A 72,089-nucleotide genomic window follows, 5' to 3' on the forward strand; every position below is an offset into this window, starting at 1 on the left:
ATGCCATTTGGACTCTGCAACGCACCCGGAACGTTCCAGAGGTTGATGGAATGTTGCTTAGGACACCGGAACTTTGAAACAGTGCTGTTATACCTGGATGACGTTATCGTGTACTCAAGGACATATGAAGACCATCTAAAACACCTGGGAGAGGTATTTGAAGCATTGTCCCGGTATGGGATGAAACTAAAACCTTCCAAGTGCCACCTGCTCAAACAGAAGGTTCAGTACCTGGGACCCGGAGAAGGTCACTGCCATCCAGAAGTGGCCTGAACCAAAGAACATCAAAGAAGTACGTCAATTCCTGGGGCTGGTCGGGTACTACAGGAGATTCATTAAGGACTACACCAAAAAGGCAGCACCTTTACAAGATCTCCTAGTAGGAGAGTCCAAAAGAGGTAAAAGTTCCCCATTCCAGTGAGGCAAAGAACAGGCTGAGTCCTTTGCGTTAATGAAGGAAGCCCTAACCGGTGAGGAAATCCTGGCTTACCCCGACTTCAGCCAACCTTTCCTGTTATACACAGACGCCAGCAATGAGGGACTGGGAGCTGTGTTGTCCCAGAAGCAAAACGGCAGAGAAAAGGTAATTGCCTATGCCAGTAGAAAGCTTCGCCCTACTGACAGGAACCCGGAGAATTACAGTTCCTTCAAGCTGGATTTCCTGGCCTTGGTCTGGGCTATCATCGAAAGATTCAAACATTACCTAGACTCAACTAAATTTACAGCCTTTACCGACAATAACCCCTTGACACAACTGGAGACAGCCAGGTTAAGAGCCATGGTACAGCGTTGGGTGGCCAGATTGTCGAATTACTAGTTCACAATCAAGTACCGGGCAGGTCACAAGAACACCAATGCTGATGCCCTGTCAAGAATGCCCCACCAGTCGGACACCGAGGATGAAGTGGATGACCTAGAAGAAATTGAATTACCTGCTTTCCACAGAAATGGAATGGTCCAAGAGCAACACACCTCCAGAAGACGTCATGGTAAGACACTAAACCCTTTACCTCATCACAGCTGGAAGGAGAGGACTGATAACCCAAGAAGGTTCTCACCTGGAGAAGGAAGCTCCTCCACAAGCCAAACACCTGTGGAATGAGAGAAGCCGGCTGTTCATCTACAGAGAAAAGCTGTGCAGAAGGTATGTTAACCCCAGAACCCATGAAATGGTGTGGCAGATTGTAGTACCCAGGAAAGATATCCAGATGGTGATAGAGGCCTACCATGACCAAGCAGGTCATTTTGGCTGGAAGAAGTTGGAAACCCTGCTGAAGGACCGGTTCTATTGGGTTGGAATGTAGAGTTCCATAGAAAGGTGGTGCCGGAATTGTGGGCCCTGTAGCAGAGGCAGTCGCTGGTATACTGCGTGGTGCAGAGAGAGCGTATCTGGCGGGAGCCGGTGAGAAGAGAGTGTGCAGAGAGAGCGACAGTTAGAGAGAGACAGCGACATCGACAGCCAACTAGGAGACGTCTTCTCCATCTCCAGGTACAAACCTGCAAGAGCGCAGAGCGGTGAGGAGCAGCGCAGAGCGGTGACCGGAAGCAGGGGGACCGGAATTGGGACCGCGCGGGGAGTGTGCACGTGGGCTGTGGTGAGCGGCGTGCGGCGTGGTCCGACTAGGCTCGCGATAGAGAGCGCTGTGACAGCGTGCAGCGCCGGCCGGCGGAGGGTGCCAAGTGGTTGTGACCAGGAGGACCGGTAAGAGGCGACCGGAGGGACGAGCGCGCTGTGAAGAGCGCAAAGCCCAGGACACGCCCCACCCCTGACGTCGAACCAGGAAGCGTCAGGTCCTGGAAGGAGCCAGAAGACGCCCTGACGTCAGACGCAAGCAACGGAAGGTCCTGAAAGAAGACCGTGGCCCGCGGAGCTGTGGCCTATCTGAAAAGGAAAGTGAAGAAGGTAGGCTCCGGTTAATTAGGGGGGCGCGACCATGACCGACGACCAGCAAGCCGCCGGAGCGCCGGTTAGCGCTCGGGATGCCCAACCTGCGCCCAGCGCCGCACAGGCCGGAGCGGCCGCTCCACCAGCAGGGGTCGTAACCCCGTTGATACCTATGGCCCTGCCGTATATCCCTGGAGCGAAGTGGTTCCCACAGTATAATGGCAAACCGGATACACTGTCCGGATTCAAGAGGAAGATATGCGGCATACTGGACATGTATTCTATGACTGGCAAACAGAGAGCCGCTGTAGTGTTAAGACAATTGACTGGTGCCGCTGAGCGAGAAGTTGAAACCTGGCCAGCCGCAGACCAAGAATCAGTGTCCATCATCTTCCAAAGACTGCAAACAGCATTTGAAAACCGCACTGAGACAGATCTCCGGATGAGGTTCTACCACTGTTCCCAGAAACCTGAGGACAGTATCCGGGACTAAGCCTGGCGGTTACAAGAGGCCCTGCAACAGGTTAGTCCAGCCAGCATACATGATGAGGACAAAATGCTGACAGAACAATTCATCCGGGGGTTGAGGTCCCAGGAGGACTGTACGGTGGTGGGCCTTAGATCATCCAAATGCCACCTTTGATGCCCTGAAGGACATGGCTAGTAAGGGTCTGCAGCCCCTGGAAACATCAGATTCTGCTATCCAGCGTTACCAGGATGGGGCCACCCCAGTGCCCGCAGCTCCCACTGCTCCTTCATTAGCGGCTGAGGCAAAAGTGCAAACAGCGCCCCCTAGCGAGCTGGACAGCCTGCGCTCTGAAGTGCGTCAGCTAAGTAAAACCCTGACCACCATCCTAAGCGCCCTGCAGCTACAGACGGAGCCCAAGCCGGATGGAAGGATCCTACTCGCCGACAGTCCCGAGGATGTACCCTGGATGAGGAGAAGAAGGACAACGCCACCCCGTGGGAGGACCAACGACCGACATCGCCCTCCAGGAGAACTGATCTGCTACCGTTGCCACAAGGCAGGCCACCTCACATGGACCTGTCCTTTAAACGGGCAAACCCTGGGGCCGAGGGCCAACACCCAGGAGTAGACCAACAAGGCCCATCAGGCTGGTACGACCGGTTTGTAGGAGGAAGGCCTTTCCTGTCCATTGTGCTGGATGGCATAGCAACACCTGCACTACTGGACACCGGGTCACAGGTGACCATCATACCTGATGTCCTCTACAAAAGGTACTGGTCCATAGATGAACTCCGCGCCAGACCCAAACCTCACCGTGTATGCCTCCAATGGCCTTCCTCTTAACCTAGTCGTGGTTAAGGACTTGACAGTGAAGGTGGGAAGAGTGGAATTAAAGGATCAAGGACTGATTGTAGTAGAGTCTAACCCTGGTGATAAAAACCCATATATGATACTTGGTACAAATGTTGTTGGTAACTGTTTGGGAGAAGTGTTGTTTTTACTCCAACAGATTGCTGACACTGCCAGACCAGGGCAGAGGAAGGTGCTCCAGAGAGATTCGAGCCCTCCTGTACCAGCAACAGGTAAAACTAACAGGTGGTGAGATTGGTAATGTACGGGTGACAGACCCGATACCCACTGTGATTCCCCCAATGAGTGAAATGCTGATTTGGTCTAGGACAGCAATAGGTCTCAAGGGACAGAACTTCCAGGTGGTAGTAGAGCTCATCAGCTCAGAACACAGAACTACACTCCTAACTGCTAGGGGGGTAGTTGATTTGCGCAATGGAAGGGTACCCGTACGCCTCCTAAATTGTGGGGAGGAGGAAGTCAAATTGCCAAGATATGCCACTGTTGCCAGACTGTATACTGTGAATAATAATGCCATACACACAGTGGAACCCTTGACCCCACCAGACATGGTGGAGGACAATGACTCCAAAGCCCAGCTGGAGGAATGGTGTCAACAGCTCCATGTTGGAACTGACGCCACCCCTGTCCATCAAAACACGGTGTCTACAGAGTGGTTCAGGAATATGAACAGGTGTTTAGTAAACACTCACTTGATTTTGGAAGGGTCAAAGGGATACAACACCATATACCCACAGGTAACCATCCACCCATCAAGGAGCGCTACAGACCCATACCACCAGCACATTACCAAAAAGCAAAAGAAATGTTGCTTGACATGAAAAAGGCAGGGGTAGTAAGGGATAGCTGTAGCCCCTGGGCAGCTCCCCTGGTCCTGGTCAGAAAGAAGGATGGTAGTATGAGAATGTGTGTAGATTACAAACAAATTAATCGAATAACACATAAAGATGCATACCCTTTGCCCCGTATAGAGGAATCCCTGGCTGCACTAAAATCTGCCAATTATTTCTCCACACTGGATCTCACTAGCGAGTACTGGCAAGTCTCTGTTGCTGAGGAAGACCAGGAGAAGACAGCCTTCACCACCCCGATGGGATTATGCGAATTCAACAGCATGCCATTTGGACTCTGCAACGCACCCGGAACGTTCCAGAGGTTGATGGAGTGTTGCTTAGGACACCGGAACTTTGAAACAGTGCTGTTATACCTGGATGACGTTATCGTGTACTCAAGGACATATGAAGACCATCTAAAACACCTGGCAGAGGTATTTGAAGCATTGTCCCGGTATGGGATGAAACTAAAACCTTCCAAGTGCCACCTGCTCAAACAGAAGGCTCAGTACCTGGGACCCGGAGAAGGTCACTGCCATCCAGAAGTGGCCTGAACCAAAGAACATCAAAGAAGTACGTCAATTCCTGGGGCTGGTCGGGTACTACAGGAGATTCATTAAGGACTACACCAAAAAGGCAGCACCTTTACAAGATCTCCTAGTAGGAGAGTCCAAAAGAGGTAAAAGTTCCCCATTCCAGTGAGGCAAAGAACAGGCTGAGTCCTTTGCGTTAATGAAGGAAGCCCTAACCGGTGAGGAAATCCTGGCTTACCCCGACTTCAGCCAACCTTTCCTGTTATACACAGACGCCAGCAATGAGAGACTGGGAGCTGTGTTGTCCCAGAAGCAAAACGGCAGAGAAAAGGTAATTGCCTATGCCAGTAGAAAGCTTCGCCCTACTGACAGGAACCCGGAGAATTACAATTCCTTCAAGCTGGATTTCCTGGCCTTGGTCTGGGCTATCATCGAAAGATTCAAACATTACCTAGACTCAACTAAATTTACAGCCTTTACCGACAATAACCCCTTGACACATCTGGAGACAGCCAGGTTAAGAGCCATGGTACAGCGTTGGGTGGCCAGATTGTCGAATTACTGGTTCACAATCAAGTACCGGGCAGGTCACAAGAACACCAATGCTGATGCCCTGTCAAGAATGCCCCACCAGTCGGACACCGAGGATGAAGTGGATGACCTAGAAGAAATTGAATTACCTGCTTTCCACAGAAATGGAATGGTCCAAGAGCAACACACCTCCAGAAGACGTCATGGTAAGACACTAAACCCTTTACCTCATCACAGCTGGAAGGAGACCCAAGACAGTGACCCGGTTGTCAGCCTCATCAAAGGACTGATTACCCACGAAGGTTCTCACCTGGAGAAGGAAGCTCCTCCACAAGCCAAACACCTGTGGAATGAGAGAAGCCGGCTGTTCATCTACAGAGAAAAGCTGTGCAGAAGGTATGTTAACCCCAGAACCCATGAAATGGTGTGGCAGATTGTAGTACCCAGGAAAGATATCCAGATGGTGTTAGAGGCCTACCATGACCACGCAGGTCATTTTGGCTGGAAGAAGTTGGAAACCCTGCTGAAGGACCGGTTCTATTGGGTTGGAATGCAGAGTTCCATAGAAAGGTGGTGCCGGAATTGTGGGCCCTGTAGCAGAGGCAGTCGCTGGTATACTGCGTGGTGCAGAGAGAGCGTATCTGGCGGGAGCCGGTGAGAGGAGAGTATGCAGAGAGAGCGACAGTTAGAGAGAGACAGCGACATCGACAGCCAACTAGGAGACGTCTTCTCCATCTCCAGGTACAAACCTGCAAGAGCGCAGAGCGGTGAGGAGCAGCGCAGAGCGGTGACCGGAAGCAGGGGGACCGGAAGTGGGACCGCGCGGGGAGTGTGCACGTGGGCTGTGGTGAGCGGCGTGCGGCGTGGTCTGACTAGGCTCGCGATAGAGAGCGCTGTGACAGCGTGCAGCGCCGGCCGGCGGAGGGTGCCAAGTGGTTGTGACCAGTAGGACCGGTAAGAGGCGACCGGAGGGACGAGCGCGCTGTGAAGAGCGCGAAGCCCAGGACACGCCCCACCCCTGACGTCGAACCAGGAAGCGTCAGGTCCTGGAAGGAGCCAGAAGACGCCCTGACGTCAGACGCAAGCAACGGAAGGTCCTGAAAGAAGACCGTGGCCCGCGGAGCTGTGGCCTATCTGAAAAGAAAAGTGAAGAAGGTAGGCTCCGGTTAATTAGGGGGGCGCGACCATGACCGACGACCAGCAAGCCGCCGGAGCGCCGGTTAGCGCTCGTGATGCCCAACCTGCGCCCAGCGCCGCACAGGCCGGAGCGGCAGCTCCACCAGCAGGGGTCGTAACCCCGTTGATACCTATGGCCCTGCCATATATCCCTGGAGCAAAGTGGTTCCCACAGTATAATGGCAAACCGGATACACTGTCCGGATTCAAGAGGAAGATATGCGGTACACTGGACATGTATTCTATGACTGGCAAACAGAGAGCCGCTGTAGTGTTAAGACAATTGACTGGTGCCGCTGAGCGAGAAGTTGAAACCTGGCCAGCCACAGACCAAGAATCAGTGTCCATCATCTTCAAAAGACTGCAAACAGCATTTGAAAACCGCACTGAGACAGATCTCCGGATGAGGTTCTACCACTGTTCCCAGAAACCTGAGGACAGTATCCGGGACTAAGCCTGGCGGTTACAAGAGGCCCTGCAGGCCCTGTAACAGGTTAGTCCAGCCAGCATACATGATGAGGACAAAATGCTGACAGAACAATTCATCCGGGGGTTGAGGTCCCAGGAGGACTGTACGGTGGTGGGCCTTAGATCATCCAAATGCCACCTTTGACGCCCTGAAGGACATGGCTAGTAAGGGTCTGCAGCCCCTGGAAACATCAGATTCTGCTATCCAGCGTTACCAGGGTGGGGCCACCCCAGTGCCCGCAGCTCCCACTGCTCCTTCATTAGCGGCTGAGGCAAAAGTGCAAACAGCGCCCCCTAGCGAGCTGGACAGCCTGCGCTCTGAAGTGCGTCAGCTAAGTAAAACCCTGACCACCATCCTAAGCGCCCTGCAGCTACAGACGGAGCCCAAGCCGGATGGAAGGATCCTACTCGCCGACAGTCCCGAGGATGTACCCTGGATGAGGAGAAGAAGGACAACGCCACCCCGTGGGAGGACCAACGACCGACATCGCCCTCCAGGAGAACTGATCTGCTACCGTTGCCACAAGGCAGGCCACCTCACATGGACCTGTCCTTTAAACGGGCAAACCCTGGGGCCGAGGGCCAACACCCAGGAGTAGACCAACAAGGCCCATCAGGCTGGTACGACCGGTTTGTAGGAGGAAGCCCTTTCCTGTCGATCGTGCTGGATGGCATAGCAACACCTGCACTACTGGACACCGGGTCACAGGTGACCATCATACCTGATGTCCTCTACAAAAGGTACTGGTCCATAGATGAACTCCGCGCCAGACCCAAACCTCACCGTGTATGCCTCCAATGGCCTTCCTCTTAACCTAGTCGTGGTTAAGGACTTGACAGTGAAGGTGGGAAGAGTGGAATTAAAGGATCAAGGACTGATTGTAGTAGAGTCTAACCCTGGTGATAAAAACCCATATATGATACTTGGTACAAATGTTGTTGGTAACTGTTTGGGAGAAGTGTTGTTTTTACTCCAACAGATTGCTGACACTGCCAGACCAGGGCAGAGGAAGGTGCTCCAGAGAGAGATTCGAGCCCTCCTGTACCAGCAACAGGTAAAACTAACAGGTGGTGAGATTGGTAATGTACGGGTGACAGACCCAATACCCACTGTGATTCCCCCAATGAGTGAAATGCTGATTTGGTCTAGGACAGCAATAGGTCTCAAGGGACAGAACTTCCAGGTGGTAGTAGAGCTCATCAGCTCAGAACACAGAACTACACTCCTAACTGCTAGAGGGGTAGTTGATTTGCGCAATGGAAGGGTACCCGTACGCCTCCTAAATTGTGGGGAGGAGGAAGTCAAATTGCCAAGATACGCCACTGTTGCCAGACTGTATACTGTGAATAATAATGCCATACACACAGTGGAACCCTTGACCCCACCAGACACGGTGGAGGACAATGACTCCAAAGCCCAGCTGGAGGAATGGTGTCAACAGCTCCATGTTGGAACTGACGCCACCCTTGTCCATCAAAACACGGTGTCTACAGAGAGGTTAAGGAATATGAACAGGTGTTTAGTAAACACTCACTTGATTTTGGAAGGGTCAAAGGGATACAACACCACATACCCACAGGTAACCATCCACCCATCAAGGAGCGCTACAGACCCATACCACCAGCACATTACCAAAAAGCAAAAGAAATGTTGCTTGACATGAAAAAGGCAGGGGTAGTAAGGGATAGCTGTAGCCCCTGGGCAGCTCCCCTGGTCCTGGTCAGAAAGAAGGATGGTAGCATGAGGATGTGTGTAGATTACAAACAAATTAATCGAATAACACATAAAGATGCATACCCTTTGCCCCGTATAGAGGAATCCCTGGCTGCACTAAAATCTGCCAATTATTTCTCCACACTGGATCTCACTAGCGGGTACTGGCAAGTCTCTGTTGCTGAGGAAGACCGGGAGAAGACAGCCTTCACCACCCCGATGGGATTATGCGAATTCAACAGCATGCTATTTGGACTCTGCAACGCACCCGGAACGTTCCAGAGGTTGATGGAGTGTTGCTTAGGACACCGGAACTTTGAAACAGTGCTGTTATACCTGGATGACGTTATCGTGTACTCAAGGACATATGAAGACCATCTAAAACACCTGGCAGAGGTATTTGAAGCATTGTCCCGGTATGGGATGAAACTAAAATCTTCCAAGTGCCACCTGCTCAAACAGAAGGTTCAGTACCTGGGACCCGGAGAAGGTCACTGCCATCCAGAAGTGGCCTGAACCAAAGAACATCAAAGAAGTACGTCAATTCCTGGGGCTGGTCGGGTACTACAGGAGATTCATTAAGGACTACACCAAAAAGGCAGCACCTTTACAAGATCTCCTAGTAGGAGAGTCCAAAAGAGGTAAAAGTTCCCCATTCCAGTGAGGCAAAGAACAGGCTGAGTCCTTTGCGTTAATGAAGGAAGCCCTAACCGGTGAGGAAATCCTGGCTTACCCCGACTTCAGCCAACCTTTCCTGTTATACACAGACGCCAGCAATGAGGGACTGGAAGCTGTGTTGTCCCAGAAGCAAAACGGCAGAGAAAAGGTAATTGCCTATTCCAGTAGAAAGCTTCGCCCTACTGACAGGAACCCGGAGAATTACAGTTCCTTCAAGCTGGATTTCCTGGCCTTGGTCTGGGCTATCATCGAAAGATTCAAACATTACCTAGACTCAACTAAATTTACAGCCTTTACCGACAATAACCCCTTGACACATCTGGAGACAGCCAGGTTAAGAGCCATGGTACAGCGTTGGGTGGCCAGATTGTCGAATTACTAGTTCACAATCAAGTACCGGGCAGGTCACAAGAACACCAATGCTGATGCCCTGTCAAGAATGCCCCACCAGTCGGACACCGAGGATGAAGTGGATGACCTAGAAGAAATTGAATTACCTGCTTTCCACAGAAATGGAATGGTCCAAGAGCAACACACCTCCAGAAGACGTCATGGTAAGACACTAAACCCTTTACCTCATCACAGCTGGAAGGAGACCCAAGACAGTGACCCGGTTATCAGCCTCATCAAAGGACTGATAACCCAAGAAGGTTCTCACCTGGAGAAGGAAGCTCCTCCACAAGCCAAACACCTGTGGAATGAGAGAAGCCGGCTGTTCATCTACAGAGAAAAGCTGTGCAGAAGGTATGTTAACCCCAGAACCCATGAAATGGTGTGGCAGATTGTAGTACCCAGGAAAGATATCCAGATGGTGTTAGAGGCCTACCATGACCAAGCAGGTCATTTTGGCTGGAAGAAGTTGGAAACCCTGCTGAAGGACCGGTTCTATTGGGTTGGAATGCAGAGTTCCATAGAAAGGTGGTGCCGGAATTGTGGGCCCTGTAGCAGAGGCAGTCGCTGGTATACTGCGTGGTGCAGAGAGAGCGTATCTGGCAGGAGCCGGTGCGAGGAGAGTGTGCAGAGAGAGCGACAGTTAGAGAGAGACAGCGACATCGACAGCCAACTAGGAGACGTCTTCTCCATCTCCAGGTACAAACCTGCAAGAGCGCAGAGCAGTGAGGAGCAGCGCAGAGCGGTGACCGGAAGCAGGGGGACCGGAAGTGGGACCGCGCGGGGAGTGTGCACGTGGGCTGTGGTGAGCGGCGTGGTCCAATTAGGCTCGCGATAGAGAGCGCTGTGACAGCGTGCAGCGCCGGCCGGCGGAGGGTGCCAAGTGGTTGTGACCAGGAGGACCGGTAAGAGGCGACCGGAGGGACGATCGCGCTGTGAAAAGCGCGAAGCCCAGGACACGCCCCACCCCTGACGTCGAACCAGGAAGCGTCAGGTCCTGGAAGGAGCCAGAAGACGCCCTGACGTCAGACGCAAGCAACGGAAGGTCCTGAAAGAAGACCGTGGCCCGCGGAGCTGTGGCCTATCTGAAAAGAAAAGTGAAGAAGGTAGGCTCCGGTTAATTAGGGGGGCGCGACCATGACTGACGAACAGCAAGCCGCCGGAGCGCTGGTTAGCGCTCGTGATGCCCAACCTGCGCCCAGCGCCGCACAGGCCGGAGCGGCCGCTCCACCAGCAGGGGTTGTAACCCCGTTGATACCTATGGCCCTGCCATATATCCCTGGAGCAAAGTGGTTCCCACAGTATAATGGCAAACCGGATACACTGTCCGGATTCAAGAGGAAGATATGCGGCATACTGGACATGTATTCTATGACTGGCAAACAGAGAGCCGCTGTAGTGTTAAGACAATTGACTGGTGCCGCTGAGCGAGAAGTTGAAACCTGGCCAGCCGCAGACCAAGAATCAGTGTCCATCATCTTCAAAAGACTGCAAACAGCATTTGAAAACCGCACTGAGACAGATCTCCGGATGAGGTTCTACCACTGTTCCCAGAAACCTGAGGACAGTATCCGGGACTAAGCCTGGCGGTTACAAGAGGCCCTGCAGGCCCTGTAACAGGTTAGTCCAGCCAGCATACATGATGAGGACAAAATGCTGACAGAACAATTCATCCGGGGGTTGAGGTCCCAGGAGGACTGTACGGTGGTGAGCCTTAGATCATCCAAATGCCACCTTTGACGCCCTGAAAGACATGGCTAGTAAGGGTCTGCAGCCCCTGGAAACATCAGATTCTGCTATCCAGCGTTACCAGGGTGGGGTCACCCCAGTGCCCGCAGCTCCCACTGCTCCTTCATTAGCGGCTGAGGCAAAAGTGCAAACAGCGCCCCCTAGCGAGCTGGACAGCCTGCGCTCTGAAGTGCGTCAGCTAAGTAAAACCCTGACCACCATCCTAAGCGCCCTGCAGCTACAGACGGAGCCCAAACTGGATGGAAGGATCCTACTCGCCGACAGTCCCGAGGATGTACCCTGGATGAGGAGAAGAAGGACAACGCCACCCCGTGGGAGGACCAACGACCGACATCGCCCTCCAGGAGAACTGATCTGCTACCGTTGCCACAAGGCAGGCCACCTCACATGGACCTGTCCTTTAAACGGGCAAACCCTGGGGCCGAGGGCCAACACCCAGGAGTAGACCAACAAGGCCCATCAGGCTGGTACGACCGGTTTGTAGGAGGAAGCCCTTTCCTGTCGATCGTGCTGGATGGCATAGCAACACCTGCACTACTGGACACCGGGTCACAGGTGACCATCATACCTGATGTCCTCTACAAAAGGTACTGGTCCATAGATGAACTCTGCGCCAGACCCAAACCTCACCGTGTATGCCTCCAATGGCCTTCCTCTTAACCTAGTCGTGGTTAAGGACTTGACAGTGAAGGTGGGAAGAGTGGAATTAAAGGATCAAGGACTGATTGTAGTAGAGTCTAACCCTGGTGATAAAAACCCATATATGATACTTGGTACAAATGTTGTTGGTAACTGTTTGGGAGAAGTGTTGTTTTTACTCCAACAGACTGCTGACACTGCCAGACCAGGGCAGAGGAAGGTGCTCCAGAGAGAGATTCGAGCCCTCCTGTACCAGCAACAGGTAAAACTAACAGGTGGTGAGATTGGTAATGTACGGGTGACAGACCCAATACCCACTGTGATTCCCCCAATGAGTGAAATGCTGATTTGGTCTAGGACAGCAATAGGTCTCAAGGGACAGAACTTCCAGGTGGTAGTAGAGCTCATCAGCTCAGAACACAGAACTACACTCCTAACTGCTAGAGGGGTAGTTGATTTGCGCAATGGAAGGGTACCCGTACGCCTCCTAAATTGTGGGGAGGAGGAAGTCAAATTGCCAAGATACGCCACTGTTGCCAGACTGTATACTGTGAATAATAATGCCATACACACAGTGGAACCCTTGACCCCACCAGACACGGTGGAGGACAATGACTCCAAAGCCCAGCTGGAGGAATGGTGTCAACAGCTCCATGTTGGAACTGACGCCACCCTTGTCCATCAAAACACGGTGTCTACAGAGAGGTTAAGGAATATGAACAGGTGTTTAGTAAACACTCACTTGATTTTGGAAGGGTCAAAGGGATACAACACCACATACCCACAGGTAACCATCCACCCATCAAGGAGCGCTACAGACCCATACCACCAGCACATTACCAAAAAGCAAAAGAAATGTTGCTTGACATGAAAAAGGCAGGGGTAGTAAGGGATAGCTGTAGCCCCTGGGCAGCTCCCCTGGTCCTGGTCAGAAAGAAGGATGGTAGCATGAGGATGTGTGTAGATTACAAACAAATTAATCGAATAACACATAAAGATGCATACCCTTTGCCCCGTATAGAGGAATCCCTGGCTGCACTAAAATCTGCCAATTATTTCTCCACACTGGATCTCACTAGCGGGTACTGGCAAGTCTCTGTTGCTGAGGAAGACCGGGAGAAGACAGCCTTCACCACCCCGATGGGATTATGCGAATTCAACAGCATGCTATTTGGACTCTGCAACGCACCCGGAACGTTCCAGAGGTTGATGGAGTGTTGCTTAGGACACCGGAACTTTGAAACAGTGCTGTTATACCTGGATGACGTTATCGTGTACTCAAGGACATATGAAGACCATCTAAAACACCTGGCAGAGGTATTTGAAGCATTGTCCCGGTATGGGATGAAACTAAAATCTTCCAAGTGCCACCTGCTCAAACAGAAGGTTCAGTACCTGGGACCCGGAGAAGGTCACTGCCATCCAGAAGTGGCCTGAACCAAAGAACATCAAAGAAGTACGTCAATTCCTGGGGCTGGTCGGGTACTACAGGAGATTCATTAAGGACTACACCAAAAAGGCAGCACCTTTACAAGATCTCCTAGTAGGAGAGTCCAAAAGAGGTAAAAGTTCCCCATTCCAGTGAGGCAAAGAACAGGCTGAGTCCTTTGCGTTAATGAAGGAAGCCCTAACCGGTGAGGAAATCCTGGCTTACCCCGACTTCAGCCAACCTTTCCTGTTATACACAGACGCCAGCAATGAGGGACTGGAAGCTGTGTTGTCCCAGAAGCAAAACGGCAGAGAAAAGGTAATTGCCTATTCCAGTAGAAAGCTTCGCCCTACTGACAGGAACCCGGAGAATTACAGTTCCTTCAAGCTGGATTTCCTGGCCTTGGTCTGGGCTATCATCGAAAGATTCAAACATTACCTAGACTCAACTAAATTTACAGCCTTTACCGACAATAACCCCTTGACACATCTGGAGACAGCCAGGTTAAGAGCCATGGTACAGCGTTGGGTGGCCAGATTGTCGAATTACTAGTTCACAATCAAGTACCGGGCAGGTCACAAGAACACCAATGCTGATGCCCTGTCAAGAATGCCCCACCAGTCGGACACCGAGGATGAAGTGGATGACCTAGAAGAAATTGAATTACCTGCTTTCCACAGAAATGGAATGGTCCAAGAGCAACACACCTCCAGAAGACGTCATGGTAAGACACTAAACCCTTTACCTCATCACAGCTGGAAGGAGACCCAAGACAGTGACCCGGTTATCAGCCTCATCAAAGGACTGATAACCCAAGAAGGTTCTCACCTGGAGAAGGAAGCTCCTCCACAAGCCAAACACCTGTGGAATGAGAGAAGCCGGCTGTTCATCTACAGAGAAAAGCTGTGCAGAAGGTATGTTAACCCCAGAACCCATGAAATGGTGTGGCAGATTGTAGTACCCAGGAAAGATATCCAGATGGTGTTAGAGGCCTACCATGACCAAGCAGGTCATTTTGGCTGGAAGAAGTTGGAAACCCTGCTGAAGGACCGGTTCTATTGGGTTGGAATGCAGAGTTCCATAGAAAGGTGGTGCCGGAATTGTGGGCCCTGTAGCAGAGGCAGTCGCTGGTATACTGCGTGGTGCAGAGAGAGCGTATCTGGCAGGAGCCGGTGCGAGGAGAGTGTGCCGAGAGAGCGACAGTTAGAGAGAGACAGTGACATCGACAGCCAACTAGGAGACGTCTTCTCCATCTCCAGGTACAAACCTGCAAGAGCGCAGAGCAGTGAGGAGCAGCGCAGAGCGGTGACCGGAAGCAGGGGGACCGGAAGTGGGACCGCGCGGGGAGTGTGCACGTGGGCTGTGGTGAGCGGCGTGGTCCAATTAGGCTCGCGATAGAGAGCGCTGTGACAGCGTGCAGCGCCGGCCGGCGGAGGGTGCCAAGTGGTTGTGACCAGGAGGACCGGTAAGAGGCGACCGGAGGGACGATCGCGCTGTGAAAAGCGCGAAGCCCAGGACACGCCCCACCGCTGACGTCGAACCAGGAAGCGTCAGGTCCTGGAAGGAGCCAGAAGACGCCCTGACGTCAGACGCAAGCAACGGAAGGTCCTGAAAGAAGACCGTGGCCCGCGGAGCTGTGGCCTATCTGAAAAGAAAAGTGAAGAAGGTAGGCTCCGGTTAATTAGGGGGGCGCGACCATGACTGACGAACAGCAAGCCGCCGGAGCGCTGGTTAGCGCTCGTGATGCCCAACCTGCGCCCAGCGCCGCACAGGCCGGAGCGGCCGCTCCACCAGCAGGGGTTGTAACCCCGTTGATACCTATGGCCCTGCCATATATCCCTGGAGCAAAGTGGTTCCCACAGTATAATGGCAAACCGGATACACTGTCCGGATTCAAGAGGAAGATATGCGGCATACTGGACATGTATTCTATGACTGGCAAACAGAGAGCCGCTGTAGTGTTAAGACAATTGACTGGTGCCGCTGAGCGAGAAGTTGAAACCTGGCCAGCCGCAGACCAAGAATCAGTGTCCATCATCTTCAAAAGACTGCAAACAGCATTTGAAAACCGCACTGAGACAGATCTCCGGATGAGGTTCTACCACTGTTCCCAGAAACCTGAGGACAGTATCCGGGACTAAGCCTGGCGGTTACAAGAGGCCCTGCAGGCCCTGTAACAGGTTAGTCCAGCCAGCATACATGATGAGGACAAAATGCTGACAGAACAATTCATCCGGGGGTTGAGGTCCCAGGAGGACTGTACGGTGGTGAGCCTTAGATCATCCAAATGCCACCTTTGACGCCCTGAAAGACATGGCTAGTAAGGGTCTGCAGCCCCTGGAAACATCAGATTCTGCTATCCAGCGTTACCAGGGTGGGGTCACCCCAGTGCCCGCAGCTCCCACTGCTCCTTCATTAGCGGCTGAGGCAAAAGTGCAAACAGCGCCCCCTAGCGAGCTGGACAGCCTGCGCTCTGAAGTGCGTCAGCTAAGTAAAACCCTGACCACCATCCTAAGCGCCCTGCAGCTACAGACGGAGCCCAAACTGGATGGAAGGATCCTACTCGCCGACAGTCCCGAGGATGTACCCTGGATGAGGAGAAGAAGGACAACGCCACCCCGTGGGAGGACCAACGACCGACATCGCCCTCCAGGAGAACTGATCTGCTACCGTTGCCACAAGGCAGGCCACCTCACATGGACCTGTCCTTTAAACGGGCAAACCCTGGGGCCGAGGGCCAACACCCAGGAGTAGACCAACAAGGCCCATCAGGCTGGTACGACCGGTTTGTAGGAGGAAGCCCTTTCCTGTCCATTGTGCTGGATGGCATAACAACACCTGCACTACTGGACACCGGGTCACAGGTGACCATCATACCTGATGTCCTCTACAAAAGGTACTGGTCCATAGATGAACTCCGCGCCAGACCCAAACCTCACCGTGTATGCCTCCAATGGCCTTCCTCTTAACCTAGTCGTGGTTAAGGACTTGACAGTGAAGGTGGGAAGAGTGGAATTAAAGGATCAAGGACTGATTGTAGTAGAGTCTAACCCTGGTGATAAAAACCCATATATGATACTTGGTACAAATGTTGTTGGTAACTGTTTGGGAGAAGTGTTGTTTTTACTCCAACAGATTGCTGACACTGCCAGACCAGGGCAGAGGAAGGTGCTCCAGAGAGAGATTCGAGCCCTCCTGTACCAGCAACAGGTAAAACTAACAGGTGGTGAGATTGGTAATGTACGGGTGACAGACCCGATACCCACTGTGATTCCCCCAATGAGTGAAATGCTGATTTGGTCTAGGACAGCAATAGGTCTCAAGGGACAGAACTTCCAGGTGGTAGTAGAGCTCATCAGCTCAGAACACAGAACTACACTCCTAACTGCTAGAGGGGTAGTTGATTTGCGCAATGGAAGGGTACCCGTACGCCTCCTAAATTGTGGGGAGGAGGAAGTCAAATTGCCAAGATACGCCACTGTTGCCAGACTGTATACTGTGAATAATAATGCCATACACACAGTGGAACCCTTGACCCCACCAGACACGGTGGAGGACAATGACTCCAAAGCCCAGCTGGAGGAATGGTGTCAACAGCTCCATGTTGGAACTGACGCCACCCCTGTCCATCAAAACACGGTGTCTACAGAGTGGTTCAGGAATATGAACAGGTGTTTAGTAAACACTCACTTGATTTTGGAAGGGTCAAAGGGATACAACACCACATACCCACAAGTAACCATCCACCCATCAAGGAGCGCTACAGACCCATACCACCAGCACATTACCAAAAAGTAAAAGAAATGTTGCTTGACATGAAAAAGGCAGGAGTAGTAAGGGATAGCTGTAGCCCCTGGGCAGCTCCCCTGGTCCTGGTCAGAAAGAAGGATGGTAGCATGAGGATGTGTGTAGATTACAAACAAATTAATCGAATAACACATAAAGATGCATACCCTTTGCCCCGTATAGAGGAATCCCTGGCTGCACTAAAATCTGCCAATTATTTCTCCACACTGGATCTCACTAGCGGGTACTGGCAAGTCTCTGTTGCTGAGGAAGACTGGGAGAAGACAGCCTTCACCACCCCGATGGGATTATGCGAATTCAACAGCATGCCATTTGGACTCTGCAACGCACCCGGAACGTTCCAGAGGTTGATGGAGTGTTGCTTAGGACACCGGAACTTTGAAACAGTGCTGTTATACCTGGATGACATTATCGTGTACTCAAGGACATATGAAGACCATCTAAAACACCTGGCAGAGGTATTTGAAGCATTGTCCCGGTATGGGATGAAACTAAAACCTTCCAAGTGCCACCTGCTCAAACAGAAGGTTCAGTACCTGGGACCCGGAGAAGGTCACTGCCATCCAGAAGTGGCCTGAACCAAAGAACATCAAAGAAGTACGTCAATTCCTGGGGCTGGTCGGGTACTACAGGAGATTCATTAAGGACTACACCAAAAAGGCAGCACCTTTACAAGATCTCCTAGTAGGAGAGTCCAAAAGAGGTAAATGTTCCCCATTCCAGTGAGGCAAAGAACAGGCTGAGTCCTTTGCGTTAATGAAGGAAGCCCTAACCGGTGAGGAAATCCTGGCTTACCCCGACTTCAGCCAACCTTTCCTGTTATACACAGACGCCAGCAATGAGGGACTGGGAGCTGTGTTGTCCCAGAAGCAAAACGGCAGAGAAAAGGTAATTGCCTATGCCAGTAGAAAGCTTCGCCCTACTGACAGGAACCCGGAGAATTACAGTTCCTTCAAGCTGGATTTCCTGGCCTTGGTCTGGGCTATCATCGAAAGATTCAAACATTACCTAGACTCAACTAAATTTACAGCCTTTACCGACAATAACCCCTTGACACATCTGGAGACAGCCAGGTTAAGAGCCATGGTACAGCGTTGGGTGGCCAGATTGTCGAATTACTAGTTCACAATCAAGTACCGGGCAGGTCACAAGAACACCAATGCTGATGCCCTGTCAAGAATGCCCCACCAGTAGGACACCGAGGATGAAGTGGATGACCTAGAAGAAATTGAATTACCTGCTTTCCACAGAAATGGAATGGTCCAAGAGCAACACACCTCCAGAAGACGTCATGGTAAGACACTAAACCCTTTACCTCATCACAGCTGGAAGGAGACCCAAGACAGTGACCCGGTTGTCAGCCTCATCAAAGGACTGATAATCTAAGAAGGTTCTCACCTGGAGAAGGAAGCTCCTCCACAAGCCAAACACCTGTGGAATGAGAGAAGCCGGCTGTTCATCTACAGAGAAAAGCTGTGCAGAAGGTATGTTAACCCCAGAACCCATGAAATGGTGTGGCAGATTGTAGTACCCAGGAAAGATATCCAGATGGTGTTAGAGGCCTACCATGACCAAGCAGGTCATTTTGGCTGGAAGAAGTTGGAAACCCTGCTGAAGGACCGATTCTATTGGGTTGGAATGCAGAGTTCCATAGAAAGGTGGTGCCGGAAATGTGGGCCCTGTAGCAGAGGCAGTCGCTGGTATACTGCGTGGTGCAGAGAGAGCGTATCTGGCGGGAGCCGGTGAGAGGAGAGTGTGCAGAGAGAGCGACAGTTAGAGAGAGACAGCGACATCGACAGCCAACTAAAAGACGTCTTCTCCATCTCCAGGTACAAACCTGCAAGAGCGCAGAGCGGTGAGGAGCAGCGCAGAGCGGTGAGGAGCAGCGCAGAGCGGGGACCGGAAGCAGGGGGACCGGAAGTGGGACCGCGCGGGGAGTGTGCACGTGGGCTGTGGTGAGCGGCGTGTGGCGTGGTCCGACTAGGCTCGCGATAGAGAGCGCTGTGACAGCGTGCAGCGACGGCCGGCGGAGGGTGCCAAGTGATTGTGACCAGGAGAACCGGTAAGAGGCGACCGGAGGGACGAGCGCGCTGTGAAGAGCGCGAAGCCCAGGACACGCCCCACCCCTGACGTCGAACCAGGAAGCGTCAGGTCCTGGAAGGAGCCAGAAGACGCCCTGACGTCAGACGCAAGCAACGGAAGGTCCTGAAAGAAGACCGTGGCCCGCGGAGCTGTGGCCTATCTGAAAAGAAAAGTGAAGAAGGTAGGCTCCGGTTAATTAGGGGGGCGCGACCATGACCGACGACCAGCAAGCCGCCGGAGCGCCGGTTAGCGCTCGTGATGCCCAACCTGCGCCCAGCGCCGCCCAGGCCGGAGCGGCCGCTCCACCAGCAGGGGTCGTAACCCCGTTGATACCTATGGCCCTGCCGTATATCCCTGGAGCAAAGTGGTTCCCACAGTATAATGGCAAACCGGATACACTGTCCGGATTCAAGAGGAAGATATGCGGCATACTGGACATGTATTCTATGACTGGCAAACAGAGAGCCGCTGTAGTGTTAAGACAATTGACTGGTGCCGCTGAGCGAGAAGTTGAAACCTGGCCAGCCGCAGACCAAGAATCAGTGTCCATCATCTTCAAAAGACTGCAAACAGCATTTGAAAACCACACTGAGACAGATCTCCGGATGAGGTTCTACCACTGTTCCCAGAAACCTGAGGACAGTATCCGGGACTAAGCCTGGCGGTTACAAGAGGCCCTGCAGGCCCTGTAACAGGTTAGTCCAGCCAGCATACATGATGAGGACAAAATGCTGACAGAACAATTCATCCGGGGGTTGAGGTCCCAGGAGGACTGTACGGTGGTGGGCCTTAGATCATCCAAATGCCACCTTTGACGCCCTGAAGGACATGGCTAGTAAGGGTCTGCAGCCCCTGGAAACATCAGATTCTGCTATCCAGCGTTACCAGGGTGGGGCCACCCCAGTGCCCGCAGCTCCCACTGCTCCTTCATTAGCGGCTGAGGCAAAAGTGCAAACAGCGCCCCCTAGCGAGCTGGACAGCCTGCGCTCTGAAGTGCGTCAGCTAAGTAAAACCCTGACCACCATCCTAAGCGCCCTGCAGCTACAGACGGAGCCCAAACTGGATGGAAGGATCCTACTCGCCGACAGTCCCGAGGATGTACCCTGGATGAGGAGAAGAAGGACAACGCCACCCCGTGGGAGGACCAACGACCGACATCGCCCTCCAGGAGAACTGATCTGCTACCGTTGCCACAAGGCAGGCCACCTCACATGGACCTGTCCTTTAAACGGGCAAACCCTGGGGCCGAGGGCCAACACCCAGGAGTAGACCAACAAGGCCCATCAGGCTGGTACGACCGGTTTGTAGGAGGAAGCCCTTTCCTGTCCATCGTGCTGGATGGCATAGCAACACCTGCACTACTGGACACCGGGTCACAGGTGACCATCATACCTGATGTCCTCTACAAAAGGTACTGGTCCATAGATGAACTCCGCGCCAGACCCAAACCTCACCGTGTATGCCTCCAATGGCCTTCCTCTTAACCTAGTCGTGGTTAAGGACTTGACAGTGAAGGTGGGAAGAGTGGAATTAAAGGATCAAGGACTGATTGTAGTAGAGTCTAACCCTGGTGATAAAAACCCATATATGATACTTGGTACAAATGTTGTTGGTAACTGTTTGGGAGAAGTGTTGTTTTTACTCCAACAGATTGCTGACACTGCCAGACCAGGGCAGAGGAAGGTGCTGCAGAGAGAAATTTGAGCCCTCCTGTACTAGCAACAGGTAAAACTAACAGGTGGTGAGATTGGTAATGTACGGGTGACAGACCCGATACCCACTGTGATTCCCCCAATGAGTGAAATGCTGATTTGGTCTAGGACAGCAATAGGTCTCAAGGGACAGAACTTCCAGGTGGTAGTAGAGCTCATCAGCTCAGAACACAGAACTACACTCCTAACTGCTAGAGGGGTAGTTGATTTGCGCAATGGAAGGGTACCCGTACGCCTCCTAAATTGTGGGGAGGAGGAAGTCAAATTGCCAAGATACGCCACTGTTGCCAGACTGTATACTGTGAATAATAATGCCATACACACAGTGGAACCCTTGACCCCACCAGACACGGTGGAGGACAATGACTCCAAAGCCCAGCTGGAGGAATGGTGTCAACAGCTCCATGTTGGAACTGACGCCACCCCTGTCCATCAAAACACGGTGTCTACAGAGTGGTTCAGGAATATGAACAGGTGTTTAGTAAACACTCACTTGATTTTGGAAGGGTCAAAGGGATACAACACCACATACCCACAGGTAACCATCCACCCATCAAGGAGCGCTACAGACCCATACCACCAGCACATTACCAAAAAGCAAAAGAAATGTTGCTTGACATGAAAAAGGCAGGGGTAGTAAGGGATAGCTGTAGCCCCTGGGCAGCTCCCCTGGTCCTGGTCAGAAAGAAGGATGGTAGCATGAGGATGTGTGTAGATTACAAACAAATTAATCGAATAACACATAAAGATGCATACCCTTTGCCCCGTATAGAGGAATCCCTGGCTGCACTAAAATCTGCCAATTATTTCTCCACACTGGATCTCACTAGCGGGTACTGGCAAGTCTCTGTTGCTGAGGAAGACCGGGAGAAGACAGCCTTCACCACCCCGATGGGATTATGCGAATTCAACAGCATGCCATTTGGACTCTGCAACGCACCCGGAACGTTCCAGAGGTTGATGGAGTGTTGCTTAGGACACCGGAACTTTGAAACAGTGCTGTTATACCTGGATGATGTTATCGTGTACTCAAGGACATATGAAGACCATCTAAAACACCTGGCAGAGGTATTTGAAGCATTGTCCCGGTATGGGATGAAACTAAAACCTTCCAAGTGCCACCTGCTCAAACAGAAGGTTCAGTACCTGGGACCCGGAGAAGGTCACTGCCATCCAGAAGTGGCCTGAACCAAAGAACATCAAAGAAGTACGTCAATTCCTGGGGCTGGTCGGGTACTACAGGAGATTCATTAAGGACTACACCAAAAAGGCAGCACCTTTACAAGATCTCCTAGTAGGAGAGTCCAAAAGAGGTAAAAGTTCCCCATTCCAGTGAGGCAAAGAACAGGCTGAGTCCTTTGCGTTAATGAAGGAAGCCCTAACCGGTGAGGAAATCCTGGCTTACCCCGACTTCAGCCAACCTTTCCTGTTATACACAGACGCCAGCAATGAGGGACTGGGAGCTGTGTTGTCCCAGAAGCAAAACGGCAGAGAAAAGGTAATTGCCTATGCCAGTAGAAAGCTTCGCCCTACTGACAGGAACCCGGAGAATTACAGTTCCTTCAAGCTGGATTTCCTGGCCTTGGTCTGGGCTATCATCGAAAGATTCAAACATTACCTAGACTCAACTAAATTTACAGCCTTTACCGACAATAACCCCTTGACACATCTGGAGACAGCCAGGTTAAGAGCCATGGTACAGCGTTGGGTGGCCAGATTGTCGAATTACTAGTTCACAATCAAGTACCGGGCAGGTCACAAGAACACCAATGCTGATGCCCTGTCAAGAATGCCCCACCAGTAGGACACCGAGGATGAAGTGGATGACCTAGAAGAAATTGAATTACCTGCTTTCCACAGAAATGGAATGGTCCAAGAGCAACACACCTCCAGAAGACGTCATGGTAAGACACTAAACCCTTTACCTCATCACAGCTGGAAGGAGACCCAAGACAGTGACCCGGTTGTCAGCCTCATCAAAGGACTGATAATCCAAGAAGGTTCTCACCTGGAGAAGGAAGCTCCTCCACAAGCCAAACACCTGTGGAATGAGAGAAGCCGGCTGTTCATCTACAGAGAAAAGCTGTGCAGAAGGTATGTTAACCCCAGAACCCATGAAATGGTGTGGCAGATTGTAGTACCCAGGAAAGATATCCAGATGGTGTTAGAGGCCTACCATGACCAAGCAGGTCATTTTGGCTGGAAGAAGTTGGAAACCCTGCTGAAGGACCGGTTCTATTGGGTTGGAATGCAGAGTTCCATAGAAAGGTGGTGCCGGAATTGTGGGCCCTGTAGCAGAGGCAGTCGCTGGTATACTGCGTGGTGCAGAGAGAGCGTATCTGGCGGGAGCCGGTGAGAGGAGAGTGTGCAGAGAGAGCGACAGTTAGAGAGAGACAGCGACATCGACAGCCAACTAAAAGACGTCTTCTCCATCTCCAGGTACAAACCTGCAAGAGCGCAGAGCGGTGAGGAGCAGCGCAGAGCGGTGAGGAGCATCGCAGAGCGGTGACCGGAAGCAGGGAGACCGGAAGTGGGACCGCGCGGGGAGTGTGCACGTGGGCTGTGGTGAGCGGCGTGTGGCGTGGTCCGACTAGGCTCGCGATAGAGAGCGCTGTGACAGCGTGCAGCGCCGGCCGGCGGAGGGTGCCAAGTGGTTGTGACCAGGAGGACCGGTAAGAGGCGACCGGAGGGACGAGCGCGCTGTGAAGAGCGCGAAGCCCAGGACACGCCCCACCCCTGACGTCGCACCAGGAAGCGTCAGGTCCTGGAAGGAGCCAGAAGACGCCCTGACGTCAGACGCAAGCAACGGAAGGTCCTGAATGAAGACCGTGGCCCGCGGAGCTGTGGCCTATCTGAAAAGAAAAGTGAAGAAGGTAGGCTCCGGTTAATTAGGGGGGCGTGACCATGACCGACGACCAGCAAGCCGCCGGAGCGCCGGTTAGCGCTCGTGATGCCCAACCTGCGCCCAGCGCCGCCCAGGCCGGAGCGGCCGCTCCACCAGCAGGGGTCGTAACCCCGTTGATACCTATGGCCCTGCCGTATATCCCTGGAGCGAAGTGGTTCCCACAGTATAGGCAAACCGGATACACTGTCCGGATTCAAGAGGAATGATACCGCGCATACTGGACTTGTATTCTATGAACTGGCAAACAGAGAGCCGCTGTAGTGTTAAGACAATTGACTGGTGCCGCTGAGCGAGAAAGTTGAAACCTGGCCAGCCGGCAGACCAAGAATCAGTGTCCATCATCTTCAAAAGACTGCAAACAGCATTTGAAAAACCGCACTGAGACAGATCCTCCGGATGAGGTTTCTACCACTGTTCCCAGAAACCTGAGGACAGTATCCGGGACTAAGCCTGGCGGTACAAGAGGCCCTGCAGGCCCTGTAACAGGTTAGTCCAGCCAGCATAACATGATGAGGACAAAATGCTGACAGAACAATTCATCCGGGGGTTGAGGTTCCAGGAGGACTGTACGGTGGTGGGCCTTAGATCATCCAAATGCCACCTTTGACGCCCTGAAGGACATGGCTAGTAAGGGTCTGCAGCCCCTGGAAACATCAGATTCTGCTATCCAGCGTTACCAGGGTGGGGCCACCCCAGTGCCCGCGGCTCCCACTGCTCCTTCATTAGCGGCTGAGGCAAAAGTGTAAACAGCTCCCCCTAGCGAGCTGGACAGCCTGCGCTCTGAAGTGCGTCAGCTAAGTAATAACCCTGACCACCATCCTAAGCGCCCTGCAGCTACAGACGGAGCCCAAGCCGGATGGAAGGATCCTACTCGCCGACAGTCCCGAGGATGTACCCTGGATGAGGAGAAGAAGGGACACGCCACCCCGTGGGAGGACCAACGACCGACATCGCCCTCCAGGAGAACTGATCTGCTACCGTTGCCACAAGGTAGGCCACCTCACATGGACCTGTCCTTTAAACGGGCCAAACCCTGGAGCGAGGCCAACACCCAGGAGTAGACCAACAAGGCCCATCAGGCTGGTACGACCGGTTTGTAGGAGGAAGGCCTTTCCTGTCCATCGTGCTGGATGGCATAGCAACACCTGCACTACTGGACACCGGGTCACAGGTGACCATCATACCTGATGTCCTCTACAAAAGGTACTGGTCCATAGATGAACTCCGCGCCAGACCCAAACCTCACCGTGTATGCCTCCAATGGCCTTCCTCTTATCCTAGTCGTGGTTAAGGACTTGACAGTGAAGGTGGGAAGAGTGGAATTAAAGGATCAAGGACTGATTGTAGTAGAGTCTAACCCTGGTGATAAAAACCCATATATGATACTTGGTACATAATGTTGTTGGTAACTGTTTGGGAGAAGTGTTGTTTTTACTCCAACAGATTGCTGACACTGCCAGACCAGGGCAGAGGAAGGTGCTCCCAGAGAGAGATTCGAGCCCTCCTGTACCAGCAACAGGTAAAACTACAGGTGGTGAGATTGGTAATGTACGGGTGACAGACCCGATACCCACTGTGATTCCGCAATGAGTGAAATGCTGATTTGGTCTAGGACAGCAATAGGTCTCAAGGGACAGAACTTCCAGGTGGTAGTAGAGCTCATCAGCTCAGAACACAGAACTACACTCCTAACTGCTAGAGGGGGTAGTTGATTTGCGCAATGGAAGGGTACCCGTACGCCTCCTAAATTGTGGGGAGGGAGGAAGTCAATTGCCAAGATAGCCACTGTTGCCAGACTGTATACTGTGAATAATAATGCCATACACACAGGGAACCCTTGACCCCACCAGACACGGTGGAGGACAATGACTCCAAAGCCCAGTGGAGGAATGGTGTCACCAGCTCCATGTTGGGACTGACGCCACCCCTGGTCCATCAAAACACGGTGTCTACAGAGGTGTGTTCAGGAATAGGAACAGGTGTTTAGTAAACACTCACTTGATTTTGGAAGGGTCAAAGGGATACAACACCACATACCCACAGGTAACCATCCACCCATCAAGAGGCGCTACAGACCCATCCACCAGCACATTAACCAAAAAGCAAAAGAAATGTTGCTTGACATGAAAAAGGCAGGGGTAGTAAGGGATAGCAGTAGCCCTGGCAGCTCCCCTGGTCCTGGTCAGAAAGAAGGATGGTAGCATGAGGATGTGTGAGATTACAAAACAAAAATAATCGAATAACACATAAAGATGCATACCAGCCCCGTATAGAGAATCCCTGGCTGCACTAAAATCTGCCAATTATTTCTCCACACTGGATCTCACTAGCGGGTACTGGCAAGTCTCTGTGCTGAGGAAGACCGGGAGAAGACAGCCTTCACCACCCCGATGGGATTATGCAAATTCAACAGCATGCCATTTGGACTCAGCACGCACCCGGACGTTCCTGGAGGTTGATGGAGTGTTGCTTAGGACACCGGAAGTGTGAAACAGTGCTGTTTATACCTGGATGACTTATCGTGTACTCAAGGACATATGAAGACCATCTAAAACACCTGGCAGAGGTATTTGAAGCATTGTCCCGGTATGGGATGAACTAAAACCTACCAGTGCCACCTCGCAACAAAAGGTTCAGTACCTGGGACCCGGAGAAGGTCACTGCCATCCAAGTGGCCTGAACCAAAGACATCAAGAAGTACGTCTATTCCTGGGGCTGGACGGGTACTACGGAGATTCATTAAGGGACTACACCAAAAAAGGCAGCACCTTTACAAGAATCTCCTAGTAGGAGAGTCCAAAAGAGGTAAAAGTTCCCCATTCCAGTGAGGCAAAGAACAGGCTGAGTCCCTTTGCGATAATGAAGGAAGCCCTAACCGGTGAGGAAATCCTGGCTTACCCCGAACTTCTGCAACCTTTCCTGTTATACACAGACGCCAGCAATGAGGGACTGGGAGCTGTGTTGTCCCCAGAAGCAAAACGGCAGAGAAAAGGATTGCCTATGCCAGTAGAAAGCTTCGCCCTACTGACAGGGAACCCGGGAGAATTACAGTTCTTCAAAGCTGGATTTCCTGGCTTTGGTCTGGGCTATCATCGAAAGATTCAAACAATACCTAGACTCAACTAAAATTACAGCCTTTACCGACAATAACCCCTTGACACATCTGGAACAGCCAGGTTAAGAGCCATGGTACAGCGTTGGGTGGCCAGATTGTCAAATTACTAGTTCACAATCAAGTACCGGGCAGGTCACAAGAACCACCAATGCTGATGCCCTGTCAAGAAGCCCCACCAGTCGGACACCGAGGATGAAGGTGGATGACCTAGAAGAATTGAATTACCTGCTTTCCACCAGAAATGGAAATGGTCCAAGAGCAACACACCTCCAGAAAGACGTCATGGTAAGACACAAAACCCCTTTACATCATCACAGCTGGAAGGTAGACCCAAGACAGTGACCCGGTTGTCAGCCTCATCAAAGGAACAGACAACCCAAGAAGGTCTCACCTGGAGAAGGAAGCTCCTCCACAAGCCAAACACTGTGGAATGGAGAGAAGCCGGCTGTTTCATCTACAGAGAAAAGCTGTGCAGAAGGTATGTTAACCCCAGAACCCATGAAATGGTGTGGCAGATTGTAGTACCCAGGAAGATATCCAGATGGTGTTAGAGGCTTACCATGACCAAGCAGGTCATTTTGGCTGGGAGAAGTTGGAACCCCTGCTGAAGGACCGGTTCTATTGGGGTTGGAATGCAGAGTTCCATAGAAAGGTGGTGCCGGAATTGTGGCCCTGTAGCAGAGGCAGTCGCTGGTATACTGCGTGGTGCAGAGAGGAGCGTATCTGGCGGGAGCCGGTGAGAGGAGAGTGTGCAGAGAGAGCGACAGTTAGAGAGACAGCGACATCGACAGCCAACTAGGAGACTCTTCTCCATCTCCAGGTACAAACTCCCACGCAAGAGCGCAGAGAGGTGAGGAGCAGCGCAGAGCGGTGACCGGAAGCAGGGAGCCGGAAGTGGGGACCGCGCGGGGAGTGTGCACATGGGCTGTGGTGAGCTGCGTGCGGCGTGGTCCGACTAGGCTCGCGATAGAGAGCGCTGTGACAGCTGCAGCGCCGGCCGGCGGAGGGTGCCAAGTGGTTGTGACCAGGAGGACCGGTAAGAGGCGACCAGAGGGACGAGCGCGCTGTGATAGCGTGCAGCGTCCCTAGAGGAGGTGAGTGAGGGGCAGGAGGCCGCGATAAGCGGCCCTACTGAACCCAGTGTGTGCTGTACTGTATTATATTTGTATCTGTATTGTAATTGTATTGTATTCCCCAGTCCATATTTAATTGATCACCCCCCGTCCATATTTAATTGATCACCCCCGTCCATATTTAAATTGTTCCCCCTGATCACCCCCCCGTCCATATTTAACTGATCACCCCCGTCCATATTTTAAATTGTTCCCCTGATCACCCCCGTCCATATTTAACTGATCACCCCGTCCATATTTAATTGTTCCCCCTGATCACCCCCCGGTCCATATTTAACTGATCACCCCCGTCCATATTTAAATTGTTCCCCCTGATCACCCCCCGTCCATATTTAACTGATCACCCCCGTCCATATTTAATTGTTCCCCTGATCACCCCCGTCCCATATTTAACTGATCCCCCTGACCACATTTAAATTGACCCCCCGTCCTCATTTAATTGATCCCCGACCACCACCGTCCATATTAAAGTGATCCCCCTGACCACACTTAACTGATTGACCCCCCCAGTCCATAATCGATTGATCCCCCTTGTCCTATTTAATAGATTCCCCTTGTCCACTTTTACTGATCCCCAGTCCCTATCTATTTGCCTTATCCCCCACCATATTTAATTAACTCCTGTCCATAATTAATTGACTGATTTCCCAGTCCACAATTAATTATTTCCCCAGTCCATATTTATTGATATTATTGATACTTATTGATCCCCAGTCCTTAGTTAATTAACCCACCGTCCATACCTATTTATTTGCTTTACACCTTATCCTATTTAATTAACCCCCAGACCATAATTAATTGATTGATTCCCTAGTCCACAATTAATTATTTCCCCAGTCCATACTTATTGATCCACTCCATAGTTAATTGACACACCGTCCATACTTAATTAATCCACCTGACCCACTCAGCTGATTCCCCCGTCCATACTTAATTGATACTTAATTGATCCCTCGTCCATACTTAACTGATCCCGCGTCTATACCTAATCAATACACTTGAACATCCCTAATTGATCCTCGTCCATACACCTATATATAAATAATTGTGTTTTGTACTTGTACATATATACTGACTGTATCCCCATATTTAGAATGACGTCCATGTTGGCCGGAGCCGTGCAGTGTACATCTTGCGCAATGTATACATTCCCTGAGCTACCGCTCAGGGATCCATACCGCTGCGAGAGATGTGAGCATATCGTGCACTTGGAAGCCCAAATTCTGGATCTAAGTGCTCAGATAGCGGTACTGAGGAGCATCGACAACATGGAACGGAGTTTGCTGCTCACTGAGCAGACACTCAATGGGTCAACACTGGGGGTGGAGCATAGTGGGGAAGTGCAGGCTGAACAGGCAGGGAGCTGGGTAACAGTTAGAAGGGATAGAGGGAAGAAGTATAGGAAGGCTGGTTCAGAACCGGCATTATTGGAGCACGACAGATCCTCTGACCGCCGGGGGAGTGTATGCTCCAGTAATGAGGGGGAGGGAGGAAGTGTAGGGCAGGCTAGACAGGTCCTGGTAGTGGGTGACTCTATTATTAGGGGGACAGACAGGGCAATCTGTCACAAAGACCGGGATCGCCGAACGGTGTGCTGCCTCCCTGGCGCTCGAGTCCGACACATCGCGGATCGGGTTGACAGGTTACTGGGAGGGGCTGGCGAAGACCCAGCGGTCATGGTCCACATTGGCACCAATGACAAAGTGAGTGGTAGATGGAGGGTCCTTAAAAATGATTTCAGGGATCTAGGTAGGAAGCTTAGGGCAAGGACCTCTAAGGTAGTTTTCTCAGAAATACTACCAATCCCGCGAGCCACACAGGAGCGCTAACGGGAAGTTAGGGAGGTGAATAAGTGGCTAAAGAGTTGGTGCAAGGCAGAAGGGTTTGGGTTCATGGAGAACTGGGCCGACTTCGCGGTCGGCTACAGGCTCTACCGTAGGGACGGGCTGCACCTCAATGGGGAGGGTGCAGCCGTGCTGGGGAAGAAGATGGCTAATTGGTTGGAGAAGTATTCAAACTAGAGACGGGGGGGGGAACCAAGGAAATAGGTGGGATGTGAGGCAAGCAAGGGGGAAGGGGATAAGTGAATATAATGAGGGTGGAGAGGGGGGTGGGGATAGCACAGTTAGATCATTAGAGAAGAGTAGGATGCTAAATAACCCCAAAATTTTATCTTGCATGCTGACCAACGCAAGAAGCCTGACCAATAAGGCGGATGAGCTACGGGCGCTTATATCGGAGGAGAGGTATGACATCGTAGGTATAACAGAGACTTGGCTAGACGATAGCTACGACTGGGCGGTAAATTTATTAGATTATAATTTATTTAGAAGGGACCGGAAACAGGGGAAAGGCGGAGGAGTCTGCTTATATGTAAAGTCATGTCTAAAGCCCAGACTAAGGGAAGATATAGGAGAGGGAGAAGAGGGGGTCGAGTCCATGTGGGTAGAGATAGAGGGAACTAAAAATAATAATAAAATATTACTGGGGGTCTGCTATAAGCCACCAAATGTAACAGAGGAGAATGAGAAACTGCTATTAGGACAAATAGACAAAGTAGTAAAAAATAATGAAGTGATTGTAATGGGGGATTTCAACTACCCGGATATTGACTGGGAAACTGAAGATCTCAGAAAGTAAAAAGGTTCTTGACAAATATTAAGGATAATTATCTCTCCCAACTAGTGCAGGAACCAACGAGAGGGAAGGCCGTGTTGGACTTAATATTGACTAATAGGCCTGATAGAATAACTGAGGTACAGATAGGGGGGCACCTAGGTAATAGCGATCATAATATTATCAATTTCAAAATGCCCTTCAGTAGGGTTATCAATAAGGGAACAACTAAAACATTAAACTTTAGGAGGGCGAAGTTTGATCAGCTGAAAGAAAGCCTTCAACTTATAGACTGGGACAAAGTTCTTAATCAAGGAAATACGAATAGTAAATGGGAAACCTTCAAAATAATTCTGAATACTCAGTGCGAGAGGTATATACCGTATGGGAATAAAAGGGCCAGAAACAAGAGGAAACCAATATGGTTGAATAAGAACGTAAAAGGGGCGTTAAATAGCAAAAAAGAGGCATTCAAGAGATTAAATCAGGAAAACAGTAAGGAGGCACTAATGTGTTACAAGGAAAAAACGAGAACCTGTAAAAAACAAATAAAAATAGCGAAGGAGGAAACAGAGAGACGTATTGCTAGGGAAAGTAGATCAAATCCCAAACTGTTCTTTACGTATATAAATAGTAAAAGGATTAAATCGGATAATATTGGACCGATAAAAAGTGATGAAGGCAAAATCATAGAGAAAGATGAGGATAAAGCTAATCTATTAAATACATTTTTTTCGTCAACTTTCACAAAGGAAAAAGAACTAACAGGCGAAATGAGAAGTGACAAGCTTAATCCTCCACTAAGTATGACAAATCTAACCCAAGCTGGGGTACAGAAACGCCTCAGTAACATTAAAATAAACAAATCACCAGGACCTGATGGCATACACCCACGGGTACTAAGGGAACTAAGTAATGTGATAGACAGACCGTTATATCTTATATTTAAGGACTCTGTTGAGACTGGGTCTGTACCACTTGATTGGCGACAGGCGAATGTAGTGCCAATATTCAAAAAGGGAGCAAAAAGTAACACCGGAAACTATCGGCCGGTGAGTCTGACGTCCGTTGTGGGCAAAATTTTTGAAGGCTTTATTAATGAGGCAATCATGGAGCATCTTGATGCTAATAATCTATTAACCCCGAACCAACATGGATTCATGAGGAATCGCTCCTGCCAAACAAACCTGATTGACTTCTACGAGGAGGTTAGCTCTCGATTAGATCAGGGGGAACCAGTGGATGTCGTGTATCTCGACTTCTCAAAAGCGTTCGATAGCGTGCCACATAATAGGTTGGTATACAAAATGAGAATGATGGGGCTGGGGGAAAATGTCTGCAAGTGGGTAGCTAACTGGCTAAAGGATAGAAGGCAGAGGGTGGTTATAAATGGAATATACTCAGATTGGGTAAGCGTCACTAGTGGGGTGCCACAGGGGTCTGTACTAGGCCCAATGTTATTTAATATCTTTATTAACGACATAGTCAACGGGTTAAATAGTAAAATATCAATATTTGCAGATGACACAAAGTTATGTAAAACAATTAATACAAAAGAGGATAGTGCAGACCTACAGAGGGATTTGGATAAACTGGGTAGGTGGAGCATTAAATGGCAAATGAGGTTTAATGAGGAGAAATGTAAGGTCATACATATGGGAAGGAAAAATGGAAGTCACCAGTACTCACTGAATGGGAAATCATTGGGGAATTCAGAGATGGAGAAGGACTTGGGCATCTTAATTGATAGTAAACTAAACTGGAGTGCCCAAAGTCAGGCCGCTGCTGTAAGGGCAAACAGGGTAATGGGATGTATCAGAAGAGGTATAGCTGCAAAGGATGAGAACATTGTTCTTCCACTGTACAAAGCACTGGTCAGACCACACTTGGAATATTGTGCTCAGTTATGGGCCCCAATATATAGAAAGGATATAAACGAGCTTGAAAAGGTACAAAGGAGGGCAACAAAATTAATAAAGGGAATGGAGGGACTGCAATACCCAGAGAGGTTGGCAAAACTAGGACTATTCAGCCTGGAAAAAAGAAGGTTGAGGGGGGACATAATAAATGTGTACAAATATGTTAGGGGACAGTATAGAGATCTTGCCAGGGATTTGTTCAAAAGGAGGGATATTACGGTAACAAGAGGGCATTCACTAAGACTGGAAGAGAAAAGGTTCCAGCACCAGCATAGGAAGGGGTTCTTTACGGTAAGAGCAGTGAGAATATGGAATTCACTGAGTGAGGAGACGTTAATGTCGGATTCACTAAACCAGTTCAAGCGGGGACTGGATGCATTTCTAGATACCAGGCAGATTTCAGCATATACTTAAAAATAGAATAAAATAGTAAGTTGATACAGGGATTTATTCTGACTGCTGGTTTCAGAGTCGGGAGGGAATTTTTCCTCAGGTGAAGATTGGCCAAATCATTTGGGGTTTTTGCCCTCCTCTGGATCAACTTTAGCAACCACATAACTTACAGGTCGAACTTGATGGACGCAAGTCTTTATTCGGCTTTACTAACTATGTAACTATGTAACTCAGAAGGAAAGACTACGGAAGTCAGAAAGCACCCTTGCAGTCCATCAAAACAACCCAACCCCTGGAGATTGTCGCTCTGGATCACATCAAACTGTCACCCAGCAGATCAGGCTATTCCTATGCCCTGACCATGGTGGATCACTATTCCCGGTTCCTGGTGGTAGCCCCTGTCAAGGATCTGACAGCAGAAACTGCAGCAAGAACATTCCAAACCTACTTCTGCAGGCCCCATGGATATCCGGACAAGGTGCTAACAGATCAAGGCCCTGCCTTTGAACCTGAACTATTCAAAGAATTCTGTCACCTGTATGCATGCAAGAAGATCCGGACTACACCATATCACCATATCATTCTCAAACCAACAGTATGTGTGAGAAAATGAATAACATCGTCATTGACCTGTTAAAAACCCTACCTTTGGAAGAGAGGAACCAGTGGCCAGACAAACTACCTGACCTGGTGGACCTGTATATCCACATACCTGTGAGTTCTACTAACTGTACCCCAGCGTACCTCATGAGAGCAAGACCCGGAAAATTGCCCAAGGACCTGGAACTCGGAGTGGTAGAACCTGCTACAGATATGTCCACTGAAGACTGGGACACAAATCGGCAAGAGCAGTACAGGAAAGTACAGGCCTGTGTTGAAGGAAGCCTAAACAAAGTAAGAGAAAGACAAGAAGACCAGTATAACAAGCATGCATCAGCAGAACCCTCGGCACCCGGAGAAATAGTGCTAAAGTGGAAAAGAAGAGGTCACAAGCTCGATGACCAGTGGGAAAGAGAGCCCTACACCGTGTTAAGTTCCGGATTTGACAACACCAAAACCGGCCTGATCAGCAAGGATGGAGGTAGGACAACCACATCAGTCTCAAGAGACCACTTGAAATTGTGCCAGGTCTACTGAAGACACAGGAGGAAGAAGTACCTCTTGTAATCCCAGAAAAACCCAAGGAAGATCAAGGAAGATGTAGTCCATACAGTTCTAGGAGACTTCCCCGCGGACTGGCCTCAACTCAATGGAGCAGTTATCATACCAGTGATACACTTCTGTCAGCCACCAGAAGAACCTCCACCACAAGAAGAACCTTTGAGCGCCCTGAAAGAACCTGCTCAGGAACAGGAAGAATCCCCAGTAAGAGGAGGATCACCAGTTGAAGCAGAGCCTGAGGGTCCAGTAAACAGTGCACTTGCCAGTCCTATAGAGATGTTGAGGCAGTTCTATAACTTACCCGCACGTAGACCTGATAGGTTAACGGATAGTACATGCACGTCAGAGACAGACACTAGTATCACCCCAGTGCTACGTAGATCCACACGCAGCACAGAAGGCCAAATCCCTACCAGGTATAGGGAATAAAGTACAAAAGCCTAAAGTGTAAAAATGTGTTACCCAATTTGGGTATTGCCTATTGTTATTTATTGTGTGCCTTTGATATGTGTTATTGTTATTATAATTGTAATTGTTGTTGTTACCTGGTTACAAAAATGCTTCAGTCCAGGAGTACTGAATTGTACTAGGGGGGAATATGGCACCCTGCTACCCACAGGTATCACAGGACCCAAAAGGGTGCATGGACGGACTTCTCCACAAGAGGCCCTCAGTACACACAGACACCTCCACCCTTTCACCTCATACCACCAGAGGGAGCTCTGTTGGGGATATATATATACTGGAGGGTGGAGTTAGGTAGGCAGAGTGTGCTGACACTTTAGAGCAGCGAAGAAGCAGCACATGTTAGTTGCTGTGCTGAGGGCAAGTTAAGGCCTAAAGCACGTGCTGAAGCTTAGAGGGTGGCCGGAGGCAAGGAGAGGAGAGAGAAGTGTTGGGGGGCAGAGGAGCATCTGAGGCTCACTCCAGAACATAAGCCGGACACCGGGTCTGCGCCTACAGGGTCCTCTACGCTCAGTAGGAATAACCAGTATACCAAGGGGATTCTAGACCCCTGGTCAACCTGAAGCTGCAACCATCCAAAGAACTAGGAACCATGAAGGCCCCAGCGTCCAGGGATAGTGGTAGCCAGAGGAAAGTTCTTACCCCAAGCAGACAGGTGAGAGAGTGAGAAAGAGTACAGAAGCTAGGCCTAGTTCCAAGCAGGTCAGGAGCTTCAGAGAGAGAGAGAGAAAGAAACAGACAAGGAGGCCTTCTACTCGCTCACTGGGGAGAGTCCTGAAGTGCACCCTTCCTACCAAGTACCCTGGACCGTACCTGCCGTCTACACCAGTAAAGGTACTGAAGCGAACCCCTGTGTGCGTGTCTGTTATTCTCCCCTGACCCGGCTGGGCCACCTCTCACCTGCATCCCTTCCATCAACCCTGCCCCAGGGGCCCGCTCCACCTGTGGGGAGCAGAAACATCTCAGCTGCCATCCCATTACCCCCGGAGGTCTGCAGCAGCGCTGGTATCCATTACCAGGAATGACAGGTGGCGTCACGAGACAAAACCGTTTATCATCCCTTCAAGCAACAATCCCTTTTCAGAGAGACCCCAGGGTACGAGCCCGGGAGCCGACCGCCGTGACATCCCAAGAAGGTAAAGCCCGGGTACCGAGTCCCCCATATCCCCCTGGGCGAGTCATATGTATACACACACACACACACATATTAAATATATACTGTGTATAGAATTTTCACCCTGACTAAACAGTATTTCCTTTAATTACAATACAGAGGATTCTACAGGAGAGGATTCCACTTTTCTACCACTTGGTATGTACTGCACATTACCATTCCATGTTTCTTAACCCTGTCTTGTGGTAATCAGTATTTCCTTTTATTACTGTACAGAGGGAGATTCCGACAATCCCAAACTCCATGATATGCCTGCACTTTTGAGCATAGGTAAGTACTGCATATTACCATTCCATGTTTCTTAACCCTTTCCTGTGATAATCAGCATTAACCTTCCTAACAGCTCCATTTTCCAAGTCTAACCCGTCACTTTATGTGGTAATAACTTATAAAGGCTTCTGCTTCTGCCTGTGATTCTTTTTGTAACACATTGTACCTGTTGCTACTGGTAGATTTAGATTAACATGTTTTATCTGTATTCATGAAAATCTTAAATTTTCAGAAAGAGAGAGTGTGAATAGCGGTGACGTCTTTGAAAATCTGAGCAGAATGATGTATAGTAACTAACCAATAGAGCAGCACACTGTAACACTATGTATGCAACCATGAAATATATGAAATTTGAATAGCATTACTGCTGTAGAAAATAGAAATAAATGAGAAATCTTAGCGCATAAATTGGCCAATTCATGTGTACCTGGTAGCCACGGTAAGGTGTTTCTCAAAATACCAGGAGTCTATCAATGTGAATAACTCTCTAAGAGACTATGTCTGCTTGTGTGTGGGATAATAAGATCCTGCTGTAATTAAAATCACCAGTTGCATAGAGATGGAGTGCTCAGTCAAAGCTGACTCCTGACTCCTCTTTGGCCTTGGATGAAGCGGAGAAGAAACAAAGTGCAAAAACGAAACAGATCACTGATTGCTAACAGAGGGGGCAATAAGAAAATCTGCAGTGGAGCGTTACACTGGCGTATAATACTGAGAAAATCTCACATTGCAGTTTGACCAGCGTTATTTAATGAGACAGAGCATCTATTCCATTTAGACTCTATGCAGATTCTATTCGGCATCAGAAAAAAATGTCAGCATGCTAAGATTGGCAGCGTATCTCTCAAGTCAATGGGTGAGTTCTGCACTCCGATGTCATCCGAGTGCAGTCTGATATATGCCTGGACAGACAATGGAGAATATGGAGGGATTAATCTCTCCTTCTCCTCACATGTGATCCAATTCTCACATGCGAGAAGATCAGAGCACAGTAGCCTAACACTCAGCTCACACTGGCAGCAGAGTTTGAGCCGAGTTGTCATTAGCATATCACATCGGATGCTATTTGCTAAGGTGACCCCGGCCTTAATCTTTGCTTCGGTCCCTAAGTGATATTTCTGTGCTCAGATCTACAGAGATGAATTTAAGAGAAGAAAGTGAGCAGAGCCCAACAGAGGAGATACACCAACGTAGAAGCAGATTGATTGGCAGATCAAGACATAATTACAATGTCGATTATCCACAAATTAAGTGTAAGCCAAGGAAGGTTCCCTATGTATGCAGGAGAGGTAAGGTGTATGTCGATGTATTTTGTTGTACATGTTTATACGTATTAAATACACCAAAAATGCCATGTATGTATACAAGAAAGGTGGACAGCCACCTGTATTAAAGATGCCTGTCCACATGCCTGCTGAAAACAGCATAGACAAAGGAGGAGGAGAACTCAGCATATAATGCAAAAAATATTTATTCAATAGTGCACAATGAAAAACGGGTAAGAATTCAGATAACGGGGTAGTCAGATGATAAAGTGCTAGCAGGTCAGGTAAATATATTATGATATATTAATAGATCCGTAGAATAGCAAAATTGCACATTGCCCACAGTGAAAATTGAGATAATACTCGTATAATAGTAGATTTAAACAGGTGAGCTAAAATGTCTATGTTTATACGTATGTTTTACTGTATGTAAATTTAATTCTGTTATAGATTCTAACACTAGATTGCCTTCTACTTTTGGGCATCGTTTCAACTTTGAAAGGGGAAAAACATGCTTGAAATCCCACTTTAGTGTGTCAATGTAAGGCCACAGTCCCACTTTGGTGGCTTATCACTTAAGCCACAGCCCCACTATCAGTATTTGGTCAGTATTTGATCAGTATTTTTTCGCAGGAGTGGGAGCCAAAACCAGGTGAGGAACAATCAGAGAAAAGGTATAATAGAAACAAGTCACCAATTCTGCATTTATCACCCACTCCTGAGAAAAAATACTGACCGGATACTGATAGTGGGGCCGTGGGCTAAGTGGTAAGCCACCAGAGAATTTACTTTGCTGGAATGCATAGGGTCAGGACTCCTTTTACCTATGGGAACAGAAGAACGGTACTTTGTTATTCCTTATATTGGCTGAGGAGTGGATACAATTGCATGCAGCCAAGGTAAAGTGCTTGTCAAGTGGAGAAATTTGTGGAGCTGCTGCTAATGTACCACAAGTACTTGTCCAAATCTGCTACAATTGTATCCACTTAGCTGAGAGCAGGACTAAATATCTACAGGTTTACAACCTTTGTATCCACCTAGACCAGAGGTGGGCAATTCATTTTCCCGAGGGGCCACATGAGAGACCGTGACAGTTGTGGAGGGCCAAATAGGCTGAAATTAATTATGCTCAATATTAATATCAACATATTAATATAATAATACAATAATTATAATTAATATTAATTGTAACATTTAATATTGAGAAGAATTAAGTATGCTGACATCCCCAATATACCATTTGAACCCGAATACAGTCCCTTCTATATACCGTGAAAACCCCACAGCCTCCCCATGTCCAGCATGAGAGCCCCACAGCCTCCCCATGTCCAGCGTGAGAGCCCCACAGCTTCCCCATGTCCAGCGTGAGAGCCCCACAGCTTCCCCATGTCCAGCGTGAGAGCCCCTCAGCCTCCCCATGTTCAGCATGAGAGCCCCTCAGCCTCCCCATGTTCAGCGTGAGAGCCCCTCAGCCTCCCCATGTTCAGCTTGAGAGCCCCACAGCCTTCCCATGTCCAATATGAGAGCCCCACAGCCTCCCCATGTCCAGCGTGAGAGCCCCACAGCTTCCCCATGTCCAGCGTGAGAGCCCCACAGCTTCCCCATGTCCAGCGTGAGAGCCCCTCAGCCTCCCCATGTTCAGCATGAGAGCCCCTCAGCCTCCCCATGTTCAGCGTGAGAGCCCCTCAGCCTCCCCATGTTCAGCTTGAGAGCCCCACAGCCTTCCCATGTCCAATATGAGAGCCCCACAGCCTTCCCATGTCCAATATGAGAGCCCCACAGCCTCCCCATGTCCAATATGAGAGCCCCACAGATTCCCCATGTCCAATATGAGAGCCCCACAGCTTCCCCATGTCCAGCGTGAGAGCCCCACAGCCTCTCCATGTCCAGCAACAGACCCCCATAGCCTCCCCATGTCCAGGATGAGACCTCCATAGCATACCCATGTCCAGCCAAACATCCCATACACGTGAAAAAAAACCACCACATTCACCTCGCTCCCATTCCCCCAGCGCTCTGTCTCTGCTCCTGACTGTCTCTGACGAGCTGAAATGACATCTCTCGCGTCAGCTGTTTCACATGCTGATTGGCGGAGGAAGGGGCCGGAGGCCCATCCTCTACCAATGCAGTCAGTGGCTCTGCGTGGATGGAGACAGCAGTGACAGCAAGCAGGTGGGCACGGTGCAGTCCCTGGGCCACTGTTTCAGCCCCTCTGGCTGTTCCAGTCCGGCCCGTGGGCTGCACTTTCCCCAGGTTTGACTTAGACCATATATGTCAAACTCTGGCCCATGGGCTAAATCTGACCCACAGGGTGGTTTTATTTGGTCCGTGATACCAGACCCACCACCCCTATGTGCGGCCATTATTCTGTATGGAAGACTATGTGGTGCCCATAATACTGTGTGGAGTACTTTGTGGGGCCCATTATACTGTATACTGGTTGGCCCAAGACTTTGTCCAAATTTTTCACTTTGGCCCTCTGTGTGTTTGAGTTTGACATCCCTGCCAGTGTCAGAATTTAATAGGCTCTGTGCCAGTATAAGGCCTCGCTCACATCTGCGTAACAAAAATCGCTCCGATGCTGATCCAAATAAGTAGGATGAGTGTCATGCGTACTTGACTCTGTATGTCATGCGAGTGAGCAATTTTTTTCTTGCGTAGGAACGGTATGACATGAGTATGCCATCCGTATGCAATGTGTTTTTATCCAGTTCCCGACATGTGCTGTACATATACGGGGATGCGGAAGCTGCGTTCTCGCAAACCGTTGTGTATATATACTGAGTGACAATCGTGCGAGCTCACGCTTCGCGCAACTGATGCACTCACCTGAGACTGGATATTGGAGTATTAGTGCACTTTAATTAAATTAGTGATATGTGTGAAACTAAACATTGCCTGACCAATGTGTGAAATTGAACAATACTTGACCAACTCATTGGCCCGGCGAAAGTAAATGGTACTGTGAAAGTAAACAGTGCCCAACCAACTCAAGGCACTGCCAATGTATTAGGTTAACTATACCTGACCAATTCAATTCCTCCCCACGGTTTTATATTTGCAATTGTGTATTTTTTTCGTAAACTCATGAATGTTTTTGTTCAGAATAGTCAATATTTTTCCAGACATAATTTTTTTTTTCCACAAAATAATTTAATCAAATTGCCCTTTTTTCTAAAAATGTTTATGGTTTCACATACAGTACAGACCAAAAGTTTGGACACACCTTCTCATTTAAATATTTTTCTGCATTTTCATGACTATGAAAATTGTACATTCACACTGAAGGCATCAAAACTATGAATTAACACATGTGGAATTATATACTTAACAAAAAAGTGTGAAACAAATGAAGATATGTCTTATATTCTAGGTTCTTCAAAGTAGCCACCTTTTGCTTTGATGACTGCTTTGCACACTCTTGGCATTCTCTTGATGAGCTTCAAGAGGTAGTCACCGGAAATGGTCTTGCATTGGTGGCCTAACACCTTGTATTGTTCATTCTTGTATTGTGGAAGCAAAGCTGAACTTTGGAACCCTGAAAAACATAGCAAGAAAAGTAGCAAAAAGACATCATCAAAACCTCCTTTTTGACTGCAGCGACGTGTGAACATAGCCTTAGGGTTCGCTCACACTTGCGTATAAATCGGTCCCATTCTTATCCAGGAGAGTGGGATGATTTTTTCTCATTTGTGATCCATGTGCTGTCCATGTTCAATCTGTAATTGTACTCAGCAGCTGTTAACGGGACCATTTACAGTTTCCTATGCTACAGCATTGTATGGTCCGTATGGCATGAATTTTTTTTTCTCACTTTCTGATTTCAGAGTGAATTCGCAGCATGCTGTGATTTTTTTCTTATGCCAAATACAGCTGAGAAAAAATATGAAGATATGCACTCTTAAAGTGACTTTGAGGGACCTATACTGTATGAATACCCAAAAGTGGCACCATTTTAAAAACTGCATCTCTCAAAGTGTTCAAAACCACATTTAATACGTTTATTAACCCTGCAAGTGCTTCATAGGAATTAAAGCAATGTGAAAGGAAAAAATTAAAATTTTACTTTTTCCCACAAAAATGTTGATTTAGCCCCATATTTTGCATATTCACAAGGGTAACAGGTAGAAAATGGACCTTACAATTTGTTGTGCAATTTCTACTGAATACACACCATATGTGGTGGAAAACTACTGTTTGGGCTCACAGCAGTGCTCAGAATGGAACGAGCGTCATTTGACTTTTGGAGTGCAAAATTAGCTGGAATAGATAGCCAATGCCACGTCTCGTTTGCAGTGTCCCTGATGTGCCTAAACAGTGACCCCATTTTGAAAAATGTCAAGGAACTTATCTAGATGTGTGGTGAGCACCTTAAACCCACAGGTGCTTCACAGAATTTCATAACATTGAGCCATGAAAATGAAAAAATATATTTTTTTCCACAAAAATGTTGGTTTTGCCCCAAATTTTTCATTTTCACAAGCGTAACAGGAGAAAATGAACCATACAATTTGTGCAATTTCTCCTGAGTATGCCGATACACCACATGTGGTGGAAAACCATTGTTTGGGCACATGCCAGGGCTCGGAAGGGAAGCAATGCCAAGTGAACTTTGGAGCTCAAAATTTAGCTGGAATAGATTGCAGATGTCCTCTCACATTTGAAGACCCCCTGACATGCCAAAACAGCAGAAAGTGATGTACAAGTGACCCATTTTGGTAACCACACCTCTTGAGAAATCCATCTAGGGGTATAGTGAGAATTTTTAACCTTCAGACAATTCACAGAATTGTATAACATTAGGCTGAGCAAATAAAAAATTACCATTTTTTCCACTGAAATATTGCTTTGACCTCAAGTTTTTAATTTTTAAAAACAATAATAGGAGAAAATGAAATGTAATTTTTTTTACGCCATTTCTCCTGAGTATGCCAACACCCATCCTGTGGTCAAAAACTACTTTTGATGCACAGGGCAAAGCTAAGAATGGAAGAAGTGCCGTATTGAAGTTCAGATTTCACTGGAATGGTTTCGAGGGTGCCTTGTCACATTGGCAGATCCCCTGAGGTGCCAAAACAACAGAACCTTCTATAAGTGACCCTATTTTGACTCCATTGGTGTTTTCCAAAAACAAGCACCAGTGCATGTTGCCGAGTGAAAATGACAAATCTGCCATTGTAGTACCAGTACACTGTTGTTCCAGTGCATTGTAGTGCCTGGACATTATGCCCAGCTCGTTCTTCTGTAGATGTGCACCAGTAAATTAAGGTACAGAAATGTCAAACATGTGGACGCTAAATGTAATTTAGGCACACACTGGAGCTCTGAAGAGAGAGGGCATTTGGATTTGGGAGTGCAGAATTCGCTAGATTTTTTTAAGGGGATGAGGAGCCATCATGCTTTTCCAGATCCTTTGTGCTGCCAGTAACCTGGAAGCCCCCTACATTTCCATTAACAGATGATGTACCTGAGTGAGGACTTGCTTTTTTGTGGATTGAGTTGAAGTTTTTATTGAGAACATTTTACTAGTGTTGAGCCACCCCCGTAGTGTTCGGGTTCGGTTCGTCGAACACCGGCATGTTCGCCGAACGGTTCGTCGAACACCGTTAAAACCAATGGCAGGCAAACAAAAACACATAGAAAACACCTTCAAAGGTATCCAAAAGCTGACAAACTGCTCAGAAGACACACAACTAACACTTGGAAAAGTGACAAGTACATATAGTCATGCGAAAAGAAAAGAGGTGGAGGAGTAAAAGGAGGAGGAGACACAGATATAGGCATGTCATGCCCTTCTAAAATCAAGAAGGGCTGGAGTAAAAATCTAAAATCAGCCTACCAACATCCAGACGTCGTGACAAGAAAATTAAAAAAATAAATATCTTTAGGTAGAATGGCGGTTCCATTCAGAACACTTTCCTTAAAAGACGTAGTGGTATCCCCGTTGGGAGTCATGGCAAAAAAGGAACCCAATACATTCGGACTAATCCACCATTTGTCATATCCAAGGGGAAGGTCAGTAAACGACAACATCGACATGTAACCAAGTACAGTAGTATATACTGTACCTCCTTTGACAAGGCAATCAGGCGGGTCAAGAAGTTGGGAAGGGGCACTCTAATGGCCAAAACAGACATTGAGGGGGCGTTCTGGTTACTTACTACCTGTGCCTCCGAATAGTGTCCACCTATTGGGCTGCTTCTGGGAAGGAGCATACTATATAGATCGCTGTTTGCCCATGGGGTGCTCAATATCCTGCTCACTATTTGAGGCGTTTAGTTGCTTCTTCGAATGGGTCATCATGGACGTTTCTAAGGGGGCACATATTGTCCATTACCTCGACGACTTCTTATGCCTGGGCCCAAAAGATTCGCTACAGTGTGAATACACGCGGTAGTCCACCTGTGAGAAGGAGAGAGCTGGAGGGAGAGCAGACACCACAGAGCCGAGGGGTTAGATGGAGAACGGAAGAAGGAAAAAGGGCGAGGGAGGTAAGGGAGTACGGTGGAAGGCCAGCCTGAGCTCCCCCACATTCCTGTTGGGCGGGGAGCAGCCCAGGGAAGAAAAGCCGCTTGCGCATCCCTTTGAGGTTACGGGTGCGAGCGGGCAGAGGGACTACGCTGGAGTGCGAAGCCAACATGGCCAGTCCGTTCCTGCCCGTGCGACCTCTGTGTCACCGGGTTTGTGCCAGAGCCGCGGTGGACCCTGACGGCCAGCCACCCTCTCCCAATACTGGTGCCTGTCCGCTGGTGGGTCGAGACCCCCCGCGGTGGAGGCAGGTCTAAGCTCTGTAATTTAAAAAGGCTCTGTAATTTGAATGAGTACACTTTAAATCCTTTTACAAGGATCTATTGGAGGGCAAGTCTCATGCCAGCAGCTGCGGTAGCAGGAAGAGGAAGAGGCGGAGCCTGCCGTGTACTGCTGTGTTTGGGGTGTGGAGAGAGCTCCTGGGAAGGGAGGTTTTGTTTTTCCATCTGGGACTTTTTGTCTGCCCCCTTCCCAGGAAAGCAGGCTTGTTCGTGGATTGGCCTCCGGGGCTGGGCCCCAGGCTCCTGCCCCCCGGTCCAAGCCGGCGGGGGGCGGGAGGAATACCATCCCGGCCGGGATGACCAGGACCAGGTCCGGAAAAGGCAAGGGGTCCGGCATGAAGACCAGAGGGACCCCCGAGGCCACGGCCGCGGCGGCTCCTCCCCCCGGAGGTAGGCCGAGTACGAGCAGGGGTGCTGCAGCGGTGCCCCTTGATTGAGGCACCAAGGTGGCGAAGGAGTCCACGGTCAGCTATGGCTCCCGCATCCATGCGCACCTCTGCGAGTATGAGGACGCCTCTAGGAAGCTAAAATCCCTCTGGGGGGAGTTGAGGGTAGCTCAGGAGAGGTCCGAAAGGGCCTCTAGCAGCAAAAAGCCTGAGCTATCCGCCGCGGTCAGGAAGATCAAGGAAATTATTCAGGAGGTGGAGAGCCGGCAGTGTACCATCCTGGCCGGTAGCGGGCCATTCCGGGAAAAACTCGAGAATGATGACCGGTTCAGAGCCATGGCCGGTGGATCTCTGGAGGGGTCACGGAGCTCCAGCCAGGTGGCGGTGGTGGAGGAAGAGGACTGTGAGGAGGAGGTCGCACCCTACCCGCCATCTGGTGGCCTGGTAAGTGATCTCCAGGCATCGCATAGAGGAATAGCCCCTGAGCAGATGGCTCTCCCGTCTGATTCTGGCCCTTCAGAGGGCAGCGGGAGCGAAGGGGAGGATGAGGAGGGAGGTAGTAGCAGCAGTGAGGGGGGTTGCCTCGTCATGAAGCAGATCAGGCAGATTGAGTCCCCGGTACGTTTTAACCAGCTGACGTTCGGGGACGAGATCTGTGAGGATGAGGCAACCGGGAAGGGACGAAGAGGAAGAAAGTAAAGAAAAAGCAAAAAACATCTGTGGCACATAAGTTTGTGTATGTCCCCCTCTCTGGGGCCCCCCGATCCCGTTGTGCGGCACCCGCTACCCACCCCGGCTCGGGCTCTGTTGTGGGTCCGCAGCAAGGGAGCGGGGAGAATGTAGGCCATGGCACGCAGAGCGCCGCCTCTGTTTGTAGTAATGAAGGTGGTGTGTCGGATGTGTCTGACATGGAGCATGGCACGGAGGGCGGCCCAGCGGCGGGCAAAACCTGTGGTGGTGCTCAGGCTGGGTCCCCTGTGAGGGAGGGGACTGGCCTGGCACCTGGTGTGCCTGCTGGCGTGCGGGGGGCGGCGAGCGTAACTGCCGCTGCCACCCGCACTGCTGGCGGCACACCAGCAGCAGGGGCCGCATCTCCGGCGGCGTGTGCTGGGAAGGTGTCTGGGCCTCCCACTCACGGATCCGTTAAAAATACTGGATCACCTTTGGGAACCCAGGCACCTGGTAAGGCATCTGGCAAGGCAAAAGGTGCGTGGTCGGCGACTCCGGCAGAGCAGGCTCATAAAAAGAAGATGGTGGGGCCTGCTCCCCTGGCGGGGTCCGCGGCGAAGCCGGGGGCCCAGTAATGGGTCAGCGCCGGGGGCTCCGCCGCCGGTGGACGCCGAGGGGGAGTGACCTAGCCTGGGGCCGGCCGCTGGATTTGCTGTGGCCAAGCTCTTTGTGGCCAAGGGAGTGATGGTGGGGGGTGCTGTGCCTCCAGGAATTGGTGCCGCTGGACTGGGGACCCCTGAGAGTAGACCCGGCTCCAGGTCAGCTTTTGTGGTCCCGTCGCAGCCGTTTTCGGTGGGCGTGGCTTCCCTGGAGTCCCCCGCCCATGTGGGAGTGGCCTCAGAGGGCCGCACTGTGCGGCCAGGTGCAGGGGGCGTGGCTTTGCAGGCAGGGCCCGCCCATGTAGGAGTAGCTCCAGAGAGCTGTGCTGTGCTGCCAGGCGCTGGGGGCGTGGCTTACCGGGCCGGGTGTGCCCATGTGGGCGTGGCCGTGCCCATGTGGGCGTGGCCACGCCCGGTGGGCGGGGCTTGGCGCCGCTCCTGGACCCTTACGGACCGCAGCTGCGGTCAGCACCAATGTGGGGGCTGCTGCGGGTGCCTGCGTGTCGGGGTCCCCTGTGTCTGGGGGCTTACCTGGGGCAGGGGCTCCGGCAGTGCAGGTGTCCAGGAAAGCTGCATCAGGGCTGGAAGTTGCAGGGGGTGGAGCTACGCCTGGCTCTCTTCCTGCCAGTAAAGCAGGAAGCTCCAGGAATACTGGGAGCAGTGGTGCTGCACTGCTTAAGGCATGCAGTGTGGTCCTTAAAGGGCCGGCAGCACACTGTGTACAGAACCCCCCGGCAGGGAAGACGCCACCTGCGGGTGGCAATACCAACAGCACTGGTAACGTGGAAGGTGGAAATAGAGCAGTGCATAGTAAGTGTGCCCAAAAAACAAAGCACATCGACCCCAGTGCGCATGGGAGTGGGAGCGGGGCGAGTGGGGTGATTGTGGATGCAAATTGGGATGGTGTGGGTATGGACGTGCTGGTGGCTGAGGATGCAAATGGGGGTGTGTCTGCGGTAGGGAGTGTAAATGGTGTGTCTGTTGGTAGTGGGGAGCACGGGGAGGGGGCTGGTCTATCTGCCCCCCTGGCCGCGGGCCCCCGGAGTTTTGCGGGGGTAGTGGCCGGGGCCTCGGGGTCCTCTCGGGGGGTTTCCTCGCCTCTGGACCTCAGGGACGGTGACTTGCGACGCCGTTTTCTGGAGGCCCTCAAGAAGGGAGAACGGACGATCACGGTAGAGGGAAGAGAGGTGGACCTGGCCTTTTGGCTGGACAGGCACGGCCAGGCCGCCTTCCAAGATAAAAAGGAGGGGGAAACAGTGTGGTCCCTCCCGACAGCTGGGCAGGGGGTGGCCAGGAGGAATATGGTCCGTCTTCGGTGGAGGGGCAGTGAAGCGTGCCCGCCTAGAGCGAAGGTCGTGGAGCTCCTCCTGAAGATGGACTTCAGGGCGATTGACATCTTTGCCCTGATCCATCCTTTTGGTACCTCCATCTTTGACATCAGTTTTGTTCGGCCAGAGGGCTTAGAGCTTTTCTGGTCGAATTTTGAACTGGTGAAGGGAGAGCCCGGCTGGCGAGACTTTGCTGTACAGGCGGTGTCTCGCCAAAATGGCGTAAAGAGGGTGACCGTTCTAACAAATAACGAGTCACTCTCTGGGATTCATATTATTATTATGACGTGGCTTTCTCGCTATGGGGAAGTCACGGAGGTCCCTAAAAAGAACCGGGACGAGTTCGGCATTTGGTCAGGGGGCTGGACCTTCATGATGAAGTTGAAGGTTTCAGGTGGTACTGTCACCCACATCCCCTCCTCGGCATTCCTGGGGAGAGACCGGATCCTGATCTTCTACCAGGGGCAACCGAAGGTCTGCCAAAGGTGCGGTGACCCCCGCCACTTCAGCGCGGGCTGCAAGGTGCAGAAATGTGCCTTGTGTGGCGGGGTAGGTCATCTGGCCGTGGCCTGTGGTGACATTAGGTGTCACCTGTGTGGTGATCTAGGTCACCCGTATAGCCGCTGCCCCCGTTCCTTTTCCAACACTATCTCTGGTCAGGCGGGGGAGAGCCTTAGGGGGGTCCCCAGTGGTTCATCCTCTGCTGGAACTGGAGGTGGGGGCGGGAGAGGAGCTGAGGGGTCAGTGAGGAAAGGCGAGGCGAATACATCTGCCCGCCAGTGGCAACAGGTGGGGCGCCGAAGGGACAGGGGGCAGGATAAGCCTCAGGCGACTGGGGTGATGACTGTCCCCTCCCCGGAGGCTGCAGCCGGTGCCTCTGAGGCCCTGGGGGAGAAGGCGGTGAGCGAGGAGATCAGGAGGATGGAGAGGGAGGAGGTGGCTGCTTCTGATAACTCCTCCCAGTATGAAAGTCTGGATGAGGAGGTGGTGGAGCAGCCAAAAAAATCGGGTGACAAAAGTACCAGTAGTAGGAGGAAAAAGAACAAGAAAAGGGTAAAAAAATCTAAAGCCCCCACCCCCCTGACCGCTACGGTGCCTACGGAAGGGCTTACCGACTCCCCTCTGATCCCCCTCTCCAATCGGTTTCAAGCCCTCGATGACTCTGCTGTGTCGGAGGTCGGGGGTAAGGAGCCGGAGACAACATCTGAGGTGCCTTCAGAGGGCGGCGTGGTCCGTCCCCCGGGGGACTCAGTTGCCCCTGGGGGAGGGACTGCCCCGGGGTCCAGAGGCGAGGAAACCTGTGCTGGGAATGAGGTGTCCGATGCTGGAGGGGCGGGCATGGACACCTCAGTATCCCTAAAGAGGAGGGGTGACTCGGGCTCCTCCTCAGACAGCGAGAGGAAGAAGGGGGGTACAGTGAAAAAGAAGGCCATCTAACTCAATCACCCATGATGGCGGAACCTACCCCGTTGACTCTGGCGTCGATTAATGTCGCCAGTATAAAGTCAGATGCGGCCAGATTTATGGCCTTTGATTTTTTCACCCGAGTTGAGGCTGACATTTTATTTTTGCAGGAGACCAGACTAACGGACATGGGGGCCATTTATAAAGCAAAGAGGGAGTGGAGGTGTGGGCCCTCATACTGGTCTCTTGCGGCCGAGCCGTATAGCGGGGTAGCGGTCCTTTTTAAGGCCGCTTCGGTGGAATGCAGACGGGTGATTGAGGTAGAAATGGGGAGGTGCTAGGTTCTTGACATCTTCATGAGGGGACAGGAGCTCCGGCTCATTAATATCTATGGCCCGCAGTCTAAGTGGGACCGTAAATGTCTCTTCCTGAAGGTCAAGCCCTATCTTTTTACGAGCCGGCAGGTGGTCTTCAGTGGGGATTTTAACACTATAACTAGATCCCGTGATAGGGGAGGCCCTGGAGACCGGCTGGCTTATGATAGCATAGCCCTGAATAGCATAGCAAGTGAAGCTCGCCTGGTGGATGTCCACATCCGGCACACCCCAGGTCACGGGGGTTTCACCTTTCATAGGGGTAGCAGTAGGTCTAGGATAGATAGGTTTTTTTTAAAGGAGGAGGCCGTCTCTTCTGCAGTGTCCGCTGTTGAGGTGGAATTCTCCGACCACTACACCCCAGGTCACGGGGGTTTCACCTTTCATAGGGGTAGCAGTAGGTCTAGGATAGATAGGTTTTTTTTAAAGGAGGAGGCCGTCTCTTCTGCAGTGTCCGCTGTTGAGGTGGAATTCTCCGACCACTGTTTCATTTTCTTTTCCTTGAATGTTACAGAGACCCCCCGGATGGGGAGAGGCTTATGGAAGCTGAATTCGTCCCTGTTGGAAGAAACGGATGTAAGACAATCCTTTGAGGAATTTCTTCAGAGCCAGGTACCTCTCTTGGGTCTCTGTAGGACTAAGTCTGAGTGGTGGGAGATCTTCAAAAGAAGGGTTGCAAGGTTCTTCCGTCAGCTCTCGAGCCTCAGGGGCCTGAACAGGTACCGCCTGTATCGGGATCTGGGGAGGAAACTCGAGCAGCTTGTCTCGACTGGAGGGGACCGCGAGGAAATCTCCAGGGTGAAGACCTTGCTCAAGGGGTGCCAGTATGATAGGCACACATTCTTGGTTTTTGAGAGGGATTTCGGGAGGTACCGCTCGCCCGACCCTTACAGGAACTGCAGGATGTCAGTGAGTTGTAAGGTGGTAACAGGACTGATCGACAGTACGGGGTCCCTGAACAGATCCAAATCAGGGATCCTGGAGGTGGTCAGATCCTTCTACTCGCACCTCTTGGGGAGGAGGGAACCTGATCGGGATGAGATGTCAGCTTTCCTGGCTGAAACCATCCCTGAGCCAGGGGATGACCCCTCTCTTCATGTTTTTTCAGAAGCAATCAGGGAAGAGGAAGTTAGACGGGCGATTGATGGGCTTCGGCCCAAAAAGTCGCCTGGTCCGGATGGCTTAACATCCGAGTTTTACAAGACCTTTAGGGACTCTTTGGTCCCCCTCTTGACTGAGGTGTTTAATGAGTGTCTCTCCTCGGACACTCTGCCCAGTTCAATGAGGAAGTCAGCCTTGATTATTCTGTCAAAGGGTAAAGACTCGTCCCGTATTGAGAATTGACGTCCCATAGCGCTTCTCAATACGGACCGAAAGGTCCTGGCAAAGGTGCTTTTTAATCGGTTGGTGAAATTTGCACCCCGGCTCCTTTCGGGGGCCCAGCACTGCTCTGTTCCAGGCCGCAGTACATTTAGTGCTGTGCTCGGTGTCCGGGAGGCAGTGGAGCAGAGCAGGGCAGGTCACTGGAAGGGGTACTTGCTGTCCTTAGACCAGGCGAAAGCCTTTGACCGGGTTAACCATGAGTACCTCTGGTCCGTCCTTCTGAGGTACGGTCTGCCCGGGAGGTTTGTTGATTGGTTGAGAGTGTTATACAATGGGGCAGAGACTTTTCCGCTCGTGAACGGTTGGGTCGGACACCCTTTTGAGGTGAATTCTGGTGTCCGCCAGGGCTGTCCTCTGAGCCCACTGTTATACGTGTTCGCGATCGACCCCCTTCTAAGGAGGGTGGAGCGTGGACCGTTGGTGGGAGTCGGGATGGACCAGGCAGAGCCAGAGGCCACCTTGAGGGTAGTGGCGTACGCCGACGATGTTTCCCTTTTTGTATCCTCGAGAGGGGAGGCAGATTGGGTCATGTCTGAGGTTGAGCGCTACTCGGTGGCATCCGGGTCCATGATCAACCGGGATAAGTGTGAGAGTCTCTGGCTGGGAGGGGGAGATCCTAGTTTTGATCTCCCAGACACCCTTCTAGGGCCTCAGGCCACAGCAAAAAATTTTGGCATCAGTTTCGGCCCGGGGGACTATCCCCAGCAAAATTGGGAGGGCAGACTTAAGATCGCCGCCCAGAAGGTGGATCAGTGGAAGGGTTGGTCCTTGACCCTGAGGGAAAGGGTTAGCCTGGCCAAAGGGTTTTTGCTCCCTTTATTAATATACCTGGGCAGCGTCTGCATCTTGCCAGAGCCTCTTTGGACACGGGTCTACAGCCTGTTCTTCCAACTATTATGGGGGAATAGGCTGAACCTAATCAAGAAGGAGGTCACGTACCGCACGAGGAGACTAGGAGGGTTGGGTATGGTCAACCCAGTGGTGTTCCTTGTAAACACCTTTATTAAGGCAAACATTAGCAACCTCTGGTTAGAGAGGGCTCCTCCGTGGGTATTCTCCTGTAGGGGGTGGTTTCGGCCTTTCTTCCAGGAATGGGAGACAGGAGGGCAGGTGAAGGACCTTCGAACGCCTCATGGGCATCTTCCGGCTTATGCTACCCCGGTTCTGAAGGTGATCCGCCGGTGGGGTCTGGGAGTGTGGGAGATCAGGACCTTGTCAAGGAGGTTACTTGACAATAGGGTCCTGTTGACCCACTTTCAGAAGCCCCTGGCGCTCAAGGATTGCCCAAGCCGGGATCTGGAGGTAGGGCTTGGGTTATTGAACTCTAACCGGATCCCCTTGAAGTTATGGGACTTGGCTTGGCGCTGCTTCCATGGGAGACTGTATGTGAGGGACAACCTGAAGTACAGGAACTCTGATGACCGGGATTGTCCCTGCGAGGAGTGTGGCGGCATACTTGAAAGCATGGAGCACTTCCTGCTTCGTTGTCCCTTTAATACAGAGGTCTACAGTAGGGTGGGTGCTTCCATTGGCTGGCCCAGGCTGGCAGGCCTTTCCTATGCGGAGTGGGTCTATGGGGCATTCAGGTCCCTTGGTGGCCGAGATCGGGGCACTGTTTTCTTAGTTAGCTTAGTGACTAGGTTCTACACGTGGAACGCACGGTGTTTAGTGTCCACCCAGCAGAAAGCCCTCCCCCGGGAAGAGGTGATTAGGAACATCCTGGGTGACCTGGCAAAAGTACGCTCGCTGGAGTATGAGAGGCTGGGTGCAGGGAGGGCTTCCCTTCTATGGAGGGGGTTCTCATTTACTGTGCCCTAGGGACAGTTAGGTTACGTGTGTATGTGATAGGGTGAGTTAGTCTTTTTCTATATTTTATATTTATTTGTAGGGTCAGATAGGTGTGTAGGGTCAGGGAGGGACAGGCAGGGACAGTCTTCAGGGATAGGTAGTTAGTATTAGGTTGCTAGTGAGGGTCAGTGAGGGACAGGTAAGGACAGGTAGGGAAAGATTGGTAGGGTGGTAGGGGCAGATTTTTTTTTTTTTCTTTAATAGGGAGGGACAGGGTGTCGTGTGTTAGATTAGGGTGAGAGCCTCTGTAGTCTCCAGTTTCCTGGTGGTGGGTTGCTCCCCTCACATTGTAGAGTTTTGTTTTACGGTATTGGAAACCTGAATATAGGGCTTGCAAGCACTGAACTTGGGTCTGATTTTGGTTCATGGTTGGGAAAAATTTAAATATATGGTTAGTAGTTATATTGTTATGTGGTGTATATTATTATAGTTATGTTGTGTATTGTATATATATATGTATAGTAATGTGTCTTGTATGTATATGTATGTGTATTTTGCACGTGGGGGGGTTTAGTGTAGGTTGGGTGGGGGGTTTCGGGGGGGAGGGGGTAGGGGTTTTTGAGAATATGGACGTCCTACGGGATGCGGGAAAAAGGACCCTTTGTGTGTGGAAAAAGGCCACAAACTTTCGTGGATATGAATAGCGGTACCAGAGCGCCAATAACAGGGCAAAAATATTAAAAGGACTGATTTATTAATATACACACAACGCGTTTCGGTGGACACAGCCACCTTCATCAGGTGTGACAAGCAGCAAACAATTGATCCTTATATACATTTGACTAGGTATACAATTACTTAAAAGGGTTGGGGTGCGGTAGAGCTGCCTTTAATTTATTGTTCTTTCACCTGTGGGAGGAATTTAATTAGAATCACTACCCAGGTTTTCCAAGCTGCGCTGCCCTAACCCCTCCGGAGCGCTGCCTGGGGTGTTGGTGAAGCTGGGCGTCCATCTCGGCGTTACATGCAACTAACCTGACCACGTGATCCACCACCGAGAGATCAGGATCTGTGAGCGCCGCTGGAATTAGATGACAGCCACCAACAGAGCGGAGCTTGTGGAGCTTTACACTGGGGTTGTGCAGAGGTGCACAACTTCATAAGGTTAGTAGCCATCCTCACACCCCTCTAACAATTGCAATACTGAGTCACCCATTGCGCCTTGTTCTCTCCTCTCTTTACACAAACTTTTGTGGGACCTTGTAAAGCGTGTTGAGGCCACAGACTATCGTGGGACCTTGGGTGTTCAAAAAATGGTGGTGGGGGGGAAATAAAAAAATAAATAAATAAATAAATAAAAAAAATTTGTGTGCATAGTAATATAAATATTACGTTTTTGGCCAGGTGGCCTATCTTTATTTGTTTGGGCGATGGGCCAGTCTTTTGGTTTTCTTAGGGGGTCAGGTATGAATGTGGCGAATGGTAGGGGTTGTTGTATAGAGAGGCAAGTTAAGGTCTTCCCTAGCTGGGGGGTCTCCTGGAGAGTGAGAGACTTTTCCATGTTATATGTTATTTTAACTGGACTCTGGGATTTAGGATTTGGGCTATGTCTTGTTGGGGTTTTTTGTTTTTCTGTATGATGTTTGTATCGGTGGTTATATTTGTGTTTTGTATGTGTTTTGTATTTTTCTAAATAAAAAAAGAGTTCCAGCTCCAGTAGCGTCCATTAAAGCTGCTGCAGTTAGAAAGCTTTTATAAGGATCGAGCTTGGCGGTCCAACGCCAGTTCCAGCCCCTTTGCCTTGGGGCACCTCCCCGATGCTCTTGACTGAGTGTCCTGGGGGCCTGAAGCGTTTCCTTTGAAAAAATTAAGTGTCCAAAGCACAGGTGGTGTAGCTGCTTAACAGCTGTGCTACTCCGCTGACTAGCAGACACTGCTACTAGGCCCAAAGTATTGCCTGGGCTACATGCAGTTAAAAATTTGTAATTAGATCTACAGGCGGTGTAGCTTGCAAAACAGCTGGGCTACTCCGCTGACTAGCAGACACTGCTACTAGGCCCAAAGTATTGCCTGGGCTACATGCAGTTAAAAATTTGTAATTAGATCTACAGGCGGTGTAGCTTGCAAAACAGCTGGGCTACTCCGCTGTCTAGCAGACACTGCTACTAGGCCCAAAGTATTGCCTGGGCTAGATGCAGTTAAAAATTTGTAATTAGATCTACAGGCGGTGTAGCTTGCTTAACAGCTTGGCTACTCCGCTGACTGGCAGACACTGCTACTAGGCCCAAAAAGATTTCCTGGGTTAGATGCAGTAAAAAATTAGAATTAGATACACAGGCAGTGTAGCTTCCTTCACAGGTGGGCTACTCTGCTGACTACGAGACACTGCTACTAGGCCCAAAAGGATTTACTGGGTTAGATGCAGTAAAAAATTGTTATTAGATACACAGGTGGTGTAGCTTGCTTCAGATGGGCTACTCCACTGACTACCAGACACTGCTACTAGGCCCAAAAGGATTTCCTGGGTTAGATGCAGTAAAAAATTAGAATTAGATACACAGGCGGTGTAGCCTCCTTCACAGGTGGGCTACTCTGCTGACTACCAGACACTGCTACTAGGCCCAAAAAGATTTCCTGGGTTAGATGCAGTAAAAAATTAGAATTAGATACACAGGCGGTGTAGCTTCCTTCACAGGTGGGCTACTCCACTGACTACGAGACACTGTTACTATGCCCAAAAGGATTTACTGGGTTAGATGCAGTAAAAAATTGTTATTAGATACACAGGTGGTGTAGCTTGCAACACAGATAGGCTACTCCAATGACTAACAGACACTGCTACAGACCCAAAAGGATTGGCTGAGTTACATTTCGCCAAATGCTGTGAAAAACACTTGCACAGCGCTGGCACAGACCTGCCTGGCAAAAAGTGCTATGAACTGCTGTAACCTAGCCCTCAAAAGGGCTGCAATTAGAACTAGTCCCTATTCCCTAAACCTATCTCTCTATGTAACTGGAAATTCGCTCGCAATTCACACAGTTATACTGTATAGCGCCCACAGCAGCAGTGGTGCCATCTAACACTCAGCTGCAGCAGTGAGAAAATGGTGGCGACGGGGAAAATGGCTGGGTCTTATAGGGCAAGGACATGTGACATACACAGCCAATGACACATGCCCTTGCTTGTGTGAAAAAAAGCACTTCACTGCATGTGTGCACTGCTGATAGGCTGACAGACTGCACCGCCCCACTGTAAATGCGGGAAAGAAAAAAAAATGGAGAACGGCATTATTTCTGCAAAGATCCATCGACTGCCCCTCCCCCCGCCCACTCTATACTGAAACTGTTCATTAACATTGATTAACAGTATTACTGTGAAAAAATCCAGTTATGCTTTTGGTGCACGAACAGTTATCGAACAGCCGAATTTTTTGCAAATCGTTCGAGTTCGTCGAACAACTCGAACACCGCCCAAAACAGGTCGAACACCGCTGATCTCTACATTTTACATAACATTTTAGATCACATTTATCCTGCGTTCTACGCTAAGCACTTACATCGTGGTGACGCGATTCAGATGAAACCCACGAAAGGGTCCATTCACTATAATGAGGCAGCAGAGTTACTATGGACTCCGTTTATCCTTTATGCATCGGAGCCCTTCATTTCAGAGGTGCACGAAACTTTACACTGAAACCCCCATGTAACCGCTCAGCATAGAGCGCAGGATAAATGTGAGCTAAAATCTTTGGGAGGCAGAATGAACAAATCAACAGTAGATCGAGAATTTGTTCTATCTATTCATTCGTTCTTCTTGCGGTATAAGTGATTAGACGATTTATTCTTCGGCTTGGTATGATTTCAGCGATCCTAGATTTCTATAGTTTTGTTATGTTTGGCTGCTATGAAACACTAGAAGACCCATTTTTTGCAAAAAAAAAAGGTTTTTCCATCTCCATATTTTGAGAGCTATAATTTTTCTATATTTCTGCCGAGGCAGAGTCATTTGAGGGCTTGACTTTTGCGGGACGAGTTTACGTTTTTATTGGTACCATTTTCAGACCCTTAACATTTTTTGATCTCTTTCTATTCCGAATTTTGGGAGGCAGAATTAACAAAAAACAGCAATTCAGGAATTCCTTTTTGGGAGGCAGTTTTATGCTGTTCACCATGTGGTAAAAATGATAATGCAGCTTTATTCTTCATGTCAGTGCATGGCACATTTATTTCATTTGTTTTGTGTTTCTGTGATTTTACACAATAAAATTTATTTTATGGAAAAAAGAATTGTTTTTGCATCGCTGTATTCTGAGAGCTATAACTTTTTATTTCTCCGTTGGCGGAGAAATGTATGGTGGCTTGTTTTTTGCGATAGAAGATGAAATTTTCAGCTATAACATTTTTATTTACATTCGACTTTTTGATTATGTTTTATTCCTATTTTTGGCAGTATAATGAAAAAGCATAATTTTTTGTCAGGGGTTAAATAGTGTGATAGTTTTATAGATGAGGTCGTTCCCGACGCAGTGGTACCAAATATGTGTATTCATTTATTTATTTTTTTTACCTAAACCTATTGTTTTAATTTTTTTTATAGTTTTGTTTATTTTATGAATTTTTAAGTCTCTATGGGATTTAAATTTTTATTACTCTGATCACTGATATAATGCATTGCAATGCACCAGCACTGCAATGCATTATACCTGTCAGTGCTGCACTGACAGAAGCCTCTTAGACTATAGTCCTGGCATTATAGAGGCAAACAGTGTCCAGGCAGGATGATGCATTTCAAAAGTTGAAGTTTATTCTGCCATCATACAACGTTTCAACCTGTGATAGGTCTAGATCAAGTATATACCTGTATATACAGTACAGACCAAAAGTTTGGACACACCTTCTCATTTAAAGATTTTTCTGTAATTTCATGACTTTGAAAATTATACATTCACACTGAAGGCATCAAAACTATGAATTAACACATGTGGAATTATATACTTAACAAAAAAGTGTGAAACAACTGAAAATATGTCTTATATTCTAGGTTCTTCAAAGTAGCCACCTTTCGCTTTGATGATTGCTTTGCACACTCTTGGCATTCTCTTGATGAGCTTCAAGAGAAATAGATCACTTCCTTGCAAGCAAATTAAATGAAGAGAGTAATACCAAAGAATTTGTGATTGCAATCATTTTCAGGAAGAAACTGAGTATTATCTGACAGAATTGCAGGGGTGCCAATACTTTTGGCCAGCACTGTATAGTCATGGCATGGTCTAAGCAGGCCTTCGTAGCTGGCAGGCCTGGAAGTTGTCATGACAGCCTTGGGTTGCCATGACAATGCTTGGGCCATCGCAATGATGTCACGGGCGCATTGATGGGAAGGGAGATGGAGCCCCCTCCCTATCACAACCATCTAAATGCTGCGATCGGGTTAAATGGCCTGGGCCAATGCACCGCTCCTGGCCATGACAGCCGGAGCTCGGCTATCACTTAACCAGCTCACTGGAGGACAGTCTTGCAGGCACTGCTCCTGTGCTTGAATGACATAAGTTTACATAATTTTTCGGGAATACCTTCCCGACTATGACATAAACTTCCGTCAGATGTTGGGAAGGAGTTTAATGGACTGTGAAAAGTTAATACTTGTTAAATGTTTTAGAGAGGAATGTAGCACTTTTGAAATTGCTAAGATATTGTGGTGTGACTACAGAACCAAAGTTTTGTTGCAAATAGTCAACAGGGTCGCAAAATATACAGTACAGACCAAAAGTTTGGACACACCTTCTCATTTAAAGATTTTGCTGTATTTTCATGACTTTCAAAATTGTACATTCACACTGAAGGCATCAAAACTATGAATTAACACATGTGGAATTATATACTTAACAAAAAAGTGTGAAACAACTGAAAATATGTCTTATATTCTAGGTTCTTCAAAGTAGCCACCTTTTGCTTTGATGACTGCTTTGCACACTCTTGGCATTTTCTTCATGAGCTTCAAGAGGTAGTCACCAGAAATGGTTTTCACTTCACAGGTGTGCCCTGTCAGGTTTAATAAGTGGGATTTCTTGCCTTATAAATGGGGTTGGGACCATCAGTTGTGTTGTGCAGAAGTCTGGTGGATACACAGCTGATAGTCCTACTGAAAAGACTGTTAGAATTTGTATTATGGCAAGAAAAAAGCAGCTAAGTAAAGAAAAACGAGTGGCCATCATTACTTTAAGAAATGAAGGTCAGTCAGTCCAAAAAATTGTGAAAACTTTGAAAGTATCCCCAAGTGCAGTTGCAAAAACCATCAAGCGCTACAAAGAAACTGGCTCACATGAGGACCGCCCCAGGAAAGGAAGACCAAGAGTCACCTCTGCTTCTGAGGATAAGTTTATCCTAGTCACCAGCCTCAGAAAAAACAGGTTAACAGCAGCTCAGATTAGAGACCCAGTCAATGCCGCACAGAGTTCTAGCAGCAGACACATCTCTTCAACAACTGTTAAGAATAGACTTTGTGCAGCAGGCCATCATGGTAAAATAGCTGCTAGGAAACCACTGCTAAGGACAGGCAACAAGCAGAAGAGACTTGTTTGGGCTAAAGAACACACGGAATGGACATTAGACCAGTGGAAATCTGTGCTTTGGTCTGATGAGTCCAAATTTGAGATCTTTGATTCCAACCACCATGTCTTTGTGCGACGCAGAAAAGGTGAACGGATGGACTCTACATGCCTGGTTCTCACCGTGAAGCATGGAGGAGGAGGTGTGATGGTGTGGGGGTGCTTTGCTGGTGACACTGTTGGGGATTTATTCAAAATTGAAGGCATACTGAACCAGCATGGCTACCACAGCATCTTGCAGCGGCATGCTATTCCATCCGGTTTACGTATAGTTGGACCATCATTTATTTTTCATCAGGACAATGACCCCAAACACACCTCCAGGCTGTGTAAGGGCTATTTGACCAAGAGGGAGAGTGATGGGGTGCTACGCCAGATGACCTGGCCTCCACAATCACCAGACCTGAACCAAATCGAGATGGTTTGGGGTGAGCTGGACCGCAGAGTGAAGGCAAAAGGGCCAACAAGTGCTAAGCATCTCTGGGAACTCCTTCAAGATTGTTGGAAGACCATTTCCGGTGACTACCTCTTGAAGCTCATCAAGAGAATGCCAAGAGTGTGCATAGCAGTCATCAAAGCAAAAGGTGGCTACTTTGAAGAACCTAGAATATAAGACATATTTTCAGTTGTTTCACACTATTTTGTTAAGTATATAATTCCACATGTGTTAATTCATAGTTTTGATGCCTTCAGTGTGAATGTACGATTTTCATAGTCATGAAAATATAAAAAAATCTTTAGATTAGAAGGTGCGTCCAAACTTTTGGTCTGTACTGTAATTTATTCATTATTATTTATGTATTTTTTAGCTATGTATTTTTTATTTATATATATATTTTTATTATTAATTATTTCTTTATGCTTTAGGTTCCAATTGTTATATTTACTTCATGGTCTATAGTCTATTTTGGTCTATTATTACCATTATCATTTATCTAGCCATTTCCATGGACACACAGTATGTTTATTATTAGGAGTAGTCATTGTTCATTCATTTAATGCCCTCCTTGGCTACTCTGTGATCAAGCATTTCCTAAGCCCTTGCCTATATCTGAGCAACCATACTTATTAATTCATCCTTGACATGCTGTTGTTCTTAATAGTGCTACTACGCCTGTTACTCGTTGCCATTCCTCGAGTCGCAGTGAGCATGCACGGCCGTAACTCCCGGGTTCTTCCTCGTGTAGTACGGCACAGCGGGACGCCGGCGCATGCGTGGATACACTGGCACACCTCTGCCATGGCGTCTGGGCTTGGCTTGCATCTTGCTGCCCGGAAACAGGAAGAGGACATTACACCATCCCGTGCTATGCTCCACACACGCGACCCAAATGCTTATTGATTTCAGCTTAAATTGCTGTTCTGCCCTCATTATATTGACCATTACACAATACTGTAATCCACAGCCCTTCGTGTCTCTACAAAGTCCTGAGCCTGATCTGCATTGTCCGCACCTATAAAGCTACCGTCACCAGTCCAGTCTGAACCTGCACCTGTAATCTTGCACCCAAGTCCGCCCTCTGTTCCTGAATCTATCCTATCTGTTCCTGATCCAGAACCTGTTCTGTCTACCAGCCGTGCAGTCCAGATCCTGAACCTGTTCTGTCTAACCAGCCACACATCCTCCTGTTTACCAGTTCCTGGCCGGTTCTGCTACCCTGCCCCTTTGGGGGACAGTTGCTGCGTCTCTGGGGTCTGTCCTGGAGTGACACCTGGCGTCCACCTAGGTGCAGGGAGACTTTTAAAGCCTCAATGCTCCTCTGGGAAAAATGTAAATTGTCTCTTCAGAGAGGAAGAGGACCAGAACTCTAGTGCCACCTACAGGAAGTAGCAATCCTAAAAGTCAATAGTGAACCTTTAACGAGCCTTATCACATAACTTAGGATATGAACCAGAAATTCAATTTGCAGACACTGTGTCTCGGGGTACTGCCCCTCATCGCTGCAAAGTGTGATTTCTGGTTTGGCTGGGTTAGAGGCGTCAGACCGGTATCACCCAGCCAAACCAGAACTCATACTTTGCACTGACGAGGGGCAGTACCCTGAAACACAGTGTCTGTGTGGCGCCCCTGAGGGTTCAGTCGCCACAGGGGTACTGCACCTCAGATAGAGGTGTGGTATCTCCTCTCTCAGGTAAGGATGTAGCATCACACAGGACCCCACTTCACACTCAACACTACACCACTCCTGTCCTGTATGGGGCCTAAATGCACCAGGGTGCTGCCGCGGCCCAGGATAGAGGAGATGGGGGGTGAACCAAAAAGAGGGGGAACCAAGTAGTGGTTGAGGGTGGAGGAAACACTTACAGGAAGTACTTATAGAATCATATATAATAGGTGGCCATCTTAGAATCAAGGTCTTTGATTGTCAGTCTTCTGTCAGGGTCCAGCAAGAGTCTGTAGCTGGCTGAATATTCGTGGTCCTCGCTCTCTGGCCTTGAGACGAGGAGCGGGTCGGAGTTAACAAGTGTCTCTGCCCGGTCAGGGTCCCGTTCTAAGAAGGCCTTGGAGGGGAGCAGAGGAGGGTACGGACGGAGCGGAGTTGCCACCTGTACTCTTCACTGTGGCCTTGCCAGAGGGACTCCTGCCGCAAGAGGGGTGACCGGCCCCCGATATCTGACAGTGTACTTCACGTCACTGTTAGAAAAGCCCAGAGGCTTAGTGGATCCCAGGGGGATACGGACGGAGCGGAGTCGCCACCTGTATCTCTCTACCTGCATTTACCCAGTGGGACCCAGCCTTACATCACATTCATACCACACACAGTCAGGAGAGGACTCAGTGGGAGAATTTAGGAAGGAGAGGAACACCCCAGCGGGGTCTTGACAGGTGCTCCTGGTCTTCCTGGGGAGTGCTGAACCCCCTTCCTGGTGGCCGCAGCGCGCCGCGAGAAGCAGAAGGAAGCTTTGCAGCTGCTACTTCACCAAAGTGAGTAAAGCTTGGATGACTTCACTTACTGCCTCCGTTTGTTCATTCCTGCGAGGCACTGCACCCACCACAACTCTCCAGATCTTACCCACTGCCCTGAGGCCTACTCCGCCTGTGGGGAGTAGTACCAACCAAGCTGCCAGAACATCAGCCTCAGAGGACTATTGCAGCACTGGTGGCCTTCACCAGAAACAACAGGTGGCGTAGTCGAACAACCACTCATCCAAAAGCCCATTTTTTTTATGTGACAGCCTGGGCACGGACCGTGTGACAGCCACGACGACATCCCATACCACCACCATACATTGACCCGGCACCGAGTAACCCCACCGCTCAGGGAGGGCGAGTCATCTGCAAATTCAGTTTATGGTTCTGGCTTAGTCATGTGATAAGGCTCATTAAAGGGTCACTAGTGAATTTTAGGATTACTACTTCCCGTAGGTGGCACTAGAGTTTTAGTCCTCTTCCTCTCTGAAGAGACAATTTGAATATTTCCCAGAGGAACATTGTGGCTTTAAAAGTCTCTATACTCTTGCCACAGGATATATTAAAGCATCCTCTTTTGCTCCAATTCTCCTGCCATGTCTGCTACCATCACCATTTGGAGACACTGGGTGATTAAAAATGTGTACATTGCTTTATCTGTGATTTCTCTTAAATCACTAGAGCATTATATTCCTTATCTAAATATGTCATCATGAGATCAGAATGGGTTATTGACTCTAGCAGACATGTGGGAGTACCTCTCTATCATTTGATGGGATTATTAAAGGGTACCTGACAGCTGATACATGCTGCCTGTAGATCGGTCAGCATGTATCAGACACTGGCTGCACGACTTCTGCCATTCATGTGTAACTGTGAAACCCTGCTGCGTTTCAGAGGAAAACATGGTTTAATAGTCACAATGGACTGCAACCGTGGATAGGTCTCTCTCTATGCAGGGAGAGACCGCTCTCATTCCAGGGCAAGGTGTGGGGAGAAGCCATCAGCAACCCCCTGTCTGACTAGTCTCTTGTGCGACTCAGTGCCCGGTAGCTTTCAAACTATGTTTTTCTTTGAAATGCTATGACATTTCAGAGTTGAACTTATATGGCTGGAATCTTGCAGCCAATGACTGATACATGCTGCCGTTTGATCGGGCAGCATGTATCAGCTCTCAAGTTCCCTTTCGTCTCTTCAACAAGGATGGTTTTTACCATTATGTGCAGATTAAACACTTTTTTAATCTTTGGTTTTCCTTTACTCCAGTAATTCTTCCTTTACCTTTCAACACTTTTTTCTCCCAATAAACAATTCCTCAAAAAGGGTTTCTCAATTATGTACAAGTTGTTAAATGCCCCTCGGATGATTAGAAACTCCCTATATGGTAAAAAGGGAAGAGGGTTCATCCTTTCCATTTACATGAACGCAGTGGTATTGAGCTCTGGCTGGGTCTCAAAAAACAACTACATGTATTAATCCCTTATAGAATAACCTGATTTGGTATTTGACACCTGAAAGACTAACCCACTGTTCTTAAGGTATTCTCCTTTCTGCAGGAAATGTAAGTCATGCTTGGTGGTTTTGTCCAATAGTGAGTGAAATTCGAACTGATATTTTAATACCTCTTTCTATGGTTACTAAATCTGACATCCAGGCGCATCCAGGTTTAGCGGTTCTGAATGTTGACATTGCAGATATTCCACTTGAGCTACGTTGGACAGTTACATAGATTCTTATATCGGCAAAGCAATGCTTACCCTCTAAGTGGAAATCTTCCCTAGTGCCCTTCATTTCTGACCTTAGTAGTAATGATGTACAATACAAAGTTATATTGTGGTACCGTGTTAGCCAGAAAAATCGATGTTAATACTTTTATGCCAAAAATGACAAAATTATTCTGAGAGTGAAACCTTTATTGGCTAACCAGAAAAAAAAATATATATGCAAACTTTCAGAGCACAGAGGCCCCTTCTTCAGGCATATTACAAATGAATTCATAAAGCCCCTGTCTCACATAGCGATCTCGCTAGCGAGATCGCTGCTGAGTCACGGTTTTGGTGACGCAACAGCGACCTCACCAGCGATGTCGCTATGTGTGACACTTTGCAGCGATCAGGCCCCTGCTGTGAGGTCGCTGATCGCTGCAGAATGTCCTGGACCATTTTTTGGTCGTTGGCCTCCCGCTGGCCAGCACACATCGCTGTGTGTGACCAGCGGGACCAACGATCAAAAAATGGTATCCATGGTAAACATTGGATTACTAGGGGCACGCGCGCACTTAGTAACCCGCTGTTTATCATGGATACCACTCTGCTACGGTGCGCGGGAGGTTACTGTTCACCTTAGCAGAGTCGTATCCATGATAAACATCGGGTTACTAAGTGCGCGTATGCCCCTAGTAACCCGATGTTTATCATGGATACGACTCTGCTAAGGTGAACGGTAACCTCCTGCGCACCGTAGCAGAGTGGTATCCATGGTAAACATCGGGTTACTAGGGGCACACGCGCACTTAGTAACCCGATGTTTATCATGGTTACGAGCCTGCTCCTGCTTCAGCAGCAGGCTGGTAACCGGGAGCAGTACATCGTAGAACGATTCTTTCCACGATATCGCTGTTCCCCTGATCGCTGGTGAGCCTGCCTGTTTGACAGCTCACCAGCGATGTATTAGCGACGCAGCAACGATCCTTGACAGGTCGTATCGTTGTCGGGATCGCTGCTGCATAGCTTAGTGTGACGGGGCCTTAAGACACAAGGCACAACATTTGAGGGATGTTACCGCAAGACATTTGTTCATGAGGTGTAAGGGGTGATGCCTCCTACTGATAAGTTAGGGAGAGCAAATTAGTTTTTTTTGTTGCAAAATGAGAGGCCTTGGGAATGTTTAATTATCTGGAGGTGTGAATTGTGTCCATGTAGTGAGTCATAAACCGAGGTGTTATGTAGTAAAATAAACTCATTTTCACCATGAAACTGGCAAATGAAATTGAAAAATATGGTCCCTGTGGTCATCCTAGTCTTTGGCTACTTCTGCTATTGAGTCTTTTGTTTGCTATTTTCTTTACCTCCTCCCCCACCAAATCTTTCATCTCCCCTCATTTTTTTCTTCCTCTTCTCTTATTTTACTCATCCTGGACAGGCTGATATATGATGGTGTTTTCCATATCACATTATATGATACATACTACACTTACATTTTATATTTGCTACCTACGTGCTAGCAGATGTTTTCTTGTAACTGCTTGTTCTTGCACTTCTGTTATCTTGCTATACTTTTAATTAATCATAATAAAAATCTATAGCAAAAAAAAAGCTGCAATTTTCTGAGACCTGTAACATTTTTATTTTCCATCAGTGGAGCTGTGTGGGATCTTGTTTTTTGCATCTTGAGCTGGCTTATAGCACTGTATGACTTTTCGCACAGGAAAAAATAATAATTGGACTGGGCCAAGTAATAGAAGTTTTATTTTTTTAATTGTGAAACCAGGACAATTTCAACGCCACTAAAATAGGATCTGCTTTTTAGCAGACTGAATCAACTTTGCCACAGTAAAAACCTTTGGTGGACTCTGCCTGCCAACCAAAAATATATATAGGTTTGACTGTGCGTACAAGCTGAATTTGACTGCCACTGACGTGGTAGCTGGCTTATAGCACTGTATGACTTTTGGCACAGGAAAAAATATTTTTTGGACTGGGCCTAGTAAGAGAAGTTTTTATTTTTTTACTGTGAAACCAGGTAAAGTTTAACACCACTAAAATAGAATCTGCCTTTTAGCAGACTGGATCAACTTTGCCACAGTGAAAAACCTTTGGTGGACTCTGCCTGCCAACAAAAATATATATAGGTTTGAAGGTGCGCACAAGCTGAATTTGACCGCCACTGACGTAGTAGCTGGCTTACAGCACTGTATGACTTTTGGCACAGGAAAAAATATTTTTTAGACTGGGCCTAGTAAGAGAAGTTGTTTCTTTTTTTTACTGTGAAACCAGGACAAGTTCAACACCACTAAAATAGGATCAGCCTTTTAGCAGACTGGATCAACCTTGCCACAGTGAAAAACCTTTGGCGGACTCTGTCTGCCAACCAAATATATATATATAGGTTTGACTATGCGTACAAGCTGAATTTGACCGCCACTGACGTAATAGCTGGCTTATACCACTGTATGACTTTTGGCACAGGAAAAAATATTTTTTGGACTGGGCCTAGTAAAAGAAGTTTCTTTTTTTACTGTGAAACCAGGAAAAGTTCAACACCACTAAAATAGGATCTGCCTTTTAGCAGACTGGATCAACTTTGCCACAGTAAAAAACCTTTGGTTGACTCTGCCTGCCAACCAAAAATATATATAGGTTTGACTGTGCGTACAAGCTGAATTTGACCGCCACTGACGTAGTAGCTGGCTTATAGCACTGTATGACTTTTGGCACAGGAAAAAATATTTTTTGGACTGAGCCTAGCAAGAGAAGGTTTTTTTTTTTTTTACTGTGAAACCAGGACAAGTTCAACCCCACTAAAATAGGATCTGCTTTTTAGCAGACTGGATCAACTTTCTTACTTCAAAGAAAGAATTGTCTGCGATCCCCTGCTGTAATGTCTGTAGACTTTTTTCTACTTCCCCTCCCCAACCCCCACTCCCTCCCAGCCCAGAGGATGTGGTATATTCAGACCACGTTCCTGCACGGTCAGACACAGCCATTACCCAGTACACGGCAGGGGCACATTTATAAGATTATCTCAGCACAGGAACATTTTTTTTTAACCCATCCAATTCTGGAAATTATTATTCCAAGATCTATTGACTAAAATTAACTTTTAAGTTGTCTCTTCCCCTTGTCTCTCAACTCCTTTTAACTTGTTTCTTCAGAATTCCCTCTAGGTGTCTTGATTGGATTCAGATGAATTCTTGGCCACTGCAAATGCAACATACAGTACAGACCAAAAGTTTGGACACACCTTCTCATTTAAAGATTTTTCTGTATTTTCATGGCTTTGAAAATTGTACATTCACACTGAAGGCATCAAAACTATGAATTAACACATGTGGAATTATATACTTAACAAAAAAGTGTGAAACAACTGAAAATATGTCTTATATTCTAGGTTCTTCAAAGTAGCCACCTTTGCTTTGATGACTGCTTTGCACACTCTTGGCATTCTCTTGATGAACTTCAAGAGGCAGTCACCGGAAATGGTTTTCACTTCACAGGTGTGCCCTGTCAGGTTTAATAAGTGGGATTTCTTGCCTTATAAATGGGGTTGGGACCATCAGTTGTGTTGTGCAGAAGTCTGGTGGATACACAGCTGATAGTCCTACTGAATAGACTGTTAGAATTTGTATTATAGCAAGAAAAAAGCAGCAAAGTAAAGAAAAACGAGTGGCCATCATTACTTTAAGTAATGAAGGTCAGTCAGTCCGAAAAATTGGGCAAACGTTGAAAGTGTCCCCAAGTGCAGTTGCAAAAACTATCAAGCGCTACAAAGAAACTGGCTCACAAGAAGACCGCCCCAGGAAAGGAAGACCAAGAGTCACCTCTGCTTCTGAGGATAAGTTTATCTGAGTCACCAGCCTCAGAAATCGCATGTTAACAGCAGCTCAGAATAGAGACCAGGTCAATGCCACACAGATTTCTAGCAGCAGACACATCTCTACAACAACTGTTAAGAGGAGACTTTGTGCAGCAGACCTTCATGGTAAAATAGCTGCTAGGAAACCACTGCTAAGGACAGGCAACAAGCAGAAGAGACTTGTTTGGGCTAAAGAACACAAGGAATGGACATTAGACCAGTGGAAATCTGTGCTTTGGTCTGATGAGTCCAAATTTGAGATCTTTGGTTCCAACCACTGTGTCTTTGTACGATGCAGAAAAGGTGAACGGATGGACTCTACATGCCTGGTTCCCACCATGAAGGAGGATGTGTGATGGAGGGGGGGGGGTGCTTTGCTGGTGACACTGTTGGAGATTTATTCAAAATTGAAGGCATACTGAACCAGCATGGCTACCACAGCATGTTGCTGCGGCATGCTATTCCATCCGGTTTGCGTTTAGTTGGACCATCATTTATTTTTCAACAGGACAATGACGCCAAACACACCTCCAGGCTGTGTAAGGGCTATTTGACCAAGAAGGAGAGTGATGGGGTGCTATGCCAGATGACCGGGCCTCCACAATCACCAGACCTGAACCCAATCGAGATGGTTTGGGGTGAGCTGGACCGCAGAGTGAAGTCAAAAGGGCCAACAAGTGCTAAGCATCTCTGGGAACTCCTTCAAGATTGTTGGAAGACCATTTCCGGTGACTACCTCTTGAAGCTCATCAAGAGAATGCCAAGAGTGTGCAAAGCAGTCATCAAAGCAAAAGGTGGCTACTTTGAAGAACCTAGAATATAAGACAAATTTTCAGTTGTTTCACTCTTTTTTGTTAAGTATATAATTCCACATGTGTTAATTCATAGTTCTGATGCCTTCAATGTGAATTTACAATTTTCATAGTCATGAAAATACAGAAAAATCTTTAAATGAGAAGGTGTGTCCAAACTTTTGGTCTGTACTGTATGTGTGTTTTGATTCATTGTCGTCATGTTGGAAACTTGTATGTCTAACAAGGGCACAGAGATATGGTAGTATCTTTTCTTTCCTTAAAGAGCAGTACATCTTTGAACTCATTATACCTTCATTGAAATGTAGCTCCCCAACACCAGCCGTACTCCTACAGCTCCGCATAAGGACACTGCTGCCACCATGTTTTTTGTTTTTATTCCTTGAGAAAGGCGTCGGTCCGGCGCAGAAACGCGTTGGTATTAATAAAAACTGTCTTGGAATCCGAAGCCTCTTCATTCCCGCAGCGCAGCCCACCTAAACGTGCCAGCTTCCAATTTTTACAATTACCTCTGGAAGAACCATTTCCTCCAGCCACGGGGCAGCGGCTTTTGATGCATTTATAGGTGTTGTGCCTGCACACAACACCTTTAGGTGAGTGATACCATTGATTATACCTACCCCTTGCCAGACGGTATTGCACTATTTTGTGTGCGCTTTTGTCCCTCTCCAGAGCTTCTCATGTTTTACTGTAGGCATTCTGCATTTTGAAAAATGCATGATGCCTACCGAGAAACATGGTGATGGCAGCAGTGTCCTAATGTGGGGCCGCATGAGTGTTGCTGATGCTGGACAGCTACATTTCATTGTAGATATCAAGAGTTCATACTGTACTGGACTATATTGAAATATAGCTTTGATCTAAAACACACATATGTTGCATTTCTGAAGAACAGATTGAAAATGATTCAGTGAGTATGTCTTCTAATCTGAACCCAAATGAAACACCTATGGGGAATTATGAAGAGAGAAGTTGAGCATCACACTCCATCCAGCAACCAAGCTCTAAAAAATTAGTTTTTATGTCGCTAAGGGGTTTATTTTACTCCTAGAAGACTTGGTGCGGTCTTTAGAAATCGTGAAAGTAAGCCAAAATACAAGATTTAATGTTTTTTTTATGTGGAATGCATTCATTTTTGCATCAACTAATTTGAGTACAACTGAAGATTTTGCCATGAAAGTTACAATATTAACCTTACTTTCTTGTTTTGGGTTAAAAAAAATGTTCTGTGAAACTTAGTCTTGTCAAAATGTTTGACATTGTTGTTTCCAATGACCTTTTAAGTGGCATCTACTCCTTTGTGGTAAGCATGGAATATACAGCATATGTATATACAGAATGTATATATTATTTTTTCACCCTGACTAATAAGTGTTTCATTACTATACAGATGCAGATTTGGAAGAAGACCTTGATTTGTCACCAATAGGAATGTACTGCCCATTACCATTCTGTGTTTATTAACCCTGGAAATCCCAGCCCCAGCCAGGACCATTGTCCGCACCACTCCCTGCTGTTTAACCTCCTAAATGCCACCATCAGTAGAGATAACAGCATTTAGAAGGCAGGGGAGGGAGAGGGCTCCCTCTACTACCTGATTGAAACTTCCGCAACATCATTGCACTGATCGTTGTGATGGTAACTCACGGTCGTCATGATGACCTTTGGTTCAGTTAGCTATGGTGGCCCGTTAGACCGTGTCAGGAGCATGGTCTAAAAGGCGTTCTGTCAGTGTAAGGATATTTTCACAAGTTGCGTTTTTGCTGCTTTTGTAAAAAGGTTGCTTACAAAAAGTGGGTTTTGCTGCGCTTTTCATAATCCCAAAGTTCAGCTTTGCTTCCACCACAGGAGCATGAACAATACAAGATGTTAGGTAACCAATGGAAGATATATGTGAAATCATAAAACCATTTTTGGAAAAGGTTAATTTTATCAAATTATTTAGTGGAAAAAGATTTTTATGTCTAAACAAAAAAATAGTGACTATTCTGATCAAAAAAAGTTTATATGAATTAGTGAAAAAAAGTACACATTTACAAATGTAACAGGCAGGTGGGTTTGAATTGGTCGGGCATAGTTTACTTAAGACATCAGCAGAGCATTGAGTTTACAGAACACTGTTTCTTTTCACGCATTGGCCAGCCCTTGAGTTGGTCAGGTATTGTTCAGTTTCACAACTTGGTCAGCCAGTGTTTAATTTACACATGTTACTAATTTAATTAAACTGTACTAATCCTAAGGACAGAGCATCAATTTTAGTATTTGGTCAGTATTTCTATTATACCTTTTCTCTGATTGTTCCTCATCTGGTTATGGCTTCCATTCCTGATAAAAAAAAAATGTAACAGACTTCAACATAGTGCCCATCAGTTCTGTTGACCATGGGCCCACCATGCAGTATGAATGCAGATCGCCGAAGGGTTTCCATGACTGCCGGATGCCCACTTTTTAAAATAATGTGGCGGTCAGAAAATTGTTGACAAAATCCAAATTGTTTTTGTTATTTAGCGGTGCTAAACTTCAAAAAAGAAAATGCGGAAATACTGTTTTTTCCTCACCGTTTCCACTTATTTCATAGAACAAATGGTGTTCTGCACATAACAAGCCCTCTTGCAGCTATGTTGAAATATAAAAAGGTTATGGCTCTTATTAGAAGGAGAGTAAAAGACTAAGTTACACTATTCTGGGAAAAAGCTCTATGTCTACCTTGTTGCGACCTGCAGCTCAGGGTTCGTTATCTTACGAATGACGCGTGTAACAGATTCCTTTGACAAAGGTCCACTTCACACATCTGTATAATACTGGTACCGTAAAAAATGGTACCTTGTCATCAGTATTTTGGATCATCATGCCATCAGTTTATCATCCATGTGCCATCTATTTTTTTCCACTATGATTTAACCACTTTACAGCCTGTGCCGTATTTGTACGCAACAGGCTGTAACCCCCGGTTCAGTAACCCCCGGTTCAGTGAGGGCTCCGGCACTGGCCCACACTGAACCGGGCACATGTCAGCTGATTCTTACAGCTGACATGTGCCTGCAACAGCTGCGGGTGGAATCGCGATCCATCCGCGGCTGTTAACATGTTAAATGCCGCTGTCAACCTCTGACAGCGGCATTTAATATCGCCGCCGCGGAAGCGCGTCACTTACCCCGCCCATCGGTGATCTCGTCACGTGATCGCGGGTCACCGATGCGTGGGCATGACAACACTAGGTCTGCAGCAGACTCCAGTGGTTGTCATGAGTTGATCGCTATGAGCGCCACCTAGTGGTTGACGTTCATAGCACAGGACCATTTCTGCTACATAGAGGTGATCTGCTGATCACCTCTATGTAGCAGAGGCGATCAGACAAGTGCTGCTTCTAGTCTCCTATGGAGATTATAGAAGCAAGCAAGAAGTGAAAAAAAATGTTTTTAAAAAAATTAAAAAAATATAAAAGTTTAAATCCCCCCCCTTGCGCCCCATTCAAAATAAAATAATACCCCACATACACATATTTGGTATCGCCACGTTCAGAATCGCCCAATCTATCAATATAAAAAAAAATAATAATTTGATCAGAAAAAGGCGTAACGAAAAAAAAAATCTAAGCGCCAAAATTACGTTTTTTGGTCGCCACAGCATTACAATAAAATGCAATAACAGGCGATCAAAACATCGCATCTACCCCCACCCTACTTCAGCTCGGCGCGCAAAAAATAAGTCCTCACCCAGCCCCAGATCCCAAAAAATGGAGATGCTACGGGTCTTGGAAAATGGCGGTTTTTTTTTGTTTTTTTTTTAGCAAACTTTGGAATTTTTTTTCACTACTTAAATAAAAAAGAACCTATACATGTTTAGTGTCTACGAACTCGTAATGACCTGGAGAATAATAATGGCTGGTCAGTTTTAGCATTCAGTGAACGTGGTAAAAAAATAAAAAAAAAACATCTGTAGTATTGCACTTTTTTTTGCAATTTCACCGCACTTGGAATTTTTCTCCTGTTTTCCCGTACATGAC

The sequence above is a fragment of the Phyllobates terribilis genome, unplaced genomic scaffold, assembly GCF_046119375.1.
Source record: "Phyllobates terribilis strain yellow unplaced genomic scaffold, ASM4611937v1 Scaffold_95__1_contigs__length_6072419, whole genome shotgun sequence".
NCBI classification, from domain to species: Eukaryota; Metazoa; Chordata; class Amphibia; order Anura; family Dendrobatidae; genus Phyllobates; species Phyllobates terribilis.